The sequence below is a fragment of the Haliotis rufescens genome, unplaced genomic scaffold, assembly GCF_023055435.1.
Source record: "Haliotis rufescens isolate VD_foot unplaced genomic scaffold, xgHalRufe1.0.p SCAF_2, whole genome shotgun sequence".
Taxonomy (NCBI): domain Eukaryota; kingdom Metazoa; phylum Mollusca; class Gastropoda; order Lepetellida; family Haliotidae; genus Haliotis; species Haliotis rufescens.
The window spans coordinates 33333474-33394421 of NW_025963890.1; the positions used below are offsets into that span (position 1 = coordinate 33333474).

Here is a 60948-nt window from a genome sequence, read left to right on the forward strand (position 1 = left end):
TACTTAATGCAATATTTTTCAGCTAAGAGTGCATTTTATACTAATGCTACTTTGTTGAAAGCCCCATCTATAATACCACTGATCCGAAAACATGCAGACCTATTAGGTTACTGTGTTGCATGAGTACATTATTTACTTCTGTTGTTAATAACAGATTTACCTCATACCTAGATTCACATCATACCTTGCCAAACTGGATTTAGAAAAGACTATTCAACATGCGACCATACATTTACACTATATAATATTGTACATTTGTCGAAGAGCCAGAGGAAAAAAAAGGTTTTGTGCTTTTATTGACTTTGAAAAGGCGTTTGATAGTGTAAGGAGAATTGGTTTATGGAATAAGTTGATTAAATCTAAAAATTCAGAAATATTCAATCTATGTAAAAGACTATTAAATCATGTCTGTTTTTAAAAATGCCATTCAACAGAATATTTCAACTGTTTAAAAAGTGTAAGGCAAGGCGAAAATCTTACTCCCCTACTATTCTCACTATTTCTAAATGGCCTTGAGCAATACTTCACTTTTAATAACTGTGATGGGATTGTACACAACGATGACAACATAAATATCTACGTGAAGCTATTGGATTTGCTCCATGCTGACGATACAGTGACATAACTACTTCTAATGATCATCTACAGAAGGAACTGAATGCATTTAGCGATTATTGGAATCTATGGAAACTTATCATTAATGTTGAAAATGTAAAGTCTTCATATTTAATGGTAACAAACGAGAATATAGTTATACATTTGTATTATCAGACTTTAGCTTACAAGATATAATGAATATACATACGTTGGTGTATTCAATAATAAATGTACGGATCTGAAATTTGGGGATTTGAAAACTTAAATATGATGTTAAACATCCACTTAACGTTCATAAGAAAGTTGTACGTGTTAAGAAAGACACGCTCCTAATTATGCTATACAGTGAAATGGGAAGAAAGCCTATATATATAGATATCTTTACTAAAATGATCCTTGTTTGGGCAAAATTGACAACGAGAAAAAATTCGATGCTGTCTTATCTTATCTATAATACCCTTCAAAATACCTCTAAAGATAACACACACAAATCAACAAAACAAATGGCTCTTTTGCATTTATGACACTTTAATTACGACAGATAACAACAACACCGAGAAACAACAACTAAATGCAGATTCTACAAGCCAATGAAAGAAAATACTGACACTGAATTTTATCTTCAAGATTTATCTAATAAATGTGAACCTGGTTCAGTTCATTTCCGGCTCTCTTGTCACCGTCTACCTACTAAAACAGATGACAAGAAAGTCGGAAATGAACATAACTGTTGTTCATAAATGTTGAAATAGGTATATGGCAAAAGATTCCCCTTGTGGTAAGAAAGTGTATAATATGTCCATCAAATGATACTGCAGATGAATACCATTAATGTTTAATTGTGTGTATTTTATTGAAACTAGAAGAAGGTTCGTATCTCGTTATAATATTAATGGACTATTAATTAATTAATTCATTTTCAGAATGACCAAGTTATTTCAAAGTAAAATATTTCAATTCTGCCGCCACATACTTTGTACATTTAAATAGAACATTTAATGTATGTTTCCCGCCATGTCACAAATATAGACCTCTGTATACTTACTCCTCATTATGCTATGTTCATAGCCTTGAGTGAATAGAATTCTGTTCTGATTCTGATTCCAAAGCGATGGCTGGTTGAAACTGAAGGTCACAGGCAAGAGTACGAAAATCTATTCTTATGTCACCTGTCCATTTTGTGAGTGAGTGGGTCTGGTTTAACGCCGCTTTGAACAGTATACTAGTTATATCACGGCGTGTCATCTTAATGTGGGAGGAAAGCCCAAAGTGAAGCAGGTCACAGACGTTTACCACTTTGATGAAACCCACGAGTGGGGGTATGGTGCTGACAAACCTAGAAACATAAACAGGGCGAACCGGGATTCGAACCCCTAATCAGAGGTTTCTGTTATGTCCAAGGGACGCAACTCTGCACAGAACATTGCGGTTCATTCAGTTGTGACAGATATTTCCATATCAGTAATAGATATATGTTACACTCTTATGTTAGTACTTAAATGTAACATACATTTCTGAAAAATAATAATAAGAAATTTACGAATATATCCAACAAAGGTATGAATGAATGAATGAGTCCGTGCATGCGTGCGTGCGTGCGTGCGTGTGTGTGTGTGTTGCTGCTTGTACTAATACGGACTTATGCCGATATTATAGTGCTAGCCCACTGAGATACCATGCCGGATACCCCACTCGGACACAGTTTACTGACTCCGAGCCAACAGTCCTTGTTTTCGCCCTTTAATGCCGAGCACCAGGAAGGATAACAACAAGTACTATATTTAAAAAAAAATTGGTATGAGGCGACCGGGGATCGAACCCCGACCTTCCGCTCATTTGAACAATGTAAAAGCTTGAACATGACAACGTGACAATCTATAAATAGACGGACATAATGAATGATATGGTTTAAAATATAGAGGGTATTTCATGTGTCGAGTGAAATATCATGTTACTCTCATCGAGTGACGGGGGGAGGAGATATTTTCCTAGAAAAATCTCCTTTTCCCACGTCACGAGATAAGAGAAACATATTTCAAGCGACATATGGAATATCCTATTTCTTATATAGTTTTTTATGAAGGTATCTAACGGAAAATTGAAATTTCATTACAAATGTAAAACCTTGAAACTTAAATTCTCCCTACCTAACACACAGGGACGGTTCACCACCCTTGTATTTGCGACTTTAAAAGTAGTTTCGTGTTTGCAAAATCTTAAACAACATAAACAAAAGTATCAAAAAATATTTAGGGTCACACAAATTCTTTATCAAATTGTTTATTCATTGCAAACTGAAAGGCCCATAGTTCAACGTATTTTCAAGGTATTGGTGTTTCTTCTAACTAGCGATGCATGATGTATGTACAATGCAATATTTTGTAATAAAGTAATATTTGAGGTTGACATGGGTATGTAAAACAAATTGATATTTGGATAAAATGTAAACTTCTTTGGAATATACTTGTTTCTTAATTGTAGATAGAGTTTACACACAGGCATAAAATGATACTCATTTTCTACAACATTAAGGTTACAAGATGTACAGATATTGTTATTGACTTTTTACATATATCTTTATAGATCTTTAAATCACAATAACCTGCTCTGAACTGCGCAAGCGATACTCGAAGTTTTTTATTGTAACAGATATCAGATATTCTTCCAGTATAAATTGTTGTTTGAAGAGAGAATAGGTATATGTAATTTGCTATTTCTTAGTGTTTCTATCAACATTTGCTGGAAACAATCTTTAGCTCTTAGGAGTAATAATGACATAAACATCTTGACATTTCCAACACCCTGATCCATCCATGCGTATCCAAGGCCTAAACTGAAAAGGGTGATTTTGATATTTGTTGCCCAATTACTATTATTGCGTGAGTGACTGGCATTTTGATCCAGAACAGCATGTTATAGGCTTTTACTGGTTATCGTGTGGATGGAGTGAGTGAGTGAGTTAAAGTTTAACGTCACATCGGCAATATTTCAGCCATATCGTGACGAAACAAAATTTGATATGAACAATATATATTTAACTGTATAAAATTCTGCCGACAAAGAGCAGTATAATAACTAGAACATTACAGACTTTCGTAAAACTAGTTTGAGAACAAGTAAAAATAGATAACTAACTAATCATTTAGCAACACATTATATAAACAGGCTATAGATCGCCACCAACTGAAGGTGGATCACAGCGCTGGGGACCATGGGGATTTACAGTACTTTTGCTACCTGCATGGACCCCAGTCGGATTTACATCATCCCTTCAGTTGTTGGCGATGGCTGACAAATTTAGCCAAACATTAAAATAACACATATACTACTATTAAAAACGTGGAAGAAATAAATATACTTTGAAAGACGTGGTCTTACATACACTCTCAGGGGGACAATAAATTACACTACTTTAACCCCCTTCGAGGATATAGCGACTAACAATCTCAGTTATTGATTTATTCAACCAATTATAAAATGCATTTATTTATTTACAAAACATAACAATCAAAATTTATGAATCAAGTCAATTTCCTTTAAAAAAGCAACAATTAAATGAGAACTAATAGTGTTAAAAAGATCCTTCAAAGATTTAACCATGAAATAGTTATCCCTTGTGATGGAAAAATCAACACAGTCAAGCAGAACATGCTTGACCGTGATTCTTTCATCACAAGGGATGCAGAACGGAGGATCCTCACCTTTCAATAAATATTCATTGGTGTAACGCGAATGGCCAATACGACATCGTCGTAAAATGACCTCTTCAAATCTGGACTGACAACCCAAGTAGGTGTAACCGATTTTTGGTTTAATGTCATGTAATTTATTGATACCTACTTGGGTGTCCCACTTCTTTTGCATCAGATCTCGTATATATGATCCAATCACAGGTCTGTAATCAGTGTATGGAATAAGAAGTGGTGTCACAGATTTGTTGAGTGCTGCTTTAGCAGCAGCATCGGCCATTGTGTTACCTTTGATGCCAACATGGCTTGGTAACCAGGAAAAAACGATGTCGTATTGGCCAGTAGCAAGTTCAGTATATAATTCAAGTATTTCGATTAAAAGTGGATGTTTGGTAGATTGATTTGTAATTGCCTGAAGACAGGAAAGAGAGTCGGAAAATATAATGAATTGTTTATGCTTTGATTGTTTACGAATGTAATCTAGAGTTGTTAATATGGCCTTTGATTCGGCTGTAAAAATGGAACAGTTATCTGGTATTCTAGATGATATTGTCCTGGATCCAATGATGGTGGCGCTGGAAACTGTGTCACCATCCTTTGATCCATCGGTAAATATAGATTTATAAGTATCATATTTGTTTCTCAACTGATTATACTCTTGTTGAAAAATTAGTTGATTTGTTTCAGATTTTTTAAATTTAGTTAAGATTAGATCCACCTCTGGTTTCACTAACTGCCATGGAGGGGAAGTCAAAAGTTGGGTTGGGGCTATATTTTCGAGATTTATTTTAGCAGCCGAAATGGACGATTGTATTCTTAGGCCGAGGGGTGGAGTGAGTGATGATTTATAGAGGTCTTCGTAAAGAGGGTTAAAATCACAGTCATAGGCAGGATTGGATTTCAAAGAACGTAATTTAGAAACATATTGTAAAGATAATTTAATGCGACGTTGTTTAAGTGAAGGCTCATCAGCCTCCACGTACAAACTATGAATTTGAGATGTTCTAAAGGCTCCAAGGCAAAGCCTCAGGCCCTGATGATGAACAGAATCCAGTTTTTTCAAATTGCTTTTACATAGTCCACCATAGACGATGGAGCTGTAATCAAGTTTAGAGCGGATGAGGGCTCTGTACAGTTGGAGGAGGGTTTTCTGATCCCCTCCCCATTTTGCGTTTGAAATTACTTTTATGATATCAAGAGCCTTCAGGCATTTAGTTTTTAAAAAAATTATGTGTGGCAGAAAGGTCAAGTGATGGTCAAAAATAATACCAAGAAACTTGGCCTCATTGACAACTTTGATAGAAGCACCATCCAAAACTAAATCAGGGTCCTTATGCGGCTTATACTTTCTACAAAAATGAAGTCGGTCTTGGCTTTTGAAAATTTAAAGCCATTTTCAATACACCATTTATGGATTTTGTTTAAACATAATTGCAGTTGCCTTTCAATGGTATGCATGTTTTTACCACGACAAGAAACATTAAAATCATCCACAAATAATGATCCATCAAGTGAATCGTTTAAAACCTTTGACAAACTGTTTATCTTTATGCTAAACAATGTTACAGACAAGATACTACCTTGTGAGACACCCTGATCCTGATTGTAAAGGCCAGACAGGGTTGAACCCACACGAACTTGAAATTGTCTATTATTTAAAAACTGAGATATAAATAGAGGCAAACGGCCCCTTAAACCAAAATCATGTAGATCTTTTAAAATACCATACTTCCATGTGGTATCATATGCTTTTTCGAGATCGAAAAATATTGATACAGCATGTTGTTTATTTATTATGGAATTTTTAATAAAAGATTCTAAACGTACTAAATGATCGATGGTACTACGATTTTTGCGGAAACCACATTGAATGTTAGTAATGAGATTGTTGGTTTCCAAGTACCAAACTAAACGATTATTTATCATACGTTCCATAGTCTTACAAACACAGCTAGTAAGGTATATTGGTCTATAATTCGAGGGATCGGTATGATCTCGACCAGGCTTAGGTATAGGAATGACAGTAGCTTTTCGCCATGAAGATGGAAAATTTCCAGAAGTCCAAATATTGTTAAAGATATTTAGCATTGTTTCTAAACACGATTCAGGAAAATGTTTAAGGAGCTGATAATGAATATTATCAGGCCCCGAAGCAGTATCATGAGCTTGCCCAAGGGCAGTATGGAGCTCATGAATGGAAAATACTTCATTATAATCCTCACCGTTATCTAAGTGAAAATTAAGTTTCTTTTTTTCTTGTTGTTCCATATATTTCAGAAAGTTAGGTACATAATTGGATGATGAGGAATGCTGAGCTAATGTTTCACCTAATTTATTAGCAATATCAGATTTATCTGTTAGAAGAGTGTCACCCTCCTTGAGATGGCGAACACTGGATTTAGACCCTTTTCCTTTAATTTTCTGAACCATATTCCAAACCTTTGAAATAGGCGTTCGTGAATTAATTTTAGAAACATATATTTGCCATGACTGTCGTTTATTTTGCTGAAAGGTGCGACGAGCCTTGGCATTTGAAATTTTAAATTGATTCAAGTTATGGACTGTTGGATGGCGACGAAAATATTTTTCTGCCTTCTTCCTAGCCTTCCTAGCTTGTTTGCAGTCCATGGTAAACCATGGTTTACGGATATGTGGAACCGTAGAGGACTTTGGGATACATTCATCAGCAATTATATTCAATTCATCAGCAAAAACCTGAATAGGGTCATTATCATTTAGAAATAATTCGGGTTTTAGTCTTTCAGCGCATAATGTTTGAAATAAAGACCAATTGGCCTTTGTAAAATTCCATCTTGTAGAAGGAGGAACATCAGTCCGATTAACAGTTGATAGTATAGTTGGGAAATGGTCACTTCCACAAAGATCATTGTGGACTGACCATTCGAAATCGTTCAGTTAAGTAGAATCAGTGAGAGACACATCCAAAGAAGAGTAAGTGCCAGTTGCAGGATGCAGATACGTATGGGAGTCATCATTAAAGATACACAGATCATTATTAGATATAAAATCTTCAAGTATTTTACCTTTGGTATTTGTAGTTGTACCACCCCAGAGTGGATTGTGGCCATTCAAATCACCCATGATTACACAGGGCTTAGGGAGCTGATCGTAGAGAGTTTGAAGATCAGACTGCTGGAGAGCTGATGACGGCGGAATATACAGAGAACACAATGTAAATGCAACGTGCAAAGTAAGTCGCACTGCAACGGCTTGCAGATTAGTATTGAGAACAACAGGACTGTGTATAACATTCTGTCGCACAATTATTGAAGATCCTCCAGTGGCCTTATCCCCTGGAGGAGAAAACGAATGATACGCACTGAACTGACGTAAGTTAAAATTGTCTGTCTGCTTTAGATAGGTTTCTTGTAAGCAGAATGCTGATGGATTAAGATCTTGGACTAATAGATGTAATTCATTAAAATTAGTCTTTAATCCTCTACAATTCCACTGTACTATATTTGTTGAAGACACTATCTTTTAGGGGGATTGACTGGGGAACTGCCCCTCACCTTCCTTGAGGGCGACAAGCTATGTGCCCTGTGATGGCTCATGTCGGACACATCCATGTCCTCAAGGGATCCAAACTTATTAAAAAGTTGTATCTTGTTATTTGCCCCTTTTGAGGCTCTTCCACTTTGATACTTTTTACTTTGTTGTTTTGGGTCTAGATGTGTTCTGCGCAAGTTGTTTGACGGGTATTTCTGGTTTAGACTGTTCAGATACTTTAGGTGATGACTGGTCCTGGGATGAAGCTGCAACTTCATCACGAGATGCCATGGATTGAGTCAATACTGGTGTTGTTTGAGAGCTGGAGTTCTCTTGTGGGTGTCTCACCTGGGCTGCTGCAGATAATAAAGTAGGACAAGATGTTTTAGTCCACGTGTAATCGGCCTGGCAACCTGTGGAATGAGAGGTAACATGTTTGGTCTTGAAAACCTGCAGTGAAGCAGAAACAGCAGAAGCAAAAGATGGTCCTGGTTGTTCCTCAGCAAGAACAGCCTTCTTTGCTTCAAAAAAGGATATGTTTCGCTCATATTTTACCCTTTAAATTTTTGATTGAAGTTTCCAAGTAGGACATTCTTTGGATGAAGACGGATGGTTACCAGCACAGTTGACACAGTGAGGAGTTTTGTTTGCTACAGAGGGCACTGTCTTCGCATGTTCCAGCACATCTATGGCATGCAGCTGGATCATGGCATGACTTTGAGCCATGTCCATACTTTTGACACGTGTAACATCTCAAAGGATTAGGGATTAAAGTATCCACCCCTAAACTGCAGTAACTAGCTTTGAGGGATTCTGGACGCAGTGGGGGACAGAAAGTAAACAAATATGTGTTTGTTTTTATCACTTCATTATTTCTCTTTGCTGTAAAACGTTTGACGCAGTTACTCCTTGGGAGTGTAACTCTGTCACGATTTCCATTTCCGTCATATCAGAAAGGCATCGTCCGATATCACGAACGATTCCTTCACTACTATTCAGTGTCCTGTGAGGGGATACCTCCACAGGAACAGTAGCTAGTGATTTCGTTGAGAGAAGAATTTGGGATTGGATTTGTTTATTGCATTGGATCAGGAGAGAGCCAGATCGTAATTTTTTGATTTCCTTAACTAGACCAACTAAACCTTCAATACCCTTTGATAAAGCAAATGGGTTCAGTTTTAGTGGATCACCATTTGGAGCAGTCATCACTAGAAAACGAGACCAAGCACCAGGATTGACTAGAGGTTGAGGAGAATCTTCATCCCCAGAAGAGAGCGAATCATCTGATTCGTGTGAACGTTTTTTGAGTGGGGGTGCCATGGTAGTAGTAAATATGATTCGCCCTCCTAGCTCCCAACCCACCATGGAGTGTCGACATGGACGATTCCACACGTCTGTGGATCTCCAACAGATACCAGGAGGGTATACTCAAGCAGAAGTACTAATCAAAGATTAATAAATCCACCGGATTGGCCCATGAGCCATCGCCTTCTGGCACTGGCATCTAGGCAAATTTTGAACATAACAAGTAGTGCAAAAATCAATATTCATGTATATTCAAACATTTCATAAATTCAACAAATTCAAACAGTAATTCAATTACAGATATATATTTCCAAGCCGAATAGTTAGAGTGAGTGAGCAAAAGAGTAAGGTGCTCAGGGCTTGGCATGACCAGCCGATTGATAAGACCGGGTCCATCTTACCACCCGTCTAGGCGAAGTAAGGGTCGAAGTGGTGTATTGGGCAAAGGAACACTATTCCTGGATCCAGTGCCCTCAACCAATAGACTCCCGTCCTCCGCCGACACGGATGCAACCCACGGCAAACGGGCTGCCCACTTTGGTCGCCTTTTACGACCAGCAATGGGGTGCTGTGGAAATATTCTGCCCCGGTTCCACACGGGGGAAGAGCAATTAGCGTGATCCAGCACTCACCACGAGGAGGTTGCTCTTCACGAGTGCCCGCGTGGATGGAAGAGTAGTTAGTTTTAACCAATAGTTTATACATCGCTTAAGCGAAAATATGCGCAATGGATATCTGCCACATTCCCCAAGTACAATTCCATTTGGGGTGGAGGATCGAACCCAAATTACACGTTTACACGCATAAAGATGACCTTTTTCTACACACTCATATTTTCTATAACCCCATATTTCATAAGTAAAATTGGCATTATCTTTGTATCAAAAATTTGAAAGTATAAATTATAGGGCAGATTATCAAATTTTAACAAACTTTGTAGGATTGACATCAATATTTTCTTAGTTTTAACAGATATAGACTCCAGATATTTATTCCAACTCAAAGTCCTAGTAAACAATATTCCAATTTAAGTATGAGATGAAACTACCCCTATATATGCATCTTTGTATATCCATTTCTCTAATTTTGATAAATTAAATATTTTAAAAGCAATGGGAAATTATCAAATTCTTTATCATACATTTAGATATAATTTAAAACAAAATCAATTTTAACCAAAAATATTCTCGAAAACTAGGAGACCGCCTTTAGAAGCGAAAGAATACACGCTGGTCAAGTAACAAAAATGGCGCTTTGCGAAACGAACAGTCTTGATTAAATGAGAAATTTACAGTCTATAACGAAACATTTTCAGGAGAATAACGAACGCCATGAAGGGATATTAACTCCATAAATGATTATCCGTAATTATTTTGCCTTTTATTGTGGAACTAACGTCAAAATATCGTCAACAGTTTGTGTAAGGGCTTGACACTTACGGGAGATAAAGGGAGATAATTTAAGGGGAGGTAGCTCTTGTGTGACAATAGTTTCGTTAAAGTATTATGTAAAGTATTGTGGCTTATGCTGTTTACTGTCCCTGAATGGGTTATAAACAATTATGAATATCATTGTTATGCTAAAATATGTTTCCTAATTGCGTTGATATAATTTGATGACATATTTCTTCTAAAATTCCATAGCTTGTTCTTGTCGCAATGTGGTAAAAACAACGCCGATGTAACGTGAAACTGCTACTGCCCCTGGGTGGAACGCATACATACAACTGGAAAACACTACACTTACTTGGCGGTCCTTTTAAGTTACAACATTTGGTAACTTTGCGGCAATAAATTAACTTCAAAGGCAATATAGTGTAGTGTTGTACAGAGCGTCCTGTTTCACCCCGTCCTGAAACACACGAGTATTTGCGTTGAGAACTTCTGTATATGAAGAAGGCTACTGATAAAGGGACTTCATGATCGATCACCGTTTAGGAAGAATCAGCTAAAATACAGAGTATGATAACAAATGCATGATTTCTTGTGTGTGCTATATGATGAAAAAAAGACTGATTTGGTACGTATGGACAGTAATAATTATGAAATATGTCCATTAAAGCCATTAAAATTGAAATTGTTTTCAGGGTATCATAAATGTACCACACAGTCGGACGCACTTTCATTAAGGCAGCAGAAAGTGAGCACAGAGACGCTGCAGAACACGCAGGGAAAGCAATATTTTACGTTTGCTTCATCGGGGACCTTTCATCATTCCTCACAACGTAACGGCGATCGCGATCTGTTTCTTACTGCCCCACATGTTCTGACCAAGCTTCAGATGGAGCTTCATGGGACTCAGCATTTAAACATGAGTAATACAATATGTTGACGGCAATGCGACTAGAAAACACTATTTTGTGTTTGTATGTTAAGAAAGGGAATGTATGACAACTCAGTTATCGTGACAATTAACAGAATAATGACAATTATGGGTTTTTACAATAAACGTTCAGCTAAATATCAAGAGGGTTTTACGACCAACTTGTCCCTTCAAATTAAAAGAGGTATGTTGTCTTCGACATTCTTGTGTGTATGACAAAATACAATTTTGTCGTACAGAAAGCTCCTCTTCAATAAACATTCAAATTAGCAGAATGTTAATACCAGATACCTGCGGTTTCTGTCAATGATACATGCTTGGATTGTGAAAAAAGTTTCTTTTCATAATTATTTCAAAGTTATCTATGTATCTCTCAAACGATAAAGTCATGTATCATTAAAGAGAAACATTAAAAAAATATCTGCTTGTGTGAGAAACGTTGAAGTTTAGCGATTACAATATTGATGATGAGAGTTTGGGTGGTATTCCAGACTGATGAGGGATAATGGGAGGCCAGGTTCTTGACGTTGTTTGATAATAAAATGATAAACGATTATAAAATGTTTATCCTTTTAATTGCATACTCCTACTAAATTAATGCATATTGACAACTGAATGATGTAATTAACAAAATTCAAGTCGTACAGTCCATGGTACAACTGCGAGTATAATGGTTATTTATTGGGAGTCGATTACGTTTAATACAAAACTGACGGTCTGAGGTATAAAGGAACCACTTCAACCATTACGCATGCGTGCGTTGTTTGAGCAATGTTATACTTTTTTATTTAGCGAGGTTATACCTTTGCTTATAATGAGATATATGCAGATGAGCACACGGTAACTTCCTCATAATTATTGTTTTCTGGTAAAAAGAAAACACACAAAAATGTCAGCACACGTTTTCTCACTTAAATATATTTCTCAAATTCTAATAATACTATTCTTTGACAAGGCACCACACCGTCAGTTTTAAAGCTATTTAGTTCATTTTTTTAATTTGGAGGGATGACATTGTAGATTATGAATCATTCTTAACTCAATACCGACCACGTGGTCATGGTTTCTGCCTTCTCCATATAGACACGCCATGAGGACCCGAGTCCACTCAGCTTACAACAGAGACATGTGGTGTTACCGGGGATTACGGTTATCTAGCTGTGCTTGACACGGGTTGCAAGGACCTATTCTACATGTATGGAATTATTATGTTCAAGCATGTGAAATATTGCGGTCTATTTATATTTGAAACATGCAGAAGAGAAATCCAGAAAAAAACTAATATGTTGTCGTATTTTGACTATTTCCCTATGCGATCATCCAGGAGCTGTTTGTTACACCCACTTCCTTCCGACCTGACCAGGTCATTCTCCGTCGAATCGTGTATGTTTGGCTGGGTTTCATAAGTGTACTACTTCCTTCCTGAAAAATTCAAGTTAATATTCTGTTAATGGTGTCTGATAATTCTAAGTATATTAATATGTAACTAATGCGTCAATCAGACAAGGGTTGAGTGACATGGACATCATGTTGGTTATCAATACGTAGCGTCCGTCTGTGTGTATTGAGTAAACATTAACTTGCAATGTACGAGGGAACAATAAGCTGCCAGGAGTGCGCTGTCCTCTTACGCATGTAACATATCTCACAATGACGCAACAGAGATTAGTCCGTTGTATATCATATGAAATAAATGAATGTTGAAAATCGGCTACAACGATCAAATGAAAACAAACAACTATTGTTTAGTGTTCATATCAGATGGTGGGTACATACCAGAGTTGTACTGAAAAAGATGGGGGGTACATACCAGAGTTGTACTGAAATAGATGGAGGGTACATACCAGAGTAGAACTGATATGGATGGTGGGTACATACCAGAGTTGTACTGATATGGAGGGAGGGTACATACCAGAGTTGTACTGAAATAGATAGGGGTACATACCAGAGTTGTACAGAAATAGATGGAGGGTACATACCAGAGTAGAACTGATATGGATGGTGGGTACATACCAGAGTTGTACTGATATGGATGGAGGGTACATACCAGAGTTGTACTGAAATAGATAGGGGTACATATCAGAGTTGTACTGAAATAGATGGAGGGTACATACCAGAGTAGAACTGATATGGATGGGGATGGTGGGTACATACCAGAGTTGTACTGATATGGAGGGAGGGTACATACCAGAGTTGTACTGAAATAGATGGGGGTAGGTGGGGTGGGGTGGGGGGGTGGGGGGGCGCGGGGGGTGGGGGGGGGGTGGGGGGGGGCAGGGGTGTTACATACCAGGGTAGAACTGATATGAATGGAGGGTACATACCATACCAGAGTTGTACTGATATAGATGGAGGGTACATACCATGCAAGAGTTGTACTGATATGGATGGAGGGTACATACCAGAGTAGAACTGATATGGATGAAGGGTACATACCAGGGTAGAACTGATATGGATGGAGGGTACATACCATGCAAGAGTTGTACTGATATGGATGGAGGGTACATACGAGGGGTGTACTGATATGGATGGAGGGTACATACCACAGTTGTACTGATATGAATGGAGGGTACATACCAGAAACGTACTAATATGGGTGGTACATACCAGGGTAGAACTGATATTAATGGAGGGTACATACCATACCAGAGTTGTACTGATATGGATGGAGGGTACATGCCATGCAAGAGTTATACTGATATGGGTGGAGGGTACATACCAGAGTAGAACTGATATGGATGGAGGGTACATACGGGGGTTGTACTGATATGGATGGTGGGTACATACGGTGGTTGTACTGATATGAATGGAGGGTACATGCGAGGGTTGTATCGATAAGGATGGAGGTTACATACCACAGTTGTACTGATATGAATGGAGGGTACATACCAGAAACGTACTAATATGGGTGGTACATACCAGTGTAGAACTGATATTAATGGAGGGTACATACCATACCAGAGTTGTACTGATATGGATGGAGGGTACATGCCATGCAAGAGTTATACTGATATGGGTGGAGGGTACATACCAGAGTAGAACTGATATGGATGAAGGGTACATACCAGGGTAGAACTGATATGGATGGAGGGTACATACCATGCAAGAGTTGTACTGATATGGATGGAGGGTACATACGAGGGGTGTACTGATATTGATGGAGGGTACATACGGTGGTTGTACTGATATGAATGGAGGGTACATGCGAGGGTTGTATCGATAAGGATGGAGGTTACATACCACAGTTGTACTGATATGAATGGAGGGTACATACCAGAAACGTACTAATATGGATGGTACATACCAGGGTTGTACTGATATGGATGGAGGGTACATACCAGGGTTGTACTGATATGAATGGAGGGTACATGCGAGGGTTGTATCGATAAGGATGGAGGTTACATACCACAGTTGTACTGATATGAATGGAGGGTATATACCAGAGTACAACTGATATGGATGGAGGGTACAAACCACAGTTGTACTGATGTGAATGGAGGGTACATACCAGAGTTGTACTGATGTGAATGGAGGGTACATACCAGAGTAGAACCGATATGAATGGAGGGTACATACCAGAGTTCTACTGATATGGATGGAGGGTACATACGATGAGGGCTGTACTGATATGAATGGATGACACATACGGTGGTTGTACTGATATGGATTGAGGGTACACACGGGGGTTGTACTGATATTGATGGAGGGTACATACGGTGGTTGTACTGATATGGATGGAGGGTACATACGGGGGTTGTACTGATATTGATGGAGGGTTCATACGGGGGTTGTACTGATATGGATGGAGGGTACATACGGTGGTTGTACTGATATTGATGGAGGGTACATACGGGGGTTTTACTGATATTGATGGAGGGTTCATACGGTGGTTGTACTGATATGGATGGATGGTACATACGGGCGTTGTACTGATATGGATGGAGGGTTCATACGGGGGTTGTACTGATATGGATGGAGGGTACATACGGTGGTTGTACTGATATTGATGGAGGGTTCATACGGGGGTTGTACTGATATTGATGGAGGGTACATACGGGGGTTGTACTGATATTGATGGAGGGTACATACGGGGGTTGTACTGATATTGATGGAGGGTTCATACGGTGGTTGTACTGATATGGATGGAGGGTACATACGGGGGGTGTACTGATATGGATGGATGGTACATACGGTGGTTGTACTGATAAGGATGGAGGGTTCATACGGTGGTTGTACTGATATGGATGGATGGTACATACGGGCGTTGTACTGATATTGATGGAGGGTTCATACGGGGGTTGTACTGATATGGATGGAGGGTACATACCATACCAGAGTTGTACTGATATAGATGGAGGGTACATACCATGCAAGAGTTGTACTGATATGGATGGAGGGTACATACCAGAGTAGAACTGATATGGATGAAGGGTACATACCAGGGTAGAACTGATATGGATGGAGGGTACATACCATGCAAGAGTTGTACTGATATGGATGGAGGGTACATACGAGGGGTGTACTGATATGGATGGAGGGTACATACCACAGTTGTACTGATATGAATGGAGGGTACATACCAGAAACGTACTAATATGGGTGGTACATACCAGGGTAGAACTGATATTAATGGAGGGTACATACCATACCAGAGTTGTACTGATATGGATGGAGGGTACATGCCATGCAAGAGTTATACTGATATGGGTGGAGGGTACATACCAGAGTAGAACTGATATGGATGGAGGGTACATACGGGGGTTGTACTGATATGGATGGTGGGTACATACGGTGGTTGTACTGATATGAATGGAGGGTACATGCGAGGGTTGTATCGATAAGGATGGAGGTTACATACCACAGTTGTACTGATATGAATGGAGGGTACATACCAGAAACGTACTAATATGGGTGGTACATACCAGTGTAGAACTGATATTAATGGAGGGTACATACCATACCAGAGTTGTACTGATATGGATGGAGGGTACATGCCATGCAAGAGTTATACTGATATGGGTGGAGGGTACATACCAGAGTAGAACTGATATGGATGAAGGGTACATACCAGGGTAGAACTGATATGGATGGAGGGTACATACCATGCAAGAGTTGTACTGATATGGATGGAGGGTACATACGAGGGGTGTACTGATATTGATGGAGGGTACATACGGTGGTTGTACTGATATGAATGGAGGGTACATGCGAGGGTTGTATCGATAAGGATGGAGGTTACATACCACAGTTGTACTGATATGAATGGAGGGTACATACCAGAAACGTACTAATATGGATGGTACATACCAGGGTTGTACTGATATGGATGGAGGGTACATACCAGGGTTGTACTGATATGAATGGAGGGTACATGCGAGGGTTGTATCGATAAGGATGGAGGTTACATACCACAGTTGTACTGATATGAATGGAGGGTATATACCAGAGTACAACTGATATGGATGGAGGGTACAAACCACAGTTGTACTGATGTGAATGGAGGGTACATACCAGAGTTGTACTGATGTGAATGGAGGGTACATACCAGAGTAGAACCGATATGAATGGAGGGTACATACCAGAGTTCTACTGATATGGATGGAGGGTACATACGATGAGGGCTGTACTGATATGAATGGATGACACATACGGTGGTTGTACTGATATGGATTGAGGGTACACACGGGGGTTGTACTGATATGGATGGAGGGCACATACGGGGGTTGTACTGATATGGATGGAGGGTACACACGGAGGTTGTACTGATATTGATGGAGGGTACATACGGGGGTTGTACTGATATGGATGGAGGGTACATACGGGGGTTGTACTGATATGGATGGAGGGTACATACGGTGGTTGTACTGATATGGATGGAGGGTACATACGGGGGTTGTACTGATATTGATGGAGGGTTCATACGGGGGTTGTACTGATATGGATGGAGGGTACATACGGTGGTTGTACTGATATTGATGGAGGGTACATACGGGGGTTTTACTGATATTGATGGAGGGTTCATACGGTGGTTGTACTGATATGGATGGATGGTACATACGGGCGTTGTACTGATATGGATGGAGGGTTCATACGGGGGTTGTACTGATATGGATGGAGGGTACATACGGTGGTTGTACTGATATTGATGGAGGGTTCATACGGGGGTTGTACTGATATTGATGGAGGGTACATACGGGGGTTGTACTGATATTGATGGAGGGTTCATACGGGGGTTGTACTGATATGGATGGAGGGTACATACGGTGGTTGTACTGATATGGATGGAGGGTACATACGGGGGTTGTACTGATATTGATGGAGGGTTCATACGGGGGTTGTACTGATATGGATGGAGGGTACATACGGTGGTTGTACTGATATTGATGGAGGGTACATACGGGGGTTTTACTGATATTGATGGATGGTACATACGGGGATTGTACTGATATTGATGGAGGGTTCATACGGTGGTTGTACTGATATGGATGGATGGTACATACGGTGGTTGTACTGATATTGATGGAGGGTACCTACGGTGGTTGTACTGGTATGGATGGATGGTTCATACGGGGGTTGTACTGATATGGATGGAGGGTACATACGGTGGTTGTACTGATATTGATGGAGGGTACATACGGGGGTTGTACTGATATTGATGGAGGGTTCATACGGTGGTTGTACTGATATTGATGGAGGGTACATACGGGGGTTGTACTGATATTGATGGAGGGTTCATACGGTGGTTGTACTGATATGGATGGAGGGTACATACGGGGGGTGTACTGATATGGATGGATGGTACATACGGTGGTTGTACTGATAAGGATGGAGGGTTCATACGGTGGTTGTACTGATATGGATGGATGGTACATACGGGCGTTGTACTGATATTGATGGAGGGTTCATACGGGGGTTGTACTGATATGGATGGAGGGTACATACGGTGGTTGTACTGATATTGATGGAGGGTACATACCAGGATTGTAACGGGCTGATAACAGTCTTTATTGCCAAAGTTTCTGTGATAATGTAATGTACTGTTTCGCGGGCAATGCTTCCTGAACTAGCAATTGGCCGATCACATACGTCAACTCTCATAGCATAGCATTATGTGTTCAATGGAAAAGAAAGTTAGTTGCACAATACACAGTACCGACAATCGCTAAATTAAGTGTTTCTAGTAAATGGAGTTTCTCCCAAACACCAAATCCCAATTGATAGACAGTCTCCCTGTAATCTATGGGGAGTTTCTTTCTACTTCTGTGTCATTTATTACTGTAGTTGCAGTTCCATTACACGGACAGATGATGGACGGAGGGACGGAAGGGCTGGGCTGGTAGACAGCCACACAGACAGAAGGACAGACAAGTCACATATGTCTGACTCCACTGTCTACCTGCATACCCAACTTCACACAGTTGTCTGACTCCACTGTCAACCAGCATGCCCAACTTCACACATATGTCTGACTTCACTGTCAAACTGCATACCCAACTTCACCCAGTTGTCTAACTTCACTGTCAACCAGCATACCCAACTTCACACACTTGTCTGACTCCACTGTCAAAAAGCATACCCAACTTCACAGTTGTCTGACTCCACTGTCAACCTGCATACCCAAATTCACACAGCTGTCTGACTCCACTGTCAACCAGCATACCCAACTTCACACACTTGTCTGACTCTACTGTCAAAAAGCATACCCAACTGTGTGATACCCAACTTCACACAGTTGTCTGACTCCTCTATCTACCAGCATACCAAACTTATACAGTTATCTGACTCCACTGTCAACCAGTATACCCAACTTCATACAGTTATCTGACTCCACTGTCTACCAACATACCAAACTTATACAGTTATCTGACTCCACTGTCAACCAGTATACCCAACTTCAAACAGTTGTCTGACTCCACTGTCAACCAGCATACCCAACTTCACACAGTTGTCTAACTTCACTGTCAACTAGCACACCAAACTTCATACACTTGTCTGACTCCACTGTCAACTAGCATACCCAACTTCAAACAGTTGTCTGACTCCACTGTCAACCAGCATACCCAACTTCAAACAGTTGTCTGACTCCGCTGTCAACTAGCACACCCAACTTTATACACTTGTCTGACTCCACTGGCAACCAGCATACCTAACTTCAAACAGTTGTCTGACTCCACTGTCAACCAGTATACCCAACTTCACACACTTGTCTAACTTCACTGTCAACTAGCACACCAAACTTCATATACTTAAGTGTTGGTCTCCACTGTCAACCAGCATACCAAGTTCACACAGTTGCCTGACTTCACTGTCAACTAGCACACCCAACTTTATACACTTGTCTGACTCCACTGGCAACCAGCATACCCAACTTCAAACAGTTGCCTGACTCCTATGTCAAGCAGCATACCCAACTTCACACAGTTTTCTGACTCCACTGTCAACCAGTATACCCAACTTCACACAGTTGTCTGACTCCGCTGTCAATCAGTATAACCAACTTCATACACTTGTCTGGCTCAACTGTCAACCAGCATACCCAACTTCATACACTGAGGTGTCGGTCTCCACTGTCAACCAGCATACCCAACTTCAAACAGTTGTCTGACTCCACTGTCAACCAGCATACCCAACTTCAAACAGTTGTCTGACTCCGCTGTCAACTAGCACACCCAACTTTATACACTTGTCTGACTCCACTGTCAACCAGCATACCCAACTTCCTACAGTTGTCTGACTCCACTGTCAACAAGCATACCCAACTTCACACAGTTCTCTAACTTCACTGTCAACTAGCACACCTAACTTCATACACCTGTCTGACTCCACTGTCAACCAGCATACCCAACTTCACACAGCTGTCTGACTCCACTGTCAACCAGCATACCCAACTTCAAACAGTTGTCTGACTCCGCTGTCAACTAGCACACCCAACTTTATACACTTGTCTGACTCCACTGTCAACCAGCATACCCAACTTCATACAGTTGTCTGACTCCACTGTCAACAAGCATACCCAACTTCACACAGTTCTCTAACTTCACTGTCAACTAGCACACCTAACTTCATACACCTGTCTGACTCCACTGTCAACCAGCATACCCAACTTCACACAGTTGTCTGACTCCACTGTCAACCAGCACACCCAACTTCACACAGTTGTCTGACTCCACTGTCAACCAGCATACCCAACTTCAAACAGTTGTCTGACTCCACTGTCAACCAGCATACCCAACTTCAAACAGTTGTCTGACTCCGCTGTCAACTAGCACACCCAACTTTATACACTTGTCTGACTCCACTGTCAACTAGCATACCCAACTTCCTACAGTTGTCTGACTCCACTGTCAACAAGCATACCCAACTTCACACAGTTCTCTAACTTCACTGTCAACTAGCACACCTAACTTCATACACCTGTCTGACTCCACTGTCAACCAGCATACCCAACTTCACACAGTTGTCTGACTCCACTGTCAACCAGCATACCCAACTTCACACAGTTGTCTGACTCCTATATCAAGCAGCATACCCAACTTCACACAGTTGTCTGACTCCACTGTCAACCAGTATACCCAACTTCACACAGTTGTCTGACTCCACTGTCAACCAGCATACCCAACTTCAAACAGTTGCCTGACTCCTATATCAAGCAGCATACCCAACTTCACACAGTTGTCTGACTCCGCTGTCAATTAGTATAACCAACTTCATACACTTGTCTGGCTCAACTGTCAACCAGCTTCATACACTGAGGTGTCGGTCTCCACTGTCAACCAGCATACCCAACTTCCTACAGTTGTCTGACTACACTGTCAACCAGCATACCCAACTTCACACAGTTGTCTAACTTCACTGTCAACTAGCACACCCAACTTCATAAACCTGTCTGACTAAACTGTCAACCAGTATACCTAACTTCATACACCTGTCTGACTTCACTGTCAACCAGCATACCCAACTTCACACAGATGTCTGACTCCACTGTCAACCAGCATACCCAACTTCACACAGTTGTCTGACTCCACTGTCAACCAGCACACCCAACTTCACACAGTTGTCTGACTCCGCTGTCAACCAGCACACCCAACTTCACACAGTTGTCTGACTCCACTGTCAACCAGCATACCCAACTTCACACACTTGTCTGACTCCACTGTCAACAAGCACACCCAACTTCACACAGATGTCTGACTCCACTGTCAACCAGCATACACGTCATACAGATGTCTGACTCCACTGTCAACCAGCACACCCAACTTCACACAGTTGTCTGACTCCACTGTCAACCAGCACACCCAACTTCACACACTTGTCTGACTCCACTGTCAACCAGCACACCCAACTTCACACAGTTGTCTGACTCCACTGTCAACCAGCACACCCAACTTCACACAGATGTCTGACTCCACTGTCAACCAGCATACACGTCATACAGATGTCTGACTCCACTGTCAACCAGCACACCCAACTTCACACAGATGTCTGACTCCACTGTCAACCAGCATACACAACTTCACACACTTGTCTGACTCCACTGTCAACCAGCACACCCAACTTCACACAGTTGTCTGACTCCACTGTCAACCAGCACACCCAACTTCACACAGATGTCTGACTCCACTGTCAACCAGCATACCCAACTTCACACACTTGTCTGACTCCACTGTCAACCAGCATACCCAACTTCACACAGATGTCTGACTCCACTGTCAACCAGCACACCCAACTTCACACAGTTGTCTGACTCCACTGTCAACCAGCACACCCAACTTCACACAGATGTCTGACTCCACTGTCAACCAGCACACCCAACTTCACACAGATGTCTAACTTCACTGTCAACCAGCATGCCCAACTTCACACACTTGTCTGACTCCACTGTCAACCAGCATGCCCAACTTCACACAGATGTCTGACTCCACTGTCAACCAGCACACCCAACTTCACACAGATGTCTGACTCCACTGTCAACCAGCACACCCAACTTCACACAGATGTCTAACTTCACTGTCAACCAGCATGCCCAACTTCACACACTTGTCTGACTCCACTGTCAACCAGCATGCCCAACTTCACACAGTTCTCTAACTTCACTGTCAACTAGCACACCTAACTTCATACACCTGTCTGACTCCACTGTCAACCAGCATACCCAACTTCACACAGTTGTCTGACTCCACTGTCAACCAGCATACCCAACTTCACACAGTTGTCTGACTCCTATATCAAGCAACATACCCAACTTCACACAGTTGTCTGACTCCACTGTCAACCAGTATACCCAACTTCACACAGTTGTCTGACTCCTATATCAAGCAGCATACCCAACTTCACACAGTTGTCTGACTCCACTGTCAACCAGTATACCCAACTTCACACAGTTGTCTGACTCCACTGTCAACCAGCATACCCAACTTCAAACAGTTGCCTGACTCCTATATCAAGCAGCATACCCAACTTCACACAGTTGTCTGACTCCGCTGTCAATTAGTATAACCAACTTCATACACTTGTCTGGCTCAACTGTCAACCAGCTTCATACACTGAGGTGTCGGTCTCCACTGTCAACCAGCATACCCAACTTCCTACAGTTGTCTGACTACACTGTCAACCAGCATACCCAACTTCACACAGTTGTCTAACTTCACTGTCAACTAGCACACCCAACTTCATAAACCTGTCTGACTAAACTGTCAACCAGTATACCTAACTTCATACACCTGTCTGACTTCACTGTCAACCAGCATACCCAACTTCACACAGATGTCTGACTCCACTGTCAACCAGCATACCCAACTTCACACAGTTGTCTGACTCCACTGTCAACCAGCACACCCAACTTCACACAGTTGTCTGACTCCGCTGTCAACCAGCACACCCAACTTCACACAGTTGTCTGACTCCACTGTCAACCAGCATACCCAACTTCACACACTTGTCTGACTCCACTGTCAACAAGCACACCCAACTTCACACAGATGTCTGACTCCACTGTCAACCAGCATACACGTCATACAGATGTCTGACTCCACTGTCAACCAGCACACCCAACTTCACACAGTTGTCTGACTCCACTGTCAACCAGCACACCCAACTTCGCACAGATGTCTGACTCCACTGTCAACCAGCATACACAACTTCACACACTTGTCTGACTCCACTGTCAACCAGCACACCCAACTTCACACAGTTGTCTGACTCCACTGTCAACCAGCACACCCAACTTCACACAGATGTCTGACTCCACTGTCAACCAGCATACCCAACTTCACACACTTGTCTGACTCCACTGTCAACCAGCATACCCAACTTCACACAGATGTCTGACTCCACTGTCAACCAGCACACCCAACTTCACACAGTTGTCTGACTCCACTGTCAACCAGCACACCCAACTTCACACAGATGTCTGACTCCACTGTCAACCAGCACACCCAACTTCACACAGATGTCTAACTTCACTGTCAACCAGCATGCCCAACTTCACACACTTGTCTGACTCCACTGTCAACCAGCATGCCCAACTTCACACAGATGTCTGACTCCACTGTCAACCAGCACACCCAACTTCACACAGATGTCTGACTCCACTGTCAACCAGCACACCCAACTTCACACAGATGTCTAACTTCACTGTCAACCAGCATGCCCAACTTCACACACTTGTCTGACTCCACTGTCAACCAGCATGCCCAACTTCACACAGATGTCTGACTCCACTGTCAACCAGCACACCCAACTTCACACAGATGCCTGACTCCACTGTCAACCAGCATACACAACGTCATACAGATGTCTGACTCCACTGTCAACCAGCACACCCAACTTCACACAGTTGTCTGACTCCACTGTCAACCAGCACACCCAACTTCACACACTTGTCTGACTCCACTGTCAACCAGCACACCCAACTTCACACAGATGTCTGACTCCACTGTCAACCAGCATACACAACGTCATACAGATGTCTGACTCCACTGTCAACTAGCACACCCAACTTCACACAGTTGTCTGACTCCACTGTCAACCAGCACACCCAACTTCACACAGTTGTCTGACTCCACTGTCAACCAGCACACCCAACTTCACACAGATGTCTGACTCCACTGTCAACCAGCATGCCCAACTTCATACACTTGTCTGACTCTACTGTCAACCAGCATGCCCAACTTCATACACTTAAGTGTTGGTCTCCACTGTCAACCAGCATACCAAGTTCACACAGTTGTCTAACTTCACTGTCAACTAGCACAACCAACTTCACACAGTTGTCTAACTTCACTGTCAACCAGCATACCCAACTTCACACAGTTGTCTAACTTCACTGTCAACTAGCACACCCAACTTCACACAGTTGTCTAACTTCACTGTCAACTAGCACACCCAACTTCACACAGTTGTCTAACTTCACTGTCAACTAGCACACCCAACTTCACCATTTGTCTAACTTCACTGTCAACTAGCACACCCAACTTCACACAGTTGTCTAACTTCACTGTCAACTAGCACAACCAACTTCACACAGTTGTCTGACTCCACTGTCAACCAGTATACCCAACTTCATACAGTTATCTGACTCCACTGTCAACTAGCACACCCAACTTCACACAGTTGTCTAATTTCACTGTCAACTAGCACAACCAACTTCACACAGTTGTCTAACTTCACTGTCAACTAGCACACCCAACTTCACACAGTTGTCTAACTTCACTGTCAACTAGCACACCCAACTTCACACAGTTGTCTAACTTCACTGTCAACTAGCACACCCAACTTCACACAGTTGTCTAACTTCACTGTCAACTAGCACACCCAACTTCACACAGTTGTCTAACTTCACTGTCAACTAGCACACCCAACTTCACACAGTTGTCTAACTCCACTGTCAACCAGTATACCCAACTTCACACAGTTGTCTGACTCCGCTGTCAATCAGTATAACCAACTTCATACACTTGTCTGACTCAACTGTCAACCAGCATACCCAACTTCATACAGTTGTCATACTCCACTGTCAACCAGCATACCCAACTTCACACAGTTGTCTAACTTCACTGTCAACTAGCACACCCAACTTCACACAGTTGTCTAATTTCACTGTCAACTAGCACAACCAACTTCACACAGTTGTCTAACTTCACTGTCAACTAGCACACCCAACTTCACACAGTTGTCTAACTTCACTGTCAACTAGCACACCCAACTTCACACAGTTGTCTAACTTCACTGTCAACTAGCACACCCAACTTCACACAGTTGTCTAACTTCACTGTCAACTAGCACACCCAACTTCACACAGTTGTCTGACTCCACTGTCAACCAGCATACCCAACTTCACACAGTTGTCTAACTTCACTGTCAACTAGCACACCCAACTTCACACAGTTGTCTAACTTCACTGTCAACTAGCACACCCAACTTCACACAGTTGTCTAACTCCACTGTCAACCAGTATACCCAACTTCACACAGTTGTCTGACTCCGCTGTCAATCAGTATAACCAACTTCATACACTTGTCTGACTCCACTGTCAACCAGCATACCCAACTTCACACAGTTGTCTGACTCCACTGTCAACCAGCATACCCAACTTCACACAGTTGTCTAACTTCACTGTCAACTAGCACACCCAACTTCACACAGTTGTCTAACTCCACTGTCAACCAGTATACCCAACTTCACACAGTTGTCTGACTCCGCTGTCAATCAGTATAACCAACTTCATACACTTGTCTGACTTCACTGTCAACTAGCACACCCAACTTCACACAGTTGTCTAACTCCACTGTCAACCAGTATACCCAACTTCACACAGTTGTCTGACTCCGCTGTCAATCAGTATAACCAACTTCATACACTTGTCTGACTCCACTGTCAACCAGCATACCCAACTTCACACAGTTGTCTGACTCCGCTGTCAATCAGTATAACCAACTTCATACACTTGTCTGACTCCACTGTCAACCAGCACACCCAACTTCACACAGTTGTCTGACTCCACTGTCAACCAGCATACCCAACTTCACACAGTTGTCTGACTCCACTGTCAACCAGCATACCCAACTTCACACAGTTGTCTGACTCCACTGTCAACCAGCATTCCCAACTTCATACACCTGTCTGACTCCACTGTCAACCAGTATACCCAACTTCACACAGTTGTCTGACTTCGCTGTCAATAAGTATAACCAACTTCATACACTTGTCTGACTTCACTGTCAACTAGCACACCCAACTTCACACAGTTGTCTAACTCCACTGTCAACCAGTATACCCAACTTCACACAGTTGTCTGACTCCGCTGTCAATCAGTATAACCAACTTCATACACTTGTCTGACTCCACTGTCAACCAGCATACCCAACTTCACACAGTTGTCTGACTCCGCTGTCAATCAGTATAACCAACTTCATACACTTGTCTGACTCCACTGTCAACCAGCACACCCAACTTCACACAGTTGTCTGACTCCACTGTCAACCAGTATACCCAACTTCACACAGTTGTCTGACTCCGCTGTCAATCAGTATAACCAACTTCATACACTTGTCTGACTTCACTGTCAACTAGCACACCCAACTTCACACAGTTGTCTAACTCCACTGTCAACCAGTATACCCAACTTCACACAGATGTCTGACTCCACTGTGAACCAGCATACCCAACTTCACACAGTTGTCTGACTCCACTGTCAACCAGCACACCCAACTTCACACAGTTGTCTGACTCCGCTGTCAACCAGCACACCCAACTTCACACAGTTGTCTGACTCCACTGTCAACCAGCATACCCAACTTCACACACTTGTCTGACTCCACTGTCAACAAGCACACCCAACTTCACACAGATGTCTGACTCCACTGTCAACCAGCATACCCAACTTCACACAGATGTCTGACTCCACTGTCAACCAGCACACCCAACTTCACACAGTTGTCTGACTCCACTGTCAACCAGCACACCCAACTTCACACAGATGTCTGACTCCACTGTCAACCAGCACACCCAACTTCACACAGATGTCTAACTTCACTGTCAACCAGCATGCCCAACTTCACACACTTGTCTGACTCCACTGTCAACCAGCATGCCCAACTTCACACAGATGTCTGCCTCCACTGTCAACCAGCACACCCAACTTCACACAGATGCCTGACTCCACTGTCAACCAGCATACACAACGTCATACAGATGTCTGACTCCACTGTCAACCAGCACACCCAACTTCACACAGTTGTCTGACTCCACTGTCAACCAGCACACCCAACTTCACACACTTGTCTGACTCCACTGTCAACCAGCACACCCAACTTCACACAGATGTCTGACTCCACTGTCAACCAGCATACACAACGTCATACAGATGTCTGACTCCACTGTCAACCAGCACACCCAACTTCACACAGTTGTCTGACTCCACTGTCAACCAGCACACCCAACTTCACACAGTTGTCTGACTCCACTGTCAACCAGCACACCCAACTTCACACAGATGTCTGACTCCACTGTCAACCAGCATGCCCAACTTCATACACTTGTCTGACTCTACTGTCAACCAGCATGCCCAACTTCATACACTTAAGTGTTGGTCTCCACTGTCAACCAGCATACCAAGTTCACACAGTTGTCTAACTTCACTGTCAACTAGCACAACCAACTTCACACAGTTGTCTAACTTCACTGTCAACCAGCATACCCAACTTCACACAGTTGTCTAACTTCACTGTCAACTAGCACACCCAACTTCACACAGTTGTCTAATTTCACTGTCAACTAGCACACCCAACTTCACACAGTTGTCTAACTTCACTGTCAACTAGCACACCCAACTTCACCATTTGTCTAACTTCACTGTCAACTAGCACACCCAACTTCACACAGTTGTCTAACTTCACTGTCAACTAGCACAACCAACTTCACACAGTTGTCTGACTCCACTGTCAACCAGCATTCCCAACTTCACACAGTTGTCTAACTTCACTGTCAACTAGCACACCCAACTTCACACAGTTGTCTAACTTCACTGTCAACTAGCACACCCAACTTCACACAGTTGTCTAACTCCACTGTCAACCAGTATACCCAACTTCACACAGTTGTCTGACTCCGCTGTCAATCAGTATAACCAACTTCATACACTTGTCTGACTCAACTGTCAACCAGCATACCCAACTTCATACAGTTGTCATACTCCACTGTCAACCAGCATACCCAACTTCACACAGTTGTCTAACTTCACTGTCAACTAGCACACCCAACTTCACACAGTTGTCTAATTTCACTGTCAACTAGCACAACCAACTTCACACAGTTGTCTAACTTCACTGTCAACTAGCACACCCAACTTCACACAGTTGTCTAACTTCACTGTCAACTAGCACACCCAACTTCACACAGTTGTCTAACTTCACTGTCAACTAGCACACCCAACTTCACACAGTTGTCTAACTTCACTGTCAACTAGCACACCCAACTTCACACAGTTGTCTGACTCCACTGTCAACCAGCATACCCAACTTCACACAGTTGTCTAACTTCACTGTCAACTAGCACACCCAACTTCACACAGTTGTCTAACTTCACTGTCAACTAGCACACCCAACTTCACACAGTTGTCTAACTCCACTGTCAACCAGTATACCCAACTTCACACAGTTGTCTGACTCCGCTGTCAATCAGTATAACCAACTTCATACACTTGTCTGACTCCACTGTCAACCAGCATACCCAACTTCACACAGTTGTCTGACTCCACTGTCAACCAGCATACCCAACTTCACACAGTTGTCTAACTTCACTGTCAACTAGCACACCCAACTTCACACAGTTGTCTAACTCCACTGTCAACCAGTATACCCAACTTCACACAGTTGTCTGACTCCGCTGTCAATCAGTATAACCAACTTCATACACTTGTCTGACTTCACTGTCAACTAGCACACCCAACTTCACACAGTTGTCTAACTCCACTGTCAACCAGTATACCCAACTTCACACAGTTGTCTGACTCCGCTGTCAATCAGTATAACCAACTTCATACACTTGTCTGACTCCACTGTCAACCAGCATACCCAACTTCACACAGTTGTCTGACTCCGCTGTCAATCAGTATAACCAACTTCATACACTTGTCTGACTCCACTGTCAACCAGCACACCCAACTTCACACAGTTGTCTGACTCCACTGTCAACCAGCATACCCAACTTCACACAGTTGTCTGACTCCACTGTCAACCAGCATACCCAACTTCACACAGATGTCTAACTTCACTGTCAACCAGCATGCCCAACTTCACACAGTTGTCTGACTCCACTGTCAACCAGCATACCCAACTTCACACAGTTGTCTGACTCCACTGTCAACCAGCATACCCAACTTCACACAGATGTCTGACTCCACTGTCAACCAGCATACCCAACTTCACACAGTTGTCTGACTCCACTGTCAACCAGCACACCCAACTTCATACACCTGTCTGACTCCACTGTCAACCAGTATACCCAACTTCACACAGTTGTCTGACTCCGCTGTCAATCAGTATAACCAACTTCATACACTTGTCTGACTTCACTGTCAACTAGCACACCCAACTTCACACAGTTGTCTAACTCCACTGTCAACCAGTATACCCAACTTCACACAGTTGTCTGACTCCGCTGTCAATCAGTATAACCAACTTCATACACTTGTCTGACTCCACTGTCAACCAGCATACCCAACTTCACACAGTTGTCTGACTCCGCTGTCAATCAGTATAACCAACTTCATACACTTGTCTGACTCCACTGTCAACCAGCACACCCAACTTCACACAGTTGTCTGACTCCACTGTCAAGCAGCATACCCAACTTCACACAGTTGTCTGACTCCACTGTCAACCAGCATACCCAACTTCACACAGTTGTCTGACTCCACTGTCAACCAGCATACCCAACTTCACACAGTTGTCTGACTCCACTGTCAACCAGCATACCCAACTTCACACAGTTGTCTGACTCCACTGTCAACCAGCATACCCAACTTCACACACTTGTCTGACTCCACTGTCAACCAGCATACCCAACTTCACACAGTTGTCTAACTTCACTGTCAACCAGCATACCCAACTTCACACAGTTGTCTGACTCCGCTGTCAACCAGCACACCCAACTTCACACAGTTGTCAGTCTCCATTATCAACCATCATCCCACACATCGTACAGTTTTCGGTCGCCACTGTCAACCATCACCATACACTTCATACACTTAGGTGTCGGTCTCCACTGTCAACCATCATTTCACACATGGTACAGCTGTCGGTCTCCACTGTCAGCCATCGTCCCACACATCGTACAGTTGTCAGTCTTTATTGTCAACCCTCACCATACTTTTTAGTCGATTAGAATGTTATAGATTCAAAACAACAAGCTCACAAATAAAACTTTTATTTAAAAAAAATACTGATTATGGCAACAAAGTATAGATTATTAAAACCAAGAAAAAAGTATCCCCCATGAAAACCAACAAGACTAGTTTGATGTCACGTGTTGTGACTGCTTGAGAATAACATTGCTTGCAGAAGGTCGTGAATGTCTGCAAACATGGCATCGGGTATGCCGTCTTGCATGTCTGATCTTGAAAATGGCACCCAGTGTGGCGTCCTGTATGTCTACCAGACACACGACATATACAAGGCTTACATTTGTGTTGGAGTTCAAGATCTGATTGTCTGTGACTTGGCAGTAAGCCTACCTGCAACATATGATAGTATATGAGTTGGCAGTAAGCCTTTCGGCAACATCTAATTGACTGTGACTTGGCAGTAGGCTTACCTACAACATGATAGTATGTGACTTGGCAGTAAGCCTACCTACAACATATGATAGTATGTGACTTGGCAGTAAGCCTACCTACAACATATGATAGTATGTGACTTGGCAGTAAGCCTGTCGACAAGATCTGATTGTATGTGACTTGGCAGTAAGCCTGTCGACAAGATCTGATTGTATGTGACTTGGCAGTAAGCCTGTCGACAAGATCTGATTGCATGTGACTTGGCAGTAAGCCTGTCGACATGATCTGATTGTATGTGACTTGGCAGTAAGCCTACCTACAACATATGATAGTATGTGACTTGGCAGTAAGCCTACCTACAACATATGATAGTATGTGACTTGGCAGTAAGCCTACCTACAACATATGATAGTATGTGACTTGGCAGTAAGCCTGTCGACAAGATCTGATTGTATGTGACTTGGCAGTAAGCCTGTCGACAAGATCTGATTGTATGTGACTTGGCAGTAAGCCTACCTACAACATATGATAGTATGTGACTTGGCAGTAAGCCTACCTACAACATATGATAGTATGTGACTTGGCAGTTAGCCTACCTACAACATATGATAGTATGTGACTTGGCAGTAAGCCTACCTACAACATATGATAGTATGTGACTTGTCAGTAAGCCTGTCGACAAGATCTGATTGTATGTGACTTGGCAGTAAGCCTGTCGACAAGATCTGATTGTATGTGACTTGGCAGTAAGCCTACCTACAACATATGATAGTATGTGACTTGGCAGTAAGCCTACCTACAACATATGATAGTATGTGACTTGGCAGTAAGCCTACCTACAACATATGATAGTATGTGACTTGGCAGTAAGCCTACCTACAACATATGATAGTATTAACTTGGCAGTAAGCCTACCTACAACATATGATTGTATGTGACTTGGCAGTAAGCCTGTCGACAAGATCTGATTGTATGTGACTTGGCAGTTAGCCTGTCGACAAGATCTGATTGTTTGTGACTTGGCAGTAAGCCTACCTACAACATATGATAGTATGTGACTTGGCAGTAAGCCTACCTACAACATATGATAGTATGTGACTTGGCAGTAAGCCTGTCGACAAGATCTGATTGTATGTGACTTGGCAGTAAGCCTGTCGACAAGATCTGATTGTCTGTGACTTGGCAGTAAGCCTACCTAGAACATATGATAGTATGTGACTTGGCAGTAAGCCTACCTACAACATATGATAGTATGTGACTTGGCAGTAAGCCTACCTACAACATATGATAGTATGTGACTTGGCAGTAAGCCTACCTACAACATATGATAGTATGTGACTTGGCAGTAAGCCTACCTACAACATATGATAGTATGTGACTTGGTAGTAAGCCTACCTACAACATATGATAGTATGTGACTTGGCAGTTAGCCTACCTACAACATATGATAGTATGTGACTTGGTAGTAAGCCTGTCGACAAGATCTGATTGTATGTGACTTGGCAGTAAGCCTGTCGACAAGATCTGATTGTATGTGACTTGGCAGTAAGCCTACCTACAACATATGATAGTATGTGACTTGGCAGTAAGCCTACCTACAACATATGATAGTATGTGACTTGGCAGTAAGCCTACCTACAACATATGATAGTATGTGACTTGGCAGTAAGCCTACCTACAACATATGATAGTATGTGACTTGGCAGTAAGCCTACCTACAACATATGATAGTATGTGACTTGGCAGTAAGCCTGTCAACAAGATCTGATTGTATGTGACTTGGCAGTAAGCCTGTCAACAAGATCTGATTGTATGTGACTTGGCAGTAAGCCTGTCGACAAGATCTGATTGTATGTGACTTGGCAGTAAGCCTACCTACAACATATGATTGTATGTGACTTGGCAGTAAGCCTACCTACAACATATGATAGTATGTGACTTGGCAGTAAGCCTGTCGACAAGATCTGATTGTATGTGACTTGGCAGTAAGCCTGTCGACAAGATCTGATTGTATGTGACTTGGCAGTAAGCCTGTCGACAAGATCTGATTGTATGTGACTTGGCAGTAAGCCTACCTACAACATATGATAGTATGTGACTTGGCAGTAAGCCTACCTACAACATATGATAGTATGTGACTTGGCAGTAAGCCTACCTACAACATATGATTGTATGTGACTTGGCAGTAAGCCTGTCGACAAGATCTGATTGTATGTGACTTGGCAGTAAGCCTGTCGACAAGATCTGATTGTATGTGACTTGGCAGTAAGCCTACCTACAACATATGATAGTATGTGACTTGGCAGTAAGCCTGTCGACAAGATCTGATTGTATGTGACTTGGTTGTAAGCCTATCGACAAGATATGATTGTATGTGACTTGGCAGTAAGCCTATCGACAAGATAATATTATCTGTGACTTAGCAGTGAGCCTATATCTGAGATCATGATTGTCTAGGATTCAAATAGCAGTCGTATCGCCAGGAGTGGTTTTATCTGGAGTCAGCAAGACTGGCAACATCTGCGACCAGGGTTGTCTGTTATCAGAAGCCAATGAGAAAGGCAACACGGGCAATGTAGTCTGTAATAACGCCCCAAACCTGCAACGATAGGAACAAATGTAAACATATTTGTATTGGCGCCATGCTATTAACGTCAGATTTCCGCGGTAGACGTTGTAGAAGTAGAAAAACTCCCCTCCCAACGTCTTTACATTTCATACATTAAACAATTTCTAAGTAGTATGTTAACGTTAAAATGTGATGACACTTGCAACATGTCAGGAATAGCCACTGTGAACGTGACTACCAGTCCGGTAAGACCTCCTCCGTGGTCTTGTGGTAGAGCGTCCGCCCGGAGAGCGGAAGGTCCAGGGTTCGCGTCATACAAAAAGACGTTAAAAGATTGTACTTGTTGTTACCCTGTCTGGCGCTCGGCATTAAGGGGCTAAAACAAGGACTTGTCGGCTCGGAGTCAGTATACTGTGTCTGAGTGGGGTATTCATGTTAAACTGCGGCATGGTATCTCAGTGAGCTAGCACTATAAATCGGCATCAGTCCGGACTAGTACAAGCAGCCACACACACACATACACGTGCATGCACGTCGCTATATAAGTGCAATAATCTTGGACGCGACGTTAAACCCAATTTCACCTCGCCTCACCAGTCCGGTAACATTAAGGGAGGCAACTCTTTTTCGCGGTATTCTGAATTTTGGACCCTACGCAGTCATGACCATTACAGGGTGAGGTGAAATGGGGTTTGACGTCGCGTCCAGGATTAATCTACTTACATAGCGACGTGCGTGCGACACACTGACACCACCAACAACTCAAAACTGGCGAACATCACATGCATTGGCAAGTCAAACGGGTTCTCGACTATTTTGGCATCTTCCCGAGGCAAGAGGGTTAACTGACTTTAAAAGTCCAGTTTCCACCCTTGCCGAACTCTGCTGGAATTACTGGGCTCGATCGTAGCGCCACCACTGGTTATTGTTGTTGTTGTTGCATTAGGTGTTTAAGAGGTCGCCTTCTGCCTAGGCAATTTCGGCTGACCTGTCCCTCTTTGGGACTCCTGTGTGTGAGAAGGGTTCACATATCTATTGTGAGTTCGGTGTTCACATAATTTCTGTTTTTGCATTGATATGATTTCTATTTTCTTATATTGAAATGATTTCATTTTTATCCTTGGCTGCTCTGTTTACATACGTTCGAGCAGCTGTCCATCTCTCAGAAATAGAGTTAGTTTGGACTTCGCTATTGCATCTCTTGGCTTTAGGAGATCTATGACAGATAGCGGATCTAACTGCAATTCTTGTTTTAACCTAGCCCGGGCTGGGGCATGGTCTTGACATTCTAGTAACAACTGGTTATTACCAGTTATGTCCCCTATAAGCCTCTCCTATGGACCAATCAGATTCCACCTGTCGTATCACTTGCGTTTGTTTCACACAAAATGGTGGCGCCCAGTCAGGACGATCTGATCGATAATCAAGATCTATATTGTGATAAAACGGGTCTTACATCGCGAAATGCATCAAATCTCGTGAGCACCTTAATTAAAAAGATTTGGAAAATATCTGCTGACAAGTTGGCGGTGCGCATGTTTTGCAAATCCTGCAATCGACCGAAATCTGCACGACAGTTTACGAACCGGATTTCGATTTCGGTGCGCGATTTTGATTGGACTGTGCATAGACTCGTTAGTCCAGCCAAAATGTAACTCCTTAATACCAGCCTAGTTCGGCAAGGGTGGAAACTGGACTTTTATAGTCAGTTAACTCGGGAAGATGCTATTTTGACTACATTCACCAGGACATAATGGAATAGAATTTTCTAAAAATAAAATATAAATGCTAGAAGCAATTACTCATGTGACATTCAATTAACAACAAGGGGCAAGTCGATAATGATGCCAGTTTCGAGATGTTAATGATTTCCACGACGAGGGTTTGAGATTCTGTTGGATATGTCAGTTTAAAGTCAAACTGGAGAAGACTAGAATCTAATTGGTTGGTTAACATAAGCAGACGCCTTTTGAGTCGCTTAAGGATTTGGGAAGAAATGTGTCGTTGATGTGACAAAATAATGGTCTATTTCCAAAGTTGGCGGTTGCTAGTTTCCAATATTGATCGCAAAATGTCATGTGAGGCAAATATAGTCGCACTAGTTTGGGCACATGCCAGAACATCACATATGATTATTTGCATACGCAAATAATCAACATATATATCATGCACATTGATAGTTTCCGGAAAAATATAAATATATAAATACAGCGGAAATAGAGAATATGTGGGCCAGTAATACTAAGTGGCCTACATTCTCGCTCAGTCATTAATGCCAAGACTTCATGGCACTTCATGCAACTGGGGAACACAAGTATACAGGGAATATACTAGTTTCTTACACACCTGTGGGTGAGAAACCCATTTGAGATAACTGGTATCTAACATATGTGTGAGATCGAATTCCAGGCCCGTGATTGGCTACTCCATGGTGATGACCTGGGGTCAGATGATGACGGACTACTTTCCTGAGTGTAAGTCATTCATAAGTTGCTCGTGCTTCAGTCGAATATTCACCCATGTCTGTATTGAACAACAAGACCGTGTAATTAATAATAAAAATAAACAAACTCGAAATCGTCTGCGAGTTGGTTTGTTATTACTATCAGTTACATTATCTGTTGTTATGTCAACATAATCGTTTTTTCAGAGTGTAAACCCCCTGGATGCCACCGCGACACATATGTCCCTCCTCTTCAACCCTTACTTCGAAATCGAATAAAGTCCAAAATACATCACGCAGATGAATACACCTCACAGTTTTGAATTCCCTCTTCTGTTTATCATTTACTGTCATTTTAGGCAATTCAAAATTACTGTAAATCTCCTCAAATCACAATTCACGGCGTTATATAAATATTTACTTTGTTTAGAAATCTAAATATCGGATATTTACTCGAATAATTAAAGTAGTAAAAATAGCATATTAGCGATCACGGGTATCAAATCACTAATGATAATTCTGAAACGTCGCTGATAAGCCTAGAATCGTTTAGAATGTTTTGGAAAATGCGCATACACGAACGCCGAAGTGTACCTTCCGCCATATTGGATTGTGTTTACAAAATGCCGGTTATGAGACGCCTATTCGATCAGGTATATTTCAAACTCAGCTGCTATGCATGCATCCCTGAATTCCTCATACATTTTCGAAACAAAGGATAAATTGTCTTTGTCACCAATGCAAATTACCTAGATGAAATCATGCGAAATAAATTAGGTATGGAAACGAAAACTGTGCTCGGAAAACTGTACTTGCTGAAATGTAAACAAAGCAAAATTCAGATTTTACACTGTGTAGCATTTTTAGAGGTACTTTCGTCTAGATATAATTGTTGCATATATTGGCTCGATCACGCGTTTGAGAATATTCATGGGAAGAATATCGTTGCACTAATTATGGAAATACACATATATACATTAAAATGATGTGGTAAATTCAACAGAAGCGGTTTACAAAAGTTTCCGTCCTGTGTGGCGCCATGACTGACGCTAAATCACGCACAACGATGACGGTAGTTATCTGCATTTCTGACTAATTCTCTTTGTTACATTGGAAAACATGGTAAACAAATAACAGTACGCAGATTGTCAGAATGCTTCTGATTACTTACGTGACCCATTTATGTGTATACGATCCCTCAATCAACGAAAATCCTCCTCTGGAAATCCCGCGTACTATTGTCAGTGAACACGCCATTTTGTAAAAGTCGGTCACCGGTAGTGATGTCATACGGAAGTAAACATTGTTGTAATTTCTTTGAAAGTGTAAACATTCAACTTGGCACCCAGCGTGTTCTTTGTTTTTGTCTAGTTTGCATTTTCATCATCGCCTTGATAATCCAGATATCACGGAAACCTTTTTGTGTAGGGTCACATTATTTATGAGTAGTAAGCAGCGCATAGGATGACGTCACTTATGACAGTGGTGTCATGTATTAATGCGCTACTGCAATCATGAGAATAGACAAAATTCATAGGTTCGATGCTAAAAAGGTGCGATTTTGGGGTGTGTAAGAAACAGATTACTGCACTCGTGCCTGTCAGATACCATTGATCTTACAACTCGTTGTTACAAAGCGTATCTAACTCGCTTTCGCTCGTTAGATACGTTTTGAAACAACTCGTTGTAAGATCAGTGGTATCTGACAGGCACTCGTGTAGTAATCTCTATTTATCATCCAAAACTGGCTCCCACAGGAGATATCTACATTGTAGATATCGCTGCAATACAATTGCATCACAATGCTTTGCAGACCATTGTGATGCCATTGGTTACCATGACGTCACAATCAAATGACATCACTAATGGCTCTGCTACTGAAACTGTTAGCAGTACTTTTCACACTAAGACACTGCTTACTACTGTCTACAAACTAAAAAGTTGGAAGAATGATGTTGAATGATAAATAAAATCGGCAAGCCTCGGAGCTTTTCCACTTTTATCAAATCGTGTTGATATATTTGATATCAAAAGACACTACGGTTATAACGAACGAAATAAGTGGTCCCTTTGAGTTAGTTATAAGCGTAATTTACTGTACTTTAATCAGTCCGGGTTTAACGTGCTAATAAGAAGCATCTGGATGTGTGTACCACTTACAGAGTAACCGCGACAGGCGTCCGCATCCACCCAGCCACGGAGGTCTGTGTATAGCTGGGCAGGTCGCCGTGGGTCGTTGAGAGCTGTACAGAGGTGGCACCAGCCTACCACCTGGTGCTGGGTCACCTCATACCGCCTCCTCCACTGGAAGTAGCTGTTGTATAGGCTGGCGTTGTTGGCCACGTGGTTCAGGTACATCGCCAGTGCCCGTGGACTGGGGAAGTGTTTGATGTCGATGTAGGAGCCAGGTGGTGCCATCTTCTTGTAGTCTGCGCCTCCCCACGTCACAGGAATCTGATCTTGTCTTAACGCGCTCCAAAATTTCTCCGTTATATAGTCTCTACAGTGGCCATTTTCAAGTGAAAACAAAAATTTGTATTTTTTAAAGATATCAGGACATTTTTTCGACCTTTTGGGACATATGTGTCGCCCACATGCACCGTACGTGTCTACGTCCATGTATTTCTCGATCTCGTGCACGAGTCTGTATCGCCGCGCTCTGTCCGTACAACTACTTGCAACCCACAGAGACAGGTTACTTTTTTGGGCGTGGAAATTCGGCAAAAGAGTGTTCTTGTGCTCATCAACTTTCTTATAATCGCCATACGGGGAATATATATCAGCGTCTTGCCTAAACCAACTAGTCCAGTTGAAAACTCCATTGAATGCAGCTAAGTCAGTGTATATATAGTACGGGGGTTCCGAGTTGTGCAGTACCCACACTTGCTCCGGTCTCCGTGTTTCTGGAAACACCGTGGAGGTGTCCACATCTCTGGAGTTGAACAACACTGCGTCACTCTCCGCCACGCGGCCCCGGTCTGTGGTCATTTCACATCTTGATCTGGAACATGATTGCAGGAAACTGCGTTGGAAGTTCCAATCACTGCTGCCGAAATATTTGGTCCATAGCAGGATGAGCTTGTTGGTTGTGTTTTTGAAGCGTCGGTGAGGGAAGACTTTGATGAATCTGCTGTCAGCAACATAGTCCCTGTTGGCGACTGTCAGGTCGATGCTTGTGGGGAGGAAAGATGTGACCAGCATCCACGCGAAGGTCAAGGCCAGCAGGGAGAGGAAAAGATTCTTCCATACCGTCAGCATGCCGCGACACAGGGGGACGTTGCGCCGTCATGTCACACTGAGCGACCTTAGGCCACCAGTGACTGAAAGATAAAGGACAAGTGTTGAAATTACACGCTGAGCATACACAGCGACTTATACATTCACAAGACCAAATAGCGTCCATTCCAATTTGGAATGAACGTTGGAATGCTTTGGAAAGATCGCTCATTCCAAACTTTCCAAAGCTTGGAAAGATCGATCTTTCCAAAAAATCCAAAATTGGAATGGCAACATTTCCAAACATATTTCCAACACTGGAAATGTTTGGAATGACTTGGAATGGTTTGGAATTGTTTGGAAATGTTTGGAAATATGGTTAGAAGGAACAAGTTAAAATATGTTTTATCAGTAATTTGAACAATAAAAAGACTATGAATTAGGGGCTTTAGGGGTTGCTTATACAGTAATTTTGAAATTTTGAGATTTGGAAAGAATGCCAAGAGTGGGTGGGGGACGAACTAAGGGAGCTGTGTGTTGGGTGGTTGTTAGATAAGGTAGTTTTGGTTTTATTATTTTATTTGGGGTTTAAATGCGACTTATTAGTCCTGTTTTAATTAGGTATAAACCTAAGACTTTGAATTTTTCTAATTTATTTTATGGATTTAGGATTGATTCTAGTGTAAGTTCGGTTTTAAGATTTAGGGTGGTCTGTAGTGTTGTTCGGTGTGTTTGGTAGTGTGTGCAGTGAATGAGTACGTGTTCTGGTGTTTCTTGTTGTTTGCAATGTGGGCAGTTTCCTGTTTTGTGTAGATTAGCTATTTTACGGTGATTATTTAGTTTGGTGCCGCCTGTTTGTAGTTTAGTTATAATTCTGTCGATTGTTTTGGATGGGTGTAGTATTTTTGGTTTATTTAGGGTTTTTTTTTAGTACTTTCCTGATTTGGCTATTTAAGTTTTGGTATATATTTTGCCATTTTTTGTTGATTTTTTGTTTAGTGAGACCTTTGATTTCTGATTTTGAGCTGGGTAAGTTTAAGCTTATTTCTGGGAGTTAAAGGGATAATTTTGCTGCTTTATCTGCCTTTTCATTTCCAAAGATTCCTACGTGGGCGGGGGTCCAAAGGAACTCTATTTGTTTCCCTGCCCTAGTTAAGTTGTTTGAGCTATTGAGTATTTGATTTATTAGTTTGGGGTGGTTTTTTAGTGTTTTTGAGGGCTTGTAGTCCACTGAGGTAGTCGGTTAGGATGAGGATTTTTTGTTGTTTTTTAGATTGCTGATTGTCTAGTGCTGAGACAACTACTGACTGATATAGAAGATTTAACGTGCGCTTTCCGACTGCAGCGTATTTCGCACACGGGCCTGGCCGGACCATTTAGTGTATTCCGAAAAGGGTGAAAGTGGTGTGTACAACCCAAGAGTGGGTTTTAGGGGTTGCTTGTATTGAATTTTTGAGATTTTTAAATTTGGAATAAATGCCAAGGTGGGTGGAGGAGGGAACTAAGGGAGCCGGTTGAGGTGGGTGTTTGTATGTCTATTGGATTTTGGATTGGTAGATTAACTAGTTTTTAGATGCGCTTAATTAGGTCTGTTTTGATTAGGAATACGCCTAGGGCCTTGAAGTTTTCTAGTTTATTTTGAGGGTTTAGTAGTTCATCTAGAGTAGGAACCTTATTTAGATTAAGGGTGGTTTGTAGTGTGGGCAGTTGCCTGTGGTGTGTCTTTTAAGTTTTTTTAGGTGGTTATTTAGGTTCGTGTGTCCTGTTTTGAGTTTTGTAATAAATCTGTCCATTTTTTTAGAGGGGTGTAGGATTTTAGGTTTGGCTAGTGGTTTTCTGAGCACTTTTTAGATTTGGCTATTTGAGTTTTGATATTGATTATGCCATTTTTTGGTTATTTTTTGTTTGTTTACACTTTTAATTTCTGATTTTGAGATGGGTAGGTTTAGGCTTATTTCTGATAAGAGATAATTTAGCTGCTTTATCGGCGCTTTCGTTGCCGTAAATTCCTACGTGGGCGGGGATCCACAAGAAGGTTATTTGTTTGCCTGCTTTTGTTAGGTCGTTGGAGCTTTTAAGTATTTGGTTTATTAATTTAGGTCGTTTTTTTGTATTTTTGTTTTGGAGGGCTTGTAGTCCACTAAGGGAGTCGGTGAGAATTAGGATTTTATTGTTGTTTTTAGATTGTTGGTTTTGCAGGGCTGAGGCCATGCCCATAAGTTCGGCCGTGAATATAGATTGGTTGTTTAGGGAGTCGGGAAGATTGTGTGGATATAACTGGTTGTGTGGTATGGACTCCGAAGCCTGTGTGGTTGGAGATCGGGTCTGAAGATCCGTCAGTTTACATGTGACACCCATTTGGCCAATTTTCGTGTATGTATGCAAGTGTGGTGGTTTTACCTATGTTTGGGTCGGTTTGTTTATTTATTTGGTTAGTTAGCGTTGGGTCTATTTTGTGTATTTTGAGTTTAGGGGTGAAGATATTTGATTTTTTGCAGTTTTGTTTAAGATTTTGAGTTTGGTGTTCATTGAGATAGTTAGTTATTCTTTGGGATATTGGGGTGAGTAAGGGGTGTTTGCGAGCTAGAGTTTGGTTTCTTGGGCTTATGTTTTGGTTAATTATGAGACAACTAATAGGTCTCAAGATTAAGTATTCGGCTGGATGACAGCTGCCATTTAATTACAAAACAGACAGTCGTCTAGACGGCTCACATGTAAGTGCGCCGACATGTGCCTAAGATCATAAAATGGACAATCTTTGGTAACATCTAATTTATTGTTGTCTCACGCCAGAGCTGTGAATAATTCTGTTCATTGAACAATTGGAATTCAGGAAGTTATCAATAATTGTTTTACTTAAGATAAGATAAGATAAGTTGTTTATAACATAATATTATGATGTCAGGACGTACTACATTCAAAACCATATATTTTAAAATCAATTTAATGACAGACTATGATTTCCAAGTCCCGATTAGCAAATCAATGAGGTATCAGTTTCACCACATGTGCACAGACCGCCTATACTTATATATATATATATATATATATATATATATTTCATAACTATTCTCCAGTTAAAGTCCTATCCTCTTATCAAAAAATCTGTGAGAGTGATCATCATTAACGAAACTCATTCTCGTCAAAGAATACAGAACAAATGAAGAATCAGATGCATACATTTATTGCCATGCTTCATTTATCACGAAGTAGATTTACATACATTTGTGAATAGCACTTAAACTGTGATAATGAATTTTACCATTGTCTATATTATATTATAAGTATTAACCATAATATGGATTTCCGAATTTATAAACGACTCCAAACGTTGATATTTCAGACAAAAACAAAGTCAGCCGTCTTTTAACGTTCAAGGGAAAAGGGTTTGCTTTCACAATTGAACATTTGTTTTCACCAAAGGACAATCAAATCAAGCCAAAAACAGTAAAAATACACATATATGGTTAGCGACCGTCATTTATAATAATAATATAGTTTATTACAGTGTCATGTGTTACAAAGCAATACAACATTTAGCACATACTTAAAATACAAACACCAGGCCTCAGTGGGCCGAAATGACACCTTAAGGTATTACAAATATTAAAATACAATTAGATATAAAAAGTAATCATGCACATTCTTAATATCTACATATACACATATTCACTAACACAATCACATAATGCACTCATGCATACACACATATATACATACGCACTCACGCACGCACATTATACAGCGAGGGGGGAAATTCGTCTGCTCTAACTGCCTTCACAAAAACATTCCAGCCCTTAATTACCTTTGGGGTGTTGATCTGGTCAACCTTGAGATCCGGTGTCCCGGTATAAACTCTCCCCCGTACAAATTCTCCCCCCGGAGATTTTATACCGGTACAGATTCTCCCCCGGCGAATCTGTTCTGAAATAAAATCTCCCCCGGGCGGATATATTTCGCGCCCCCCTCAGTATAAAGTCTCCCCCCTGATTATTCGGTTTGTTGCAATGTCTTTAAGTACTATATTCTTTAAATAGTTATCTTTAATGTAAGGAGGGTTACTTTAAAAAATAGATTATGAAATATGGTCATAATGAATTGATATTTCAGAATATTTTATTTGGTAACTGTACCTTCCATCCTAAAATAATTATAAGACATAATCATACCAAACAAAGGATGGGAGACATGAGTCTCTACAGAACTTGTTGTTTCTAATACAGTTGTTGTTGTCTGTATACATTTTTTTAATATACCAGTTTGAGTCTACATGCGAACACAATCGATGGTTGAAATGTTAGTCTAAGAACAAAACATGAACTAATTCTAAAGAACTCTGATGTATAAAGTTACCTTCATCTTTGATTGACTGATGTATTTTCAATCTTTATTCAGCACTGAAGAGGCCACAGGCCTATAGTACGAAGCATTAAGTTTATGAATAAACTGTTATAAAATATTCATAAAGTATCAGGGGTCATTTCAACTTGCAAAATGATTGACATAGTCCTTTATAGAGCGAGGATTGGGCTGTTTTCTCACCCGATTGACTGACATACAACATTCACATGGTTTAGAATGGTACAATGAATGGTAAAGCATGCAAATTACTCTAATACGCGATATTTCATAAGAAAATATCATATCTCCGTTAAAACATAAAACCAATATTTATGAGTCTACATATTGATATAAGACTTTATCACTGTATCCAATTCCAACATTTTAGATATAAACTTTCGGACAGTTCAGTTCAAAATTCTTCAACCTTTAATACATCAGAGGGATTTGTAGCAAGACGACGGGAATCTACAGTCTTGACTGTGTGTGTGTTTTTTTATGAGAATGTTTCTCACCGACCTTAGCGTGTAGGGGTGTGATGTCCTGGGCAGGAAATGACAGTGTTTTGACTACTCGTCTTTCATTAATTAACGTTATGGGCATCCCTAATTAACATTTACTAATTCATGTTAAACCAACACAGGATGTTTTCTGGAAGTGGACAATCGCGAATGTAATAGGGCTGACACGACATGTGTTAATAACTGTCCTAGAACTTCTTAAGTTACTAAACATTCTTTATATCTAACGACTAATATTATATCCACCTATATACCACTTTATTGTCTCATATTGCGGTAGTAAAGAAAACACAGTGCTCAAAGTGAAGCCCTTTTCACTCCACATTCCCAACATCGTCTCTATCAGAAGTGTTTGGCAACTATTGAACTGACTGACTGACTGATATAGAAGATTTAACGTGCGCTTTCCGACTGCAGCGTATTTCGCACACGGGCCTGGCCAGGCCATTTAGTGTAATCCGAGAAGGGTGAAAGTGGTGTGTACAACCCAAGAGGGGGCTTTTAGGGGTTGCTTATATCGATTTTTGAAATTTTAAAATTTGGAATAAATGCCGAGGTGGGTGGAGGAGGGAACTAAGGGAGCCGGTTGAGGTGGGTGTTTGTATGTTTATTGGATTTTGGATTGGTAGATTAATTAGTTTTTAGATGCGCTTAATTAGGCCTGTTTTGATTAGGAATACGCCTAGGGCCTTGAAGTTTTCTAGTTTATTTTGAGGGTTTAGTATTTCATCTAGAGTAGGAACCTTATTTAGATTGAGGTTGGTTTGTAGTGTGGTTCTGTGTGTTTGGTAATGGGTGCAGTGGATGAGTGCGTGTTCTGTGGTTTCGGGTTGTTTGCAGTGGGGGCAGTTGCCTGTGGTGTGTCTTTTAAGTTGTTTTAGGTGGTTATTTAGGTTCGTGTGTCCTGTTTGGAGTTTTGTAATTAATCTGTCAATTTTTTTAGAGGGGTGTAGGATTTTAGGTTTGGCTAGTGGTTTTCTGAGCACTTTTTGGATTTGGCTATTTGAGTTTTGTTATTGATTATGCCATTTTTTGGTTATTTTTTGTTTGTTTACACTTTTAATTTCTGATTTTGAGATGGGTAGGTTTAGGCTTATTTCTGGTATTTTGAGAGATAATTTAGCTGCTTTATCGGCGCTTTCGTTGCCGTAAATTCCTACGTGGGCGGGGATCCACAAGAAGGTTATTTGTTTGCCTGCTTTTGTTAGGTCGTTGGAGCTTTTAAGTATTTGGTTTATTAATTTAGGTCGTTTTTTTGTATTTTTGTTTTGGAGGGCTTGTAGCCCACGAAGCGAGTCAGTGAGAATTAGGATTTTTTGTTTGTTTTTTTATTGTTGGTTATGCAGGGCTGAGGCCATGCCCATAAGTTCGGCCGTGAATATAGATTGGTTGTTAGGGAGTCGGTAAGATTGTGTGGATATAACTGGTTGTGTGGTATGGACTCCGAAACCTGTGTGGTTGGAGATCGGGTCTGAAGATCCGTCAGTGTATATGTGACACCAATTTGGCCAATTTTCGTGTATGTAAGAAAGTGTGGTGGTTTTACCTATGTTTGGGTCGGTTTGTTTATTTATTTGGTTAGTTAGCGTTGTGTCTATTTGGGGTATTTTGAGTTTAGGGGTGAAGATATTTGATTTTTTGCAGTTTTGTTTAAGATTTTGAGTTTGGTGTTCATTGAGGTAGTTAGTTATTCTTTGGGATATTGGGGTGAGTAAGGGGTGTTTGCGAGCTAGAGCTTGGTTTCTTGGGCTAATGTTTTGGTTAATTAGGTTTTGGATGAGAGGGTTTGTTTGGGACGCGGCCCAGAAATTAAGGCTTAGATGTTCCCTGCGTAGATTTAGTGGCATTTCTCCTGTAAGGGCCTGAAGTGAGGTGTAGGAGGTGCCATGTTGGGTGCGTGTAATTAGTTTAAGGGCTTGGTATTGTATTGAGTCAAGTTTTTTAGATAGAGAGTTGTTTAGGGTATTGTATATGGCGCAGCCGTAGTCTATTAGTGTTGTATATAGTGAGAGGAGGGTATCTTTGGAGGCTCCCCAGTTAGAGCCGGTGAGACATCTTAATGTGTTAAGGTCTTTGCTGCATCTAGTTTTTAGGTTTTGGACGTGAGCCTCCCAGGTGAGGTGTTGATCGAAAATAAGTCCTAAGAATTTGGTTTGTTTTTGGAATTTGATTGTTTGGTTGTTTAGCTGGAGGATTGGGTAGGCAGGTTTCATGTTTTTATGTTTGAATACTATTCCTGTTGTTTTATCTGAGTTAATGGAGAAGCCCCATTTGTCTTCCCATTGTTGTATTTTATTTAGAGATTTTTGGATTAGGTTTTCTGCCATTTTAATGCTTTTAGTGCGGATCCATAGGGCTCCATCATCCGCGAATTTTGAAGTGTTTAGTTTAGGGGATAAGCCCTCGAATAGATCATTTATCATTATATTGAAGAGGGTTGGGCTGAGAATGCTGCCCTGGGGAGTGCCATTTTCTAGGGGACACTGGTCCGATAGCGTATGGTCTATACCCACGGTAATTTTGCGATTGTTTAGGAAATCTTGGATGAAGTTTATTATTTGGCCTTTTAGTCCTATTTTTTTTAGTTTTTGTATTAGCCCGTGGTGCCATACCATATCGAAAGCTTTAGAGAAGTCGAGGAATATGCCTATGGTGTATTGCTTGTTTAGCTGTCCTGTTTTTATATCCTGTTCTAGTCAGGCAAGGTTATCGAGAGTTGATCGGCCAGGAGTGAAGCCGCTTTGGTCGGGGTTTATGATGTTGTTTTGGTCTAGGTAGTGCTGTAGCCTATTTTTAGTCATAAGTTCCATTATTTTGCAGAGATTTGAGGTTAGGGATATGGGCCTATAGGAGTTTGTCTGATCTGCTGGCTTATTTGGTTTAGGTATTGGGATTACTAGAGCTTCCTTCCATGAGGATGGGACCTGTCCGTTTAGGTAAACTAGGTTGTATAGTTTAAGTAAAGTTTGGAGTAGTTTGGTAGGTAAGTGTTTGATTATTTGGTAAGAGGTGAGGTCTAGGCCAGGGGCTGTTCCTTTTTTTCTATTGTTTAGTACGTGATTTAGTTCTTCTATGGTGTAACTATTGAACTGCATGGCAAGTATTTATAAAACGACCGGGGGAGGAAATATTCTGGGGGGAGATTTTATTTCGTAGGGAGGGGGAGAATTTATTTCGAGAGGGGCGGAACTGTACCGGTATTATTGACACCGGCCACATGGAACTCTGGGTTGGAGAGTGTAGTTGTCGCAGCGCGCATTGATCCGGGAACCAGACCGGAAGTGACAGTTTGGACCGTCGCTTATGTCATTTCAAAAGGAGAGTTATTTCCCTTTGGAACAAAAAGATTGCCCAATAGTCAGTGTTGATAAGTCAATAATGATCGGTTAATCATCACACGAACAGTGATGATGGCGTTGAAATATGAGCACATACAGTCGTGCTGTGACTCGTTTGATTGAATTTGTTGTTATTTATTGTCAAAAAAGAAAGACGATATTTGCAATTGCAATAAGCTCCCAATTTATGCATCACACAATATGTTATTGCAAATTTCCATTTCATCTACCCTGAGCCTTTTTCCAATATTAAATGTTCAGCTCTTACAAGGAACGTCACAGAAAGTAGTATAGGTAATGGTGATTCTGCCGCAACCCCACTGGAGCCAGATTTATATACCTATACTGCTACTACAGGGGGAATTTTTTATGTGTAAACGCTGATGCGATTCAACGATCGTCATGAGATTAAGTTAAATTGACTCTAGCTCACCACTACCTTGAGTCAATCAATGATACCATAGAGGGAATTTTTAGCACAAAAACGATGATGAGACTAAACTAAATTGTAATGAAAATATTCTCTATTATTTTTACTCATACGCATACCATAATTTTTAAACAAAGTGATATTCAACATTTTTACTAAATTCTTCGTTCATTTTACTAGGAGACCAGACTATATACTCTTCTTGGTAATTGGAAAGAAACAATTGATGACCGTATTTTGTTTAACATTTTTGTGTGTTGAAACACTGTTATATTAAAGGGAAATATAACCATTTAGTCTGTTCGGGTAACCAATTCTAGCTATTGTTTCCTGAATAAAATATTATCTACTTCAGGCATACACATATTGTTTTGTGTCATGTGACACCAGATGTTGTCATGAACCAATACTCATGTCGAAAACAACCATAGAAATGTGAAACATCAATGCTAGAGAATAACCAAGTTCGATTTTCCAACGAGAAAATTCCTTTTGGCGTGAACGTTGACAATAGCGGTACAAATATATTAATGGATCACTGAGCATCTGTTGCCTCCGATGAATAGATGAAGTTATGCCGCAACAGTAAGCTCTTAGAAGTCTTGTTTGCCAGCTGGGACCATGTCAATATATCAGGTATGAAATACATTTACACGTTGAACGCATTTGACAGAGAGTATTAGTTATCTTGAACGGTTGGTGAAACCGCGCAAATCGAAACAGTTCATGTATGGTGTAGTATTGTCCACATGTTGATATAAGACTTTATCACTGTCTTCAATTCAAAAATGTTAGATATAAACTTTCGGACCCAACACAAGCCAAACACAAGTATTTATAAAAATCCCTACGAGAATTTATTTCGTAGGGTGGGGGAGAGTTTATTTCGAGAGGGGCTGAACTGTACCGGTATAAATTCGCCGGGAGGGGTGGGGGTGGGCGGTGGGGGGTGGGGGGGGGGGGGGGGGGGGGTATTCTGGGGGCGAATATATTTCGTGACACCGGAACTACTGATGCAACTGATTTCAGAGATCTTATTAATCCTCGCAAACATTCGGTTTTAACACTAACTACGTAAAAACTGTCAACATATCCACGCCGTTATACTCTGATTAAAGATCTAAAATATATTCCTTAATACAGGCTACCATTTGAAAATGGTATCAGTGTAATACCAGGGGCTAGAATATCATGGTGCAACCAGGTTTCTGTTAAACATACAACATCATAACTATCTAATTCAGCACTGATTAAATCTACTTTAAAATCTACTAAGACTCCTTTCGTTTACATGTATAATCTTTATAAGCAAAGTAACCCAAAATATAGATAATGTGTATCATCTTCCCGAAATGATTAGCATGTAGAATAGATTCGAAAACACCTGTATTGAACAACATCAACCGGCATCGTCAAAGCAAAGTGTACATGTAATTGTTACAATGGTGCTGGCGGTGAATATTAATGAAGAACATCTTGTTAAAAAGACACACCGAAACTGATTTGCATAACTGATGACCACAACATATTGCAAAATATCAAAATAGTAAAAATGATTCAGTTTAACCTAACACTGAAGAGAAAACAAGAACGACACAGAAAAGTAAAATAGTATGTCATATAGAACTGAGATAAAGTAATCTGAGAAGGGATTCATACGTTATATACAACTTAAAAATATAATATTATGAAAAACGAAAGGAAAGGTGGGACACCCCCCACCACACACCCCACACCCCACACAAGTAACTAAATGTATAATTCAGAAAAAATAAAGGAGATAAAAAAAACAACAACAAAAACACATAAACAAATGAACATTAAAACTATTGGCAACTGCATGGCAAGTATTTATAAAACGACCGGGGGAGGAAATATTCTGGGGGGAGATTTTATTTCGTAGGGTGGGGGAGAGTTTATTTCGAGAGGGGCGGAACTGTACCGGTATAAATTCGCCGGGGGGGGGAGATTTTATTCTGGGGGCGAATATATTTCGTGACACCGGCCGGGCCCTGTAGTGGTTGATCGGAATGTCTGACTTTTCCACTAGTAATTAAAGTTCTTTGGTATGACCTCTTTTATCCCTGCTGACTTATCCTAATGTTCAATTTCAGTCTGCCTAACCAAGCGTAAGAAAGCATTGTACATGTTCTGATAAACTATACTGATGCAATTAAGCAAATGAATATTTGCTGTGGGCAAATATCTATTTTCTATATATATAATTTTTGGATATGAAGCATTCTAGTTAATTGTGGATACACTGGGCAGACAGAATTGTGTTTATTTCCAGGCCATCCTGATCGTCGTTTACTACTATAAGGTGTATGTTTTGAGGCAAGATCAAAGGCGCCGCACAGCATTTATTAGATAACAGACGGGGTCGTCCGTTTCGCTTTAAACAACCACCCCACCCTGTCTGTAGGAGTTATATAATCGGTGCGCAAATAACTGTGTCAAGTCCACTGCCGGGCTGATGCGGTGTCAGTGTCAGCAATGAACATGAATGCTCAAATTATAGTCCTGTAGCACTCACAAGTTGCTCAGCCAAAATATTTGAAAAGTGTATATTCAATTCTCTGATAACAGCATATATAACCTTAGAAATAGATTCAACATACAAACAATCAAATGTAGAACACAGACCTATGCTTAATAATAATTTCTTCTGGATATGATCAACCTGCGGAACCCTCTATCCGATGAAGTAACTAATGCTCGCTCATTAAAAGAAATCAAATCATTAATTAATCGTTCTGATGCAATTACTAATAATTTTGACTTCAAATATGTTCATAGATCATGCCAAATTGTCCACTGTCGACTTAGGCTCGGATGCAGTGACTTAAACGCTGATAAGTTTAGACGACATGTATCAGACATACCAGACTGCACTTGTGGATATCACCTTGAAGATGCAATTTACTTTTTCTATAACTGTCAAAAAATACGATAATATCAGAAACACTGTGTATTTCTACACACATGGGTATGGTCTAAAAATGATACTACGTGGCAGTAGTTAAGCAGTTCTACGAACATGACTCTTCTTAAATCAGTTCACGACATCATTGTCAAAAGAAAAAGGTTTGAGTAGCTTAATTTTATGCATGTAGTAAAGGAAAACTGCATTACCTTATTTCACAGACACCACTTGCTTCAGTGTATTGGCTTCGTGTTTTTCATTTGTGCATTTTGTATGTTTATGTTCATCACTCTCTTATATATATCCAGCTGTTGTTAAGTTGTTACCTGGAGAGGTATTACATAAGCAAGTTATGCTTGTTTACCGATCCAGATTTCTTTTGAAATAAAAATACGTTTAAGCCAACACAGCTAACCCTAAAACACATGATTGTAAACTATTCAAAAAGGGGCATTAATCTCTGGCTTCTTCTCGGATGTCGGACTCAAACTCAAACTCATTTATTCTTAGAATAACATGACATACAATTATCTACAATTTTTATTATGTACAATTTAACAAAAATAATAAAAATAGGATACGTGGATACTAATACAATTTACCAATTGTATTGTACACATTGTTAAGGAATTTAGATAGGCCTTTTAGATTTCTTACACTGTTAGTGGTCATAATTTTCTTAAATGTTTGGAAACTTAAGATATTGCTTATTTAAGAGTTCATATCGCCGTTGGTGAAAAGCTTCACATTGGAATAAATAATGCAATTCATCTCCCACAGCGATAGATTCGCAGAGTGGACACTGGCTGTCTTCCCTGGGAATGTTCAGCCATCGACCTGTTTCAACTGGTAATCCTTGGTTAGAAAGTTCGGACTTTAATTTTGAGAGCAGTAGATATTTCGCAAATAAAGGTTGATTCTTCAGGTAATACGACCTTTGGATTTCCGCTTGGGCTTTCTAGCTGCCGTGAGTCAATTTGCTCGTTAACGCAACCGAGCGTGACAAGAGACTGGGCTACCAGTCAGCAAGGACAGCTAAATAAGCTTACGCATTTTTTAAAACTGATTGGTTACCCGTGATCTATGAAGATTTCAACAAAGGGCGCATGGTAATTAATTTCATCAGCCTAAACAAGCAGACAAATAACGGCGAAAGCTCATCGGATGTCGTTATTTGGAAATACCCCTGATGGTTACAGTTAATTAATAAAAAAGTATCCCTGAGTGAAAGCATTTGCGGATTTCGGATTGCGTGGATGATACAATTACTACTCCCTTGTTGTCATCCACATTTACTGGTATAACCCTACACTTGTGTATTTGTCGTAATTCACTTGCTGCTCAGTTAATGACTTTATAACATGTATACTTAGTTGTAGCACCACTCAGATTATAAAGGTTCAAATTTGGTCTTTCTTGTACCTGGGGTAATTATTCAATCTAAATCCAGGTTTGAAGTGAGGTGGAATGTGAGTTATGTGATATGCACGTGGCAGCCCAGCAAGAGATGTATGGTCAGTTGCTTTACTTTTTTGTAAATCAACTGATCATTCCCAGACATCAAAGGATCAACAGGAAATACGTTGATTGATTAATTACTGTTATCTTGCACAGTGGATATGTCAAAAGTAAGTGTTTACATGTGAAGGTAGGTTTACTAGACCTAGGCAATACACTCATATCATGGCGTGAAGTACAGATGTAAAAACAACATACTTTGTTCAAAGAGTAACCGATATTACACTGACTGGTTGTTCATTGTTATTTAACACAATGTATGTTTTTAAGAACCGAGGACATTATAAAAATAGTTGTCACGTGGGCTTTCTCAGCAAACTTGGCACCTATGTGAAACAATTGAAACAAACTAAGTGATCAGTTAAGAAACAAACACGGGTTATAATATTCGATACATTTAAATAACGTTTAAAAACGATATATTTAAATATTTTAATATATTTCATATATATTCCAAATATTGTTTCCAAATAATTATTATTAAAGTATTTGATTCTCACATAGACATTTGACATCGGATAAGTATTTTTGTACAGCTGCAGACGCAATGGATATTGTTCCTTTATGTTGATATTCCCGGATACATTATAACTTTGGTAGGTTGTAATAATTATATTTGCATTTTGTTTTCATTCATTCGCTGCAGCTTTGAACAGAATCATTCTTGTTCCTTTCCGTTTGGTTGGGAAGTTTTTCGATGCGCGATAGACGTTGTTTTCGCAAGTATTTTCTTTTGTAAGCGTGTATATGTTACAGTCAATGTGTAAAATATGATTCACTCAGGCAATTTTTTAAATAGCTAAATATTTCAGTCATTTTACAAATTGACTGAATAATCCATTCATTTATTTAACCGACTGACTAAAAATGATAAAGACGACCAAGAGACCTTAAACACATCACAATATATTAATTATGCTAAGAAAAGAAGCCCAACAATACAGAACTGTACTTGATGATGATATTAAACATAAACAAATATTTGGAATTCGTTATCATATTAACAAAGATGGACATATTTTTCAGTTAATTTGTAAAATAAACTGAATATTTAGGCGTTTAATAAATTTACTTAGTGAAATATGTTTACATTTTGAATGTAAACATATACACACGGTAAAATAAGCAATGTTCAGATAAAATATTTACTTAGTGTTGCAAGTCAAAATAGTGTACACAAATATCGCACAATTACCAAGCAAGTGACTTACAAGCACCATTACCGATGCTCCCCACAAATGTACCTACATTTCCAAAACTGTATTTCATTTTTGTTGATCAATGTGACCATACGTCCTTCTACTATCAATAAAAATGCGCTTACGAATGGCGAGCACAGGTCGCGAACAAGTCTAGATTTCTGCTATATCATCCGGGTACTCACTGGGAAAATACAGTGATGCACAGGTAACAACTACTCCCGCGGAATTGCTTTAGATCAGTGCTCCTTTGTACGTTGAAATACTATATATTGTGAATGCCAAAATGATGTATCAAGGATCAAGTAGAAGATACATTGACTGTAGCGCTGCGAGTTTATTCAACAGACCCGTGAAAATAACACTGCTGTATCTTACTATTTATTTTAGATGACGCAGTCAAAGCTCACTTCCTCTGGCGGCCATTATCGAACGGCCAGCTAAAACACAACCCCGCGCTTACGTCTACAGGTCTCTTCCTGTAGTACGGTAATTAGTATTCTCTCCTCAAGTGTATCCTCAATGATATAACCCACCCTCATTAATTACATGCTGCTCTTTTCCAGCCTCACGGCTATGGAGCTGAGATAAAGAGTCCAAGTCATCATAAAGTAATTAGGGTCCAAAAAAAACAATGCGCCGCCAAACCTCATACATATTATCACTGAAAGTCGTACTACAGACGGTTAATGTCAAATCACAATAAAAGCATTTTAATTGCAATAACATGTTCCAGGACCATGTATTATCTTAACACCATCGGATTTAGAAGCAATGGTCGTATAAAACAAGACAGATCTATTTAAACACAACAGTATTCATGTTATTCCCACAAAATCACATAAAGAAAGGAGACATTAGCAAATACATGTGTATTATCATTTTTCGTCAGGATAACAAAATGTTCTCTCCTTGTTACCACCTCCAGGTTCAGCTTAAGACGGGTCCTCCTTTGGTCAAAAGTTTGTTCCCCCTCTAATGAGTGTGTCACGCGTTGCACACGAGTGGCGGTTGGGGTACGTGTAAGGGGAATGGACTTCTAGGCAGTGATCTTGATACATCATTTTGGCACAGGAAGTCGGCGCTGTCGGAGGCTCCAGGTAAATAAACATCGTGGTTTTATGACGGGAGATCAGACGAACCGTGAACCAGGGGCATGCGACGTAATTACACCTAAAGGTGGTAGAACCAGGGTATTGTCTCTTGGACTTGCTAATTGACCGTACGTATAATTGGTAAATATATTCGTTTTGACACCCGTGTTTCATGCGCATCCCGGCTCATAAGCAGAATACAGACAAATGAGGCCCCGTGATCAGCGGAGCGTGAACAACATGGATGCCGCCTTTCGGCCGTACCGAACAGTCAAGCTGCGATCTCGGAACTGAATCCAATTGCAAGCGGAGACAAGATTACTTCCTTTACCCAAACATGATCGTTGCTCAGAAATGTTCAAATCTATCTTCAGTAAATCATGAAATTAATGCGAGCATGACATTTATGCGAAAAATGCGATCGTCAGTCCCTCTGATTATTTTAATATGTTTCATTTCATCATGATAAAACAGTTAGTCACTTATAAGGTTACCACGTTGAAAATGGAAACGATCATTTACAAAAACAACAAAATGTATTCTCTCATCACTCAGCCTAACAGTGATATAACTGCAAATTAAACAATCAAGTACGCTAAAGTATTACACATGGTGGGTGGAGGACCAGGGGCACTTTGAGTTTGACAGGTGTCATCAACTGGTCAAGTAACATCACGGTTTGTATATTCACGTTGATTGGACAGTCTAGACTGGCGCCAACTAATCATGACGGCGTCTTCAGAACAGAACACAACTTTATTTCTCCCAGGTTTAGGCTTACGTGGATAACGGAACATTTTGTTTAAGTGATAGCACATTTGTAATTCAATCTAATATACTTTCCTTGATTGATTATATGGCTGCGGTCGTAGATCCGGATGTATCTTAATATGCTCAGTATATACACAGGGTTTATTGTTATACTATTAGGATTAATAGAAACAATTGAGTATTTATACCCTTGATCATAAAGTTAGTCACTACTTTCACACTTTGATTTGTATGATTTGGGTTATGATTAAATTGTCAACAACAAAAATCAATCCGTGTAAATGTGTATTATATAGTGTACCCCAATACGTAATTAAATTGTGTATAAATAAGGACACTAGGTTACTTACTGTAATTGATTATTTGATAAACATATTCACATTTAGTTGTGTGATATGTCACAGAAGTAAAGCTAATTCATAACAACTAATTGTCCCATTTATTTGGTTTCTATCTTTTATATGAAACAAATGCTATAACATGGGGTGATAAACTTCATTGGAAATAGACGTAGCATATAATTGTCCACATGAACAGTCAACTCTGTTCCAGATATGTTTATTCATTTTTTCAGCATTTAAATCGTTGCATTCCTGGCTCAATAATTCATTTGACGAAATATTGTTCCCTGTTTTGAATTACAGTCAGATAGTTCCAGAACAATTATACAATTTTCAGCCCTATGTGTTGCGCATAATTCCGAGATAATTCGCATTTCATATTCTTGTACGAACACTTATCAAAATTCATTTATACCTAGTACTATTATGTACATATGTATATTAGTTCAAATTATAATAATGAGGCCCTCTATATTCTCGAAACGGTCTTTGTTCTACGACAACCGTAAGTCGGTATGGGAAAACAAAATATTTGTTTAATTGTTCAAAGTTCAAAGTCAATGTCATATGATTATAGGCAAGGAAGATAAGAAATTAGATATAAAGAGTAGCCACTTTAAATGACAGAATTTCTTTTAGTTAAATTTGCTCATGATTTGGTCTTTTTCGTGGAACATAGTGCCAAAATACTCTTAATTATTTACTTTCATGTCATTACTAATCTCACATAAGGTCAAAAGTTGTACAACGTTTAACAGATATGATTATGACATGTTGTATCCAAATATTTCCAAACAAATCCAAACAAATCCAAACAAATCCAAGCTTGGAAATATGACCTTTCCAAATATTGGAATGGTCATATTTCCAATTGGAATGGTGGTATTTCCAAGTTTTGGATTTTTTGGAATGGATGATATTTTGTCCAGTGATTGTACCGTTGTAGGTGTAGGCCATGTTACAGATGAAACCTCGGAAACTCTAGATAAACCGAGGCCCGAAAGAAACCGTACAGGCACTTCATTACATTTCAATACAATGTACATACCCATGAAGGCATGTCCTCGACTTTAAGGGCGTATGTTAATGCACGACGCACAATTTGGATGTTTGCGTTTTTGTTGGAAGCATGATAGTGAGTGTGTGAGTGAGTATGTTTTTTACGCCACTTTAAGCAATATTCCAGCAACATCACGGCGGGGAACACCAGGGGGATACCTGTTGGTATGTACAAGTGTCCAAACATGTTGAAATTTATTAAACTTATGCAGGATGAATCTCAAGAAATTGTTTACAAGTTAGCACAATTGATGTATCATATATAGAACTGCCCAGATGGCTGTCTGTTGTTCGTACACATGTTCATGTACAGTTATTATGTACTTACATTTTGGCCTTTGGCCTGTATGAGAGATAAAAATCAATAAAATAATAATTTACAATACAACGAAGTACTGCAATGTAAAAAAAAGTACACATTCATGACATGGTAAGAGAGTATTGAAACCCAATTTTCAGTAAAACATTATTTCTGTAACGTTAATTGCGCATTTCTTTTCTAAAGTCAATGGGTGAATTTACAGACAATGTGACCTACATTTTAACGTGACTTGTGGATGATAGATAAGGCGATTAAGTAGCATATCAGTGTGCGTGCTCTGCCTACAACAACATTGTACAGGCTGTGAGAACATGTTTATTGATTGGTTGGTTGGTTTCTTGTTTAATACCGCACTCAGCAATATTCCAGCTATATGACGGCTGTCTGTAAATAATCGAGTCTGGAACAGACAATCCAGTGATCAATATCATGAGCATCGATCCACGAAATTCGGATCGATGACATGCATCAACCAAGTCAGCGAGCCTGACCACCCGATCCCGTTAGTCGCCTTTTACGACAAGCATAGTCACCTTTTACGGCAAGCATGGGTTGCTGAAGACCTATTATTGAAGTCACGTGACCTCAAAATATATTCTCTCACAGGGTAGAAGTCATTAACAAAGATATGGGTTCCATCTATCTTAAGGGGAGGAGGGGCCAATTCCTATGTTTCCTGCAATCACTTATCACTAAGCTTACTATATCCAACTTAAAATAGGAGGAGCTACAACTGTTAACATGTTTGTAATTGGATAAAAGACAGTCCCCAATTTCCCCCTCGAAGTGACCAAGAGGTCCCACACAGAGCGGCCAGAAACATAAATAAATCTGGTATCTTACTGATATGTTACGTTAGGGCAGTTTAACACCGCTTGTTTAAATTTGTGCTGACTGATATGTCATTGAGGGTCTAATTTGTGTGTCAGGGGTCTAAACTGATGATTTACAGGTTGTGGTGTTTGACATTTGGTTCTTTCTAGACACTTTGTCTTTGTTTGTTGTTTAACGCCGCACTCAGCAATATTCCAGTTATATGACGGCGGTCTGTAAGTAATCGAGTCTGGACCAGACAATCTAGTGATTGACAACATGAGCATCGATCCACGCAATTCGGATCGATGACATGCATCAACCAAGTCAGCGAGCCTGACCACCCGATCCCGTTAGTTGCCTCTTACGACAAGCATATAGTCACCTCTGTGTGGACACAGTTTGTCAGTGTTTTCACACTGAACAGACATTTGCGCTTAAATAAACCAGAACTTACATCTCAAATATGTGTTGGTTTGTTAGTTTTAATTAGGAATAGTAACCCTTATCCATAAATTGTGTCTACTATGTCATCCGTCAACTTCTAAGTTATGCCTATAAAACAATTAACTGGAAATTTGTCAAGAAAGGTATGAACATATTGGAATTCTGATACCTCTAAAACTAACGAATTTTCAAGTGGAAAATATCAAGAGTACATTTGTACCAATTAGGCTTGTGTATGCATTAATATTATGTAGAACTTTAAACGCTCATAGAATTTTGCATCTTGTGAATATATGTGCATTTATGCCATCGAAAAAGTCAGAAAAAAATAGAAACAAAAGAAGGAATAATGGTATTCCTCCTAAGAAGAAATGTAAGACATCGTATCATTATGGTAGTCCATGTAGTCCCTGTCAGGTATGCATAAAGTTGGGAAAATTTATCAAAGATGGTCCTCATCATGAAATAAATAAACTTTATTACCCATGTGAAAAGCATTAATATTCAGTGAATATATTTCGTAACCTGAAAAACTAATAAAATTACAAAAACACAGTTGTTTTATTAGAAACCTATTTATCCAGTTGACAGAGACTAGAGAGTGAATATGTCATCTGCTAGCAGATTGTATTTACTGTTTTTAGCTCGCATTTGAGAACGGGGCTTGGTATTTACGGGAAAAGATATCAGTTACAAAATAGAGGCTAAGCTCGCACAATGTATGATATATTGGGTTCACATTTCATTTCCGCCCCGGGCTTCTGGGAGGCGAGCGAACGGTTATAACCACAAGGCTACGCCAGCGCCTACATTGACATAAGATAGAGCTTATAGTATGTTCAGAATAAATTCAGGAGTCTATGAAATAGTCTTGAACACATACCTGACATTACTGAAATGTGCTGCAGTCCCTAAATAGAACTGACGAGAAGGCCGTGGATTGGGCAACACAATTCGCCCGCAGCAGAGATGCTAATGATGAGCGATGGGGTTCCCTATCGATCAGAAGCAACCGACTGTACCGCCATTGCCCTCCACCAGGTGCTCGCCATAAGACTGATAAATACGACGTAGCCAGCCGTGTTGACTTTGGTCAGAAGATACAAATGTTGACATCTAAATAATATTCATTTAACAACGTAACGGAGCAATTTCTATTATATCTATATTAAATACCAGTACTGGGGCAAGAGAGGGGGGAAACACGAACCGTCAGTGTCCACGGCGAGCTAGCCAGTGTCGTCTGCATCACTGGTATTCCTGTGGACATGTGTCTGTTAGTTCTGATAAAGCAGGCACAGAACGTGGCTCTCCAATGTCTGTTCGGCTTGCGATCAGCTGTTGAACCAGCCAACACGTTATCTGAGCAGTGAATACTATAGTCAGTTCTTACGTTTGTATACCACTCAGCGAAGTTCGCCCAGCTCATATAGTGCCTGCTTGCATGACGAGTTTGTGGTTTAGGCGAACAATGATTACTTGGCAATAAACCTGTTGCTCGTGTGTGTGTTATATGTAGCTTCAGTGATTTATATGGTCCCGCCAGTTCATAAGCTGTATGGCTGCTATTTCGTTAGTGCTGCACCATGACTGTCGGAATGTATGTATTTTCTGAAAACAAAACCATTCTAGATATAAATAAAAGTAAGTCTAGCCAGCTCCATGAAATCAGCATCAGGAAGGTTATTTGTTTTAATCTAAGAGGAGAGAAATGTTATTGTGTAATAAAAGATTTTACATAGACTATATGTTAATCTACTATTTTGTTTACTGTGGAGTATCTGATTACAAAACTTGTGAGAATAATAATTGTCACACAATATTGGATTAGTTCGTGCTGAGAACTCGTGACAATTGTCACACTCCAATCAATGTCACGCGCTGCACGAATTCCTGTGATAAACAATGTAGGTCATGCGGAAATCCCTCTGACGCACAACAGCATTCCACGTAACTGGATTTTCAAATTAATATATCTCGATTTTATTTTTTATCGTCAGTTTGATACTTCATGAAATTTTGACTGAAAATAGAGATATTGGCCTCAGCTTGTTTACAATTGGTTTAGGTTTGGGCCCTCAAAACAAACAAGATATAGGATTATTATAGCTCCTGTCTCTTCTTGTCATGACCTGTGTTTACGGGGCGAGTACTTTTCTTTTTCATGTCAAGACAAATTGCTTTCTTATAAACTCATCTTCCCGAATTGAGGGTGTAAACTGTCTGTAAAGGTCCAGTTGCCACACTTGCCGAACTAGGCTGGAATTTCTAGGCTCGATCGTAGCGCCACCAGTGGCGAATTATGTCTCTTCTATGTCCCTCCTATTGCCCAATCAGGTACCACCTCTCATATCACTGTCAGCAGGTGCATTATGCATTTGTTCAAACAAAATGGCGTCCAGG

At 40.5% G+C, this 60948-nt stretch overlaps 1 protein-coding gene across 5 annotated transcripts; it reads right to left on the reverse strand.

Annotated features, from left to right (window-relative positions):
• Positions 1–32581: 32581 nt before the first annotated feature.
• LOC124117945 (alpha-(1,3)-fucosyltransferase C-like) lies at positions 32582–59989 on the reverse strand. Of its 5 annotated transcripts, none has more exons than XM_048399825.1 (4): positions 59756–59989; positions 57292–57306; positions 38370–39529; positions 32582–33796 (listed from the first exon to the last, which is right to left on the reverse strand). In XM_048399825.1, exons 3-4 carry the CDS (start codon positions 39465–39467, stop codon positions 33740–33742), a joined length of 1155 nt encoding a protein of 384 aa, XP_048255782.1. In that variant the 5' UTR covers positions 39468–39529; positions 57292–57306; positions 59756–59989; the 3' UTR covers positions 32582–33739. The 5 variants fall into 5 exon arrangements, 4 of the variants coding, with proteins under 4 accessions (XP_048255782.1, XP_046335921.2, XP_046335920.2 ...); XM_046479965.2 differs by lacking the exon at positions 59756–59989 and adding an exon at positions 59429–59749; XM_046479964.2 differs by lacking the exon at positions 57292–57306.
• Positions 59990–60948: the final 959 nt, after the last annotated feature.

Excerpts from the sequence above, each read along its gene's own strand:
- LOC124117945 (XM_046479964.2), bottom strand. The coding sequence starts at position 39,467 with ATGCTGACGGTATGGAAGAATCTTTTCCTCTCCCTGCTGGCCTTGACC. Across the intron at positions 33,797-38,369 it reads ACGCCTGTCGCGGTTACTCT|GTTTGGGGCGTTATTACAGA; the intron begins GTAAGTGGTACA and ends CTATCGTTGCAG.